Consider the following 71692-nt stretch of genomic DNA (forward strand, 5'->3'; position numbering starts at 1 on the left):
GGGATGAGTGTTTATTGGGTATTGTGGAATAAGTGTTTATTGGGTATTGTGGGATGAGTGTTTATTGGGTATTATGGAATGAATGTCTATTGAGTATTATGGTATTTATTGGGTATTGTGGGACGAGTGTCTAATAGGAATTGTGGTACGATGGTATGAGGGTGTCGGACATAATTATTATATGATGTTTGTATCGAAGTAATTATGCATGTCTTATAAATGATTTGTTGCATGTTAGCTCACCCTACTTGTTTGTGTTTTGTGTTTGGGTATGTGCGATGATCGTATAATTCGTTATACGGGAGCAGATGAAGGAATGTTGCCTCACATAGTGCCAAGGAAAGAGAGGAGTAGAAGAACTATAATTAGAACCTTTTTACATGTATAGACTTATATCAACTAGAAAATTTTAAAGGGTGAGATTACGGGATGTTACCGTAAATGTAATGTTAATTATCAAGTGTAAAAATTTGGGATGTTACATTAATGTGAAAAGTTGGGATGTTACATTAATGTGAGAATTTGGGATGTTACATAAACGGATGGATTTAATATTTCTAAATTATAAGTTATAAAATTTTAAGACTTAAATTTATGAATTTTTTGTATATATAAGTTAATTTTCTGTGAAATTTTCAACTTATACTTATTGTTTCGGTTAAATTGGTCTGAGGGTCGGTCGTCCTTCTTTACTCTGCTCTTTTTTGATTGTTCAATGCTTTCCGAAAACGTAATCCACTCCGATGGGTGGTTGACCTGCAGGAAACACTCCGACGCTCAAGTCAGATATGTCTCATAAAGAGGTCTATATTTTATTATAATAGATTAAGATGTCTTTACTTGGACATTAACCCTATATTTATAGGGCTTATGGCAATCAAGCTCATTAATCATATTGGATATGGCAATAATGTCGTATATTCATATTTGATCCGACAATCAAACCATTAATATTTAATAGTATCCCTGCTAAGTGCCCATAAATATCGTATATTTCCCACTGATATGGTCAACAAGTGTATTAATTGGTCATTAACGACACTCATCTTACCTGGCTCACAATCATTGAATTACCGGTCGGTGTAGATGGTCCTCTCCTAGGACGGTCGGCTATCCCTATAAAGTAAGTTGAATGTCTTTGTATGGCCGCTCGGGATTGCTAGTGAGTAGATCACTAGAAGACACAAGTGAGCTGATCACTTGGCCGTCCAGGATTGCTATTGAGCTGGTCACTAGAAGACCATAGCTGAATGTTTTCGTATGGCCGCCCGGGATTGCTAGTGAGTAGATCACTAGAAGACACAAGTGAGCTGGTCACTTGGCCGCCCAGGATTGCTAGTGAGCTGGTCACCAAAAGACCATGGTTGAACATAAGTCTAGACCTTCCTGATAAGGTTGAACGTAAGACTGAATCTTCCTGTGTAGGATATTTTTACTCACAAAAATATGAGTTAAACAAATATATTATAATTTATAAATTATAATCAAAAGTGGAACCTGTCAAGGTTGAACGTAGGACTGAACCTTCCTGTGCAGGATAGGAACCTGTGAGGGTTGAACGTAGGACTGAACCTTCCTGTGCAGGATAGGAACCTGTGAGGGTTGAACGTAGGACTGAACCTTCCTGTGCAGGATAGAAACCTGTGAGGGTTGAACGTAGGACTGAACCTTCCTGTGCAGGATATTTTTACTCACAAAAATATGAGTTAAACAAATATATTATAATTTCTAAATTATAATCAAAAGTGGAACCTGTCAAGGTGGAATGTAGGACTAAACCTTCCTGATAAAACCTGGTATTGATCCGAAATAGCAATGTCGAGGCCGAGCACACGTCTACACGTCTGGTTCCTCGTGGTTTCATGGGGATGTCGCTCGGCCCCACGGTGGGCGTCAAAATGTTTCAGTTAAATTGGTCTGAGGGTCGGTCGTCCTTCTTTGCTCTGCTCTTTTTTTATTGTCCAATGCTCTCCGAAAACGTAATCCACCCCGATGGGTGGTTGACCTGCAGGAGACACTCCTACGCTCAAGTAAGATATGTTTCATAAAGAGGTCTATATTTTATTATAATAGATTAAGATGTCTTTACTTGGACATTAATCCTATATTTATAGGGCTTATGGCAATCAAGCTCATCAATTCAGATTGGATATGACAATAAAGTTGTATATTCATATTTGATAGGTCAATCAAACCATTAATATTTAATAATATACATGCTAACTGCACATAAATACCGTATATTTTCCAGTCATATGATCAACAAGTGTATTAATTGGTCATTAACGACATTCATCTTACCTGACTCACAATCATTGAATTACTGGTCAGTGTAGATGGTTTTGTCCTAGGACAGTCGGCTATCCCTCTATAGTACACTTATATTAACAGTATATATATATATATATATATATATATATATATATTATTAACAAAAAATAATAAATATTTACGTGTGACACTAAATTACTTCAACTTTTGTACATGAGTAATCATAATATAAATTGTTTTTCGTAACATTTTAGGACAACTCCACTTTGTATTTTTTTTTATTCCGATGAAGCTTGTTGGAGCAATTAGTACTTATAAAATTATTGCAGTATCTTCTCCTCTTTGCATTTATCAAATTTGTCAATATATTAACAATATTTATGTAATAAAAACTTCGTAAAACTCATCATTTTTATCAAAATGAATTGTTTATTAATTACGTTTTTTTATTTAAAGAACTCGAGACTTTACTTGAGTAATTTGGTATTACTCATACCTAGAATAACTTATATATAATAAACTGCATTTGAATTAAAGTCCCGAAACTTTAGAAGTATTTTTTATCTAAAAGAACAACATTTTCGGCATTATTTGGTATATTTGATTTTGTTACTTAGTTTTAAGATTTATAAAAATATATTCGAAACATAGTCTAATTGATGCCTTTATGTTTTGTGGGTCTTTGTAACATGTGGCTAATTTGATTACAAAGATGATTAGGATCTAACATTCCATGCTATTTTTCCTTTTCTGTTTCTTCGAGGGATAATGGATTAAAGTTTTCAGTTAAGATACTTAAAAAGATAATATATATATATATATATGATTGTAAAAAATGGATTTTAAGTATAAAATGCACTAATTTAACAAATGTTGATAAACAAGAAGACAATTCATTCATTATAATCTTTGAACTTTGAAGAGAAAGAAAGGTGCACTAGTACACTAAAGAGAAAAGACACCGATTATTTTTGTTTATTAGCATCGGTTCTACAACCGAGACATATATAGGCGAGATAAAAAGGGTAAGCTTTATGCCTCGGTTACGGACCGAGATAAAACGAGATAAGAATATGCCTCGGTTCTTAGATAATCGAGGTAGTAACGTGTTTTTTTTTTTTATTTTTTCAGACTTTAGGACTCGGTTCATTCTGTCATGCCAAACAGACCCAAGATTTTCCAATTTCAGCTCAAGAATCTAAAACAAACAAAGAAAACCATAACAGGAATCAAACAAGACACAATATTACAACAACGTTTATTTAACTGTTAAACCATTGACATAAACAAGTTTGAACAGAGTTTGACAGGGTTCTCTGTTTTTGTCTAGAGAAGTAGCAAACATCATGAGCTTCTTTGAGGAACAACATACATATAAACAACCAATGTCAAAATTACAACCCACAAAACCAAAGTGATAATAGCAACAACTAATGAGAAGAAACTCAGAAGCAGAGATGAAGCAGCACCTCCCACCATAAACATGCCACAAGTGATGATTGGAAGAAGGCCTTTATTGTGCGTCTGAAGTATTGTGCCAACAATGACCAAGAAGGAGTATAGAACACCGATCCAAACCAGAAGCATCATCTCCTTGTGATGTTTGATGGACATGTCAAGTTTTGTTGCTACAATAAGGGAAAACAGCAGTTCTGCAAGCTTTATATTTTGTGCAATTCAACACTGAAAACAGAGATAGTGTTATGATGATTAGTGATTAGAAGCATCTTCAGACAGAGTAAACAATGATGATGGTTATATTAACCTCAATGAAGCAGATATGCAGTCTCCTCCAGTCCATACTCAATCAGCAACACCACGTCATCCATATCCAAAACCAGAGAAGCCAAATGCGTGTCACACAGCAAAAAAAAAGAAAAGGATGAAGATGCATGAAAGCAATGATGAAAGAGGGCTTCGACGGCTGGAGGAAGATTGTCGGTCTAGGGCGGCGGCGACATTCAATTAAGGGGTGAGAGGGTAGCGGTGAGGAGTTTGACGACAAGCGCTGCGGCGGCGACGACAGAGGGCTCGCTGATCTGGAGTGGCTTGGCGATTTAGGCTTGGCGATCTGGAGCGGTGGATGAAGATGAAGATAATCTCTTTGATTTTAGGGGGAGGAGGCAGAAACCATGTTTCTGATTTCTGGAAAAGAAAGAAACCCTAACAGATTTGGCCATTTGGGCTTGGCCCTTTTCTATTTTCGGCGGAGGCAGCATTGGCGGAGGCAGCAGCAACGGAGGCAGCAGCAACGGAGGCAGCAGCGACGGAGGCAGCAGCGGCGGAGGCTACAACGGTGGCAAAAGAGTGGAGTCGTTGGAGGAAGCACCGCAGGCAGCAGCGGTGAGGCACCAATGGCGCGACGACGAAGGGAGAAGGCGCGACCAAGAATGACAACAAGCAGTGGCAGGCGCGAGCACTGGCAGCACAAGGGTGGCGCGGCGAGCCAAGGAGTGGCAGTGATGGAGGAACCCACAAAAGAAAGAGCTACGCAGAGGAAGAATAGGAGAGTAGGAGGAAGGAGAAGCTTTTGCTTGACGCAAATAGGTTAAGTGCAGTAAAAGTAATAGAGCTACTACATCATTTGGCACCGGTTAAAAGGCCAGCCCGAGGTATAAAGTGTTGGACAACATCAACGATTTCGGTTTGTAGGCAACGTAGCAGGTGTAGCAGAGGTATAGGCATCGTTTGCCTAGCCACCCGAGGCAACAAGGCCTTTTCAAAAATATGTCAGACAGAAAGGTGTGATCTGCAGTGCGGTGTGCAGTGGTATAGGCCTCAGGTCTTAGATTAACCGGTGCAATATCACTATTCTGCCTCGGGTCTTAGATTAATCGATGTATATAACGTTATACGCTTCGGTTTTCACATAACCGAAGCCTATATGGCGAGTTGAAAACCACATTTTTTACTAGTGGTGGATATATGAGAGAAATTTGAATAAAAGATTTAGATTTCAATTCCATGTATTACAATACTCTATTTATATTTATATTTAAATATAAGTATTTGAATTAGGACTTAAATACACTCTTACTTAAAAAGAAACACATAAATCTATAACATATAAATAAATAATATTAGTATTGATTAGACTAATGTTAACCTAAATAAATTTATAAAAAAATTAACACTAATTTAAATAAATATTAAAATAAAAAATACCAGTACTCAATAATAACTTCAATAAATACAAATAAAGATAAAATAAACCGACTTAAATAAATATTTAAAAACAAATCAAATTCAAAATGGACTAAACTAATATATAGTAAAACAAACATTAGAAAAAAATCGTATAACTTAATGAAAACTAATTTAAATAAATACTATAATGTTTGTTAAGATAATTTAACTTCAACAAATATAAATATTAAAATTAAGTAAAATTAATTTTGGTTCAAATTCAACTTTAATTAATATTAAAAATAAATTAAAATTAATTCAATTAATTTATACCTAACTAAGTTGATATATAAATTTTATCAATTATTTTTCTGACGTAGACATGGAGTTGGTTATGCCCACTATAAATGGATGGTTAATATATTGTATATTTCTTTTCATAGCTAATATTCTTTCGTATTGTTAACTCTTTCTTCTTCTTTTTCGTAGAAGTGCATGAATATAAATTTTGTAATGTTGATTGATACGATTCAATTAAGGAAAGAATACCATAGTTTCTGAATTTGAATCTTAACAAGAAAAAAAATAAAAAAAAAATAAAAGAAAAATATGAAATAAAACAGAAATGATGACGTTGTAATTTAAAAGATTGATAAGTTAAATGAATATCCGTTACAAAGAGGATAATCTTTGATAAGAATCAAAGTTATGATCTAAGAATAAAAAAAATTCTCTCAAATAATACAAATACATATAATATAACTTAAAATGTCTATATCAGCTTTTAGTATAACTATGCATAAACACATAAATTTAATAAAACTTAGAAATCTTCAAAACTTAAAGCTCAAAACACATAAAAATAACAAAAAAATAAAAATTATAGAAGCAAACTTTCATTTAGCAAGGTTCGCTCGTCCAGCAAACACTAATTGAATCGCTCAATAAATTTAACATTATGTAAAATTAAAATAAAGTTAGATTTATTTAATTTGCTAAATTATTTTTTAATTGGGATGTTTTGATCTTTGACCATGTTATAGATATGTTGAATTACACAATGAAAAACAAAAGTAGAAAAATTATTTTATTCAAAGACTAAAACATATCTAGAGAAGAGTTTAAATAAAAATACAAAAATAACAAAATAAGAATAGAATGGTAAAATGTTATTCTTTTAATCTTATTAAGAAATTATTCTGATTGAACAATCGGACAATTAGTTTCCTGCTGGTGAAGAAGTTGAATTTTGTTTTCATCTTCGCATATAATTTTCCTTTTATCATTTTTGAAAAGTACATTCATTCTTTTATTTTCCATCAATATATATTTAGAAAAAGTTCAAGATTTATAAAATAACTATGAGATTTTAAAATGGTTGAAAAGAACACATAACAATTAACTTTTTCTTTTATGTTTATAAAAAAAATTATTACACAAAAAGTTCATGAAATAAAAAAAATGTATTATAAAAGTAATATTTTAATATTAATTAGGATAAAATAAATTTTCTATTTATTAAAAAATTGAACCAAGCAAATGAGAAATGAAAAAAAAATAATAAATTTGCGTTTAACAAAAACAAAAGAAAATGGGAGACAAACACAAATAGTAAATAACTCAAAAGACAACGAAAAGAAAATATCTTAATAACTTTATTCTTTATTGTATTAGTTTTATGTTTCACTATTTATTAATATTAAATAACGTGTTTCTTAAGAAAAACAATTCACCTAATTAAATTTTTATAAATCTTAATTATAATACACCAATTCGAAAATTTTGAAGGGACAAGACATATTTCCACTCTCATTATGCTTCCGTATATTTGATTTAGAAAAATGATTGATTTGTTACAAATAATTTATTAAAAATAAATTTAAACAGGTCAATAAAATAGTAATATATAATTTATTATAAAAAAGTTGTTATGTAAAATTTGTTAACCTATCATAGTTCAGAAGAAATATGGCATGAGAAGTATTATAATACATAACTTCAAAAGACTGAAAAGTTTTTTATGACTACTGTTTCAATTTTTAATTTTTAATGTGGATGAATCTAAGTTGAGAAATTCTTAATCAACATTCTTACGATATTAAAAAATTATTTGTTTTGATTAGTATTTTAAGTCTAAGTGTGAATCTAAGTCATATATTGAATAAAAATAAAAAAATAAAGTATCACGTAAAGTTGAAAATCTATTAATTTATTATTTTAAAATTTTAGGTAAAAAATAGTGTCAATCTCTTATAAATTACTTGAATTTCATTTGTATTATATCTCTCCACTAAACCTTACTATCGATCCAACAATTTTTTAATTAAGAGAAGAAAACCCAACAGTTTTTTACTTAAGAGAAGAAAACAAAGTCTAACATCAAGGTACACATAATTAAACAGTGCGTATCTTAAGGTCAATGTTTTGCGCTGCCCTAGTTATGATTAAAACAACCTTAATTACGGGGGTTGCTACCTGCTCTATAACATGGCCATTGTGCCTTTTGTCTCTGCAATGACAACCACAACCTTTATGTAATGCATGTTGCGTGCATGGATAACTCTACTATATATGCTATCACACAAACCAGAATCTAATAAATTATTCACAAACTATTTAATTACCACCCAACAACAATTGCTGCCTCCTCGTTTACTCACACTATTCATGTGATCCTACAAACTCTTGTCTCATCTATATACTGTCTATGCTTCTCCATAAATTAAATCACAAGTTGGTTATTATCAATAATATAAGTATGAATATAAATTTTATATTCAATAAAAGAGAAATTTGAATATCATATAAAAAAATCATAAATTTATTATAAAGTTTAAATTAAAAGTAGTGATAATTCTTTGTATGAGTTAGATTTATATTTAATTGATATTATATCTTTTGAGTAATCTTTATTGAAAAACACAAAATACTATGACTCGTACAATTGTTGAGTTTGGTGAATAATGTCAGGCTCTAGCATGTTTAGAAAATTATTTGGTGCAGACATTGTTTTTTGTTTTGTCCTACTCAATTTGCTATAACACTTAAAATACCATTGAAACGATTAAAATATATATATGTTTGCTAATTTGTGTATGTTCTTTTTTCAGTTGTTTGTTTTAGTAATGTGTATCGGGTTTTGGTAGACAAAAATATTTTTATTTATTATGGATTCTAAGCTTTAAGAGATCAAGGTATTTAAATAATTTTCATTCTCAAAACTAAAAAAAAGAAACTCTCAAACCCTTATTCACATCCCTTATTTCTCTCAACCTTTTCTCTTTTATCTCTCTCACTTTAACATTTTCTCCATTATTCCTATTGTAGTCCCAACTGAAAAAATCAGAAACTCTCGCTATTAAACAATTTGCCTTCGTAAATAGTTGAGTCATGGGCATATTTGCCTTCAGGCAAAGGTTCATTCAGATAATGTTGAATCATCATCTCTAAAAATACCCTCCAAGCCAATTATCAATTTCTTCGGATGTTATTATGCTTGTGAAAATTAAATAAGACAAAAATTATGAAATAAAAACTCGTTACAAAATCATTTTTTGTAAGAAATTGTTTAAAGGCGAATGTTTCTTACTTTTTCCAGGTCAATTACCAATTCCTTCGGATGTCACTATGCTTGTGAAAAATAGATAAAATTATATAAGACAAAAATTATAAAATAAAAACTCATTATAAAATCATTTTTTGTAAGAAATTGTTTAATAGTGTTTCTGATTTTTTCAGTTGAGAATGTTAGGGTGAAAGAGATGAAAGAGAAAGAGTTGTGAGGAATGATGGAGATTAGAATCTATAATATATGAAGGTATTTTTATCTACTAAAATCTAGTACACATTACTAAAATGTACCAACAAAAAAAAAGCGTACGCAAGTTAACAAACCCATATATATATATATATATATATATATATATATATATATATATATATATATATATATATATATATTAAAACATGTTAATGGTATATTTTAAGGTTTTTATAAAATACAGATGACCGACGCTTGTTATGAGATACAAATAAAACTAGGAAAGTAGTTTTGACAATATATTGTTCATCACCGGCCACGTTTCAAATTACTTATCGTTTTAAGTATTTTAAATATTGAAGTGTTTATAAATTAAAATACACAAAATAGTAGTTAGTTAGTACGAGTTACTATTCACTTGAGTGTTTCATTCATTGATATACCTATCTCTTTTAATAAAATTTTGAGCATATAGAAATACTTTGTCATGAGTATAATTAATTGCTTTTGTAATTGGTTTAACAAATTGGCTCTGTTATCAACTAAAAAACATTAAATGAAATAATTATATTTTATATAAAAAAAATTCATCTCAGAATGTTTAGAAAGTAAATTTGAAATAAAACAATAACAGTACTAATAATTTTTATTAGTTTGAAACACTCAAACTAATAAAAACTGATTTCAAGGAATAAAGATGGGGAATAAGAGTAATATAGAAGGAGAAGTGCAAGGAAGAAAAAGTCATTAGATAACACGGTACGGATCATGGACCCCAATGGAGTCGTAAAACCATTCAATACATTTTCTTTGGACCATCCCGTATTTTCTTCTCGCACTCCCAAAATATTAAAAATTCACTAGTCTGCTATTATCAGAAATACTTCATAATCAATTTAAACTATTATTCCAAATTACTAGAATATGGTTTTTGATGACGTAGTTCTGGATTATATAATTGAAAACGTGATTTCGGGTTATATAATTTAAAATATAATTCTAAATGTTTAAATTATATCATCTGTAAATATATTTTAGATTATGTAATTTAAAATTATACTTTAGATTATATAATATACAACTGTAACATAAATTATACCATCTGAAATTTAAATATGATTCAGATTACGTAGTTTAAAATATATTTTAATTCAACTGTGAAATCTGAAATCTTAAATATAGTTTTATATTATTTAATCCAAAATTTAATTTTGAAAAAGTCATCTTGAATTATTCAATAAATAAATCATTATTGAAACAATAATTACAAACCTCTGGAAACAACAAATGCACACAATATATATAAGGATAGGTTTTTCCAAAACCGATCTCGAACACGTAAATCATAAAGTCTTCAAAATACTCTAAAAGAAGTGAGGTTTTTTATTTAAAAAATAAAAAATAAAATATTTTAGTAATTGCATTATAGTTATGGGTGAGAGAAGAAAGTATAGAGGTAGGGTTAGAAAATGTCACATTCTTTATTTACAAGCACTAAAGATGATTAAAAATAAGTCCAGACAACTTTCAACTTATAGAAAATAGATTTTGTAAACTTTCAACTTATAGAAAATAGATTTTGTACTTACCCTGCCTAATAGATATATTAAGATCTAAAAAGTTTAATTAAGCCTCCTCACTTTAAAATAATCTAAACTTACACGTATTAAAATAATATCCACATATTATAATCAATACAGTTTAATATTATGATTATTATTTACTATAATATTATTATTAACTACACTAATATTATATACTTAAGATAAGTATTATTTTAATCAATACATAAATTCATGATATATATTAATCATATAAATACAACTCTTTTCAAGGAATACTCATTTCATAATTATTCATACTCATTATATTCATAAAAATCATAAAATTTCTTACTAACTTAAACATCGAAAAATCTTTTAAAGATAAATATCCCTTAAGATCAAACTCTAATAACTTTGTATAAAAGTTAAACATTAAAAAAACACTCAATTTAAATATGTCTACATGGTTTCCAAAATTATTAACAAGATCAATCTCATGTCAACACACCACCAATGAATGACACTTGCATTTTACTTACTATTCATTCAATGATAGCTTAGGTTTTATCTAGAAGAAATGAGAAAATAACAGTTCATAGTCATAAGACAAGCCTACACCAATTAAAAAGAAAAAAGAAACTGTTCATCAACCAATGTACATAGGTAAACAGAAGTGAATGAGAAGACTTCATTCCAGTAAATCATCAATTCAACAATTCACCAAGACATGCTTTTACCTGCATGGGTCTCAGAAATCAATTATTACAGTTTCATATGTACCAAAAAGAAACATGCAATTATAACCCTTCACAACATGTTCTGTCAGTTGGATCCAACACCTATCAATGGCCCTCAATGTTCTCTGGTAGGCTCTTAATTAACACAACCACTGACTTCATTAATCGAAGAGATTCACCACTTTTAAGAACAGATCTGCTTTAACTTAACACCAAATTGAGTCTTTTTTATAAACATAAATAAAATAGCACAAGGGTATGCTAGGCTCAAATCCTATTTATGGAAAGATTTGTTTGAGTATCTTAATTTTAGAACATCACATTTTCTAATGGAAAAAACAGTTTTTATAGTTCTTTTTATACGTTTGTTCAAACTTCTGTCAGAAATAAGCTGAAAACAGCTCATTTGATAAGCTATATAGCTTACTTTAGTAAGCTGTTGCAGCTGTTTCTTGTAAAAATTACTTTTTTTTGTCATTTTTTCAAAAGCATATTACTTATAGGTTTAAGAATTTTCTCCCTATACTACACTAGAGAAAAGAAATTGATAAGCCCTAGCACTCAAAAGCAACACTAAAAGAAGCCACAAAGTAATAATCTCAAATCAGCATTCCATAATCCAAAAAAGGAATGGATGCTTTACAAAGTGCTAATAGCAGCAATAAAGTGTTGTAGCACTAGGGAATTTGATGCATTGCATTCATGACAGTTCATTTCTATATTGCTTTTGCTTTTTGTCCATGGTTGGTTGGAAAAAGGTGATTAAAACAAAAGGGCATTAACCACAAAACCCAAAAGAAAAGGAAAAACCACAATTGCAGACTATTAGAGAGAATAAATGGCTGAAATGAATAGAAATAGTGATATAAATCACTTAACTAGACTACAACCAAAGTCCAAGGCATTCACATTCATTCACAGAAAAGATAGTCCTATGTTAAGGACACAGAAACATGTCACGCCTTAAAGGGTCACCATCACCATTACCATGACCATGAACAAGTGGCCAAACACTAGAAAACTGATGTGGTGTTGATGGTTAAACTAATTCAAGTAAAACTCAAATCAAAGACAGCTACTACAATTCCCCAGTTCTTGAACAATGGCTTCCATGCTTGGCCTCTCAAACTGAGATTCATGGGAGCAAAGTAAAGCCATTTTGGCTAGTTTAGCTGCCTCATATTCAAAGAACTTGCCACGCAAGTTCGGGTCAATAAATTCTTGGAATGTAAAGGACTCTGCTGCAAGGCGCATTGCACTTGTGATCTTCTGTTTCCCTGTGATAATCTGGAAAAGAAGCACTCCAAATGCATAAACATCACTTTTCTCCGTGAACCGGCCGGTTGTGGTGTATTCTGGAGCCAAGTATCCCTTTGCTGCACTACCCTTTAGTGCAGAGAAGACAATGTCATTGGTGAGAAGCTTGTACAGGCCGGAATCTGAAAGCATCGGGTTGTACCGCCGATCGAGTAGCACTTTCTCAGCTGAGATGTTTTGGTGAACAAGGGCTGGTTTGTTTGATTTGTGTGCATGTAAATATGCTATACCTGGTTAAGAAAACAAGGTTTCTGTTCAGTATACACATGAAGATTGGAAACCATGAGAATATGCCACTTCTTGTGTTAAGTAATTAAATGATCACTTCATCAAAATGAATGAATGCAAATGGATCACAATAATGTTGAAGGAAATTTAGTCTACAATTAGGCTATAGTTTTGCAACTGAGCATGTGTTTATTTAAAGCATATAATATGTAATATAATGTAATATGATGGTGTTAGCTTAGCATCTCTTGAAGCATCTATGAATAGTAGTAGCAAGAAAAGAAATGCTCTCAGTTATTCACCAAACATAGCAATAGCATGCTGTTGGTTGTGTATGTATACTTTATATCTTGGAATATTTAAAAGATGCTGATTTTGAAGAATCAAAGTATTTTAATAAAAGGTGTGGTAGAAGAGTGACCTTTAGCAATTCCTTTCACAATAGAAATTCTAGTTGACCATTCAAGAACTTCTCCATCACCTTCCTTCACATCAAGGTAGCGTGTAAGGTTTCCATTAGGAACAAAATCATAGACCAGAAAGCATTCTCCTCGTCCCCTTGAACAACAAAATCCTCTCAACCTCACTAGATGTTCATTTCTCAGTGAGGTCAAAATGTTCAATCCCTTCAAAAACTCAGCTTCATCTGATTTGCAACTAGTTTTACTGATGCTCTTGATAGCAACAGCAGATCCATCTCTCAAAACCCCTTTATATGTAGCACTAAAGTTGCTCTTCCCCAACAGATTCAACTCTGAGAAATACTGAGTAGCTGACTCCACTTCTTCCAAGTTGAACCTGAAACTCTGGAACAAATCTTGCTTATCCCCGTTGAAATTCCTGCTATCAGCCAAAGGGTCCCACCCATTAGAATACTCAAGGCTAACCAAAGGAGATCCATTTTTCCTGTATATAGTCTTGGCTTGATCTGTACTTAGTCGGCCTTCAGAAGTATCAAAGGCACTTCCAAGCTTTTGTTTCCGCCGCCTATACACGGTGAAGGTCAAAACACCAATTGCTGATACTGCAATTGTTACTAGAACAATGGCAACTGTGATAGATGTGGCTTGTTTGGATTTAGATGGATTTTGGCAATGAGTTGTATTGCAAGGCAACTTTACATTAGCAGTCTCTGGGATATCCCTAGAGATACTTCCAACTCCTGCTCCATAAGGTTCTGGTCGAGTGAGATTAACATTATTTGAAGCAGTGCAAGCTTTCAAGGATGAAAACCCAACTCCACATAACCCCACATTGTTTTCATACACAAATCCATTCTCTAGTCTCTTCAAAGCTTCATCAAACAAAGGAAAGCAGATTAAACTTATGTTAAATAAAAATATCGATAAAGAAATGGACAGAACAGAACCAATAAAATACCAGTAGGTACATTCCCAGAGAGAGTGTTGTTGTGAACATCCAGAACTTGCAGTGAAGGGAGATTGGCTAGTTTAGTGGGAATGGAACCAAAGAGATTATTAGAACTCAAATCTAGCCTCGTCAACATTTCCAAATCTCCTAGGGTAGCAGGGATAGCTCCAGCCAACTGGTTTGACTGAAGAGCAAGAACACTGAGCTTTTTCAAATCGACAAGCTGTGTAGGTATGCTTCCTGTTAACTGATTATAACAGAGCTGCAAAACTGCAAAAACATGTGAAAAGAACAAATAAGCACACTCCCAAAATTAAACCATTAATCAAACACGATTTCAACGAAAAAAGCCAAAGCAAACAGTAAGAATTCAGTTCTAGGGAACAGACACTGATATGCGTTTGGAACTTTTTTATATGAACAATTTTCGATGCTAGAATTTTGAATGAATTGTAGCATTACATAAATCCTTCGTTTATGCAGAAAAAAAAATATTAAATAGATCTCAGAAACTGGGACAAGAGGTTAAAAATACTGTTACCCTTTAATTTTCTAGTTCATACCTACCTCTTGCAGTTAACACCAGGTTGTTCAAAATAATCTCAATAGTTGCAAAAACATCCTTCTGGTCCAAAAACATTCGAAGCTACCATTCTTTTTCGTTATCACGTGAATTAACTATTTTGGAACATCACGGTGCAAGAGAACCAACCATTGGATGGAGAAAAAAGGATAAAAATACCAATCACAGAAAAAGAAACTCAATGACACAGCAAATAAACAAAACAAAGCTCGAATCTTTCGGTAAAACCCGCAATCACACAACATTCAAAAAACCCAACAAAAAACCTTTGACAAAGGACCACAAGAAGCCAAATCAAGGTGAGAAATACTGAAAGTTTCAATTTTTAAACCATAAATGGCATAATTATACCTTGAAGCTTCTCCATCTTGCCAATCTCAGGTGGGATTTCACCAGACAAATGATTGACATTCAGGTACAAGTCACTAAGCTCAGTCAAGTTTGCAACTTCCCTTGGAATCTCCCCATACAAAGAATTGTAATGCAAGTAGAGTCCTGTCAAGTGCTTAAGTCCACCAATGGCCGGTGAAAGCCTCCCAGAAAGGCCTTTCCCCTGCAGAGAAACATTTGCCACCTGACCCTTCTCATTGCAAGCGACTCCCTCAAAGTAACCACCACAGGGGTTTCCATCCATGGTCCATGAGGACAGAAATCGCCCCTCTGGATCCAAACTGGATTTCAGGTCCATCAGAGCTCTAAGCTCGTCATTGCCACAGACACATGTTGGATTCAAGAGCAAAGCCAGGAGGAGGAGGAGGAAGAGAAGCGGAAGCAGATGCACTGAACAAACCATGTTCAGATGAAAATGGTAACTGATTCAACCAAACTCCTTGCTATGGTTATTGTTTTTATGTTGTTGTTCTGAAAACTATTTTACTAGATTCTGTAACAGCAGTGTTTGTGTCTGGTTTTGTGCGTTTTTCTTTTCTCTCTACTAAGTGGTGGTGGAAGTGACAAAAGGTGCAGGAAAACAGACAGGTCAGAAACTAAAAAGGAAACATAAAACAATAAACAGTAATTTAAAACACAGGTGTAAAAATCGGAGAAATTTTAAGCCAAATTTGGCCAAGCACAAAGGGTGTTAATGTAGCTTATCCTTTACTTAAGCAACATAATTAGTGATTATAATTACAAATATTGAGAGAATAAAGAAAGGGGTGAAAAGCAGTGGTGCACATTGCATGGGAGTTATGATGCACATGCAGTGTTGACCGTGAGATTGGTTGAAGTTTGAAAAGGTATGTATGAGGTAGTGTGCATGTTGTGGTGTGTTTGGACGTGACATTTGTTCTCTGATATAACTGCTGTGTATTCATTCTTTGGAAGTGAAAAGAGAGATTTTTGTTTTTGGGTGGAGAGAAAGTAAGATAGTGTTACAGTGATGCTATCATCATTTTTATTATTTATTATGAGAACTAAAATCAACAGAGATTTTTCCACCTATCCAAACAAAGCATAGAGAGATGTAAACTTAATTATATTCTTAACTTTGCACTCGTAATAACTTTTTCTCACTTCATTTAAGTTTCGCTACAATCCAATTATTATGGTTTATCTCACTTAATTTAGCTTTTGTTTGAATTAGATTTGATTGAGACTTTTGTATTTTTTAAATTTTATTTTTTCAGTTAAATTTTTATTAATTTTGTATTTATTAGGTATTTGAATTTTTTTATATTTTTTAATTAAATTTTTATATTATATTTTTTATTAATTGTCTTCACTTATTAAAAAATATCATTAAATATGTATCTACGTGAAATTATAATTTATTGTTACATGAAACTTTCATAAATTTTGATTTACAAATTTTAAAATAAATGAATATAACTTTTTTAATTCAACATTACTTTTTTTTTACGTTTCTAAGTTACATTAAAATTAAGGGAATAAAAGATTTTACATTAAAAAATAAAGAAAATTAGTAAAATGTCACTTTTTATTCACTTTTCTTTAGTTTTTGTATTTCAATCTTTTTTATTTACACCCTCCTTTTCACTCTTGGGTCCAAATAAAAACTCAGACATACCTCTTTGTTTTGATATAAATCCAAAAAATTCCTAATTTTCCAAATATTTATGATTTATTTCACTTCATTTGAATTTGAATTTTGCTATTACACTCCTTTTTTTCACTTACTTTGTTTTGCTATGAATCCAAAAAATTGTTAATTTTACAAATATTTACGATTTATTTCACTTCATTTTAATTTTAATTTTGTTATTACATTGCCCTGTCATACTCATTCTCATTTTTAAAGAAAAATTCCATTCTCATCTCAATACTCAAATATATATATATATATATATATATATATATATATATATATATATGGGGTTTGCTAACGCGCGTACGCCTAATTTTCAGTTGGTACGTTTTAGTAATGTGTACCGGGTTTTAGTGGACAAAAATATCCTTATATATCATGGATTCTAAGTTTTAAGGTTAAGGATATTTTAATAATTTTCATTCTCAAAACTAAAAAAAAAGAAACCCCAAACCCTTACTCACCTCTCTCATTCCTCTCAACCCTTTCTTTTTTATCTTTTTCACTCCAACCTTTTCTCTGTCATCGCTACTGTAGTTCCAATTAAAAAAATAAGAAACATTTGCCTTTAAACAATTTGCCTTTGTAAAGAGTTGAGTAATTGACATATTCACCTTCAGGCAAAGGTGCATTCAAGATCTCTTCAATTTCACCATCTTCACTAACCTCTCTAATTTCATCTGCAGAATCATCATCTCTAAAAAAACTCCTCCAGGCCAATTACCAATTCTTTTGGATGTCATTATGCTTGTGAAAATTAGATAAAATTATATACGACAAAAATTATAAAATGAAAACTCATTATAAAGTCATTTTTTGTAAGAAATTGTTTAACAATGAGTGTTTCTGATTTTTTTCAAGGCCAATTACCAATTCTTTTGATGTCATTATGCTTGTGAAAATTAGATAAAATTAGATAAGACAAAAATCATAAAATAAAAACTCATTATAAAATCATTTTTTTGTAAGAAATTGTTTAACGAGTATTTCTGATTTTTTTCCAGGTCAATTACCAATTCCTTTATCTTTGTGAAAATTGGATAAAATTAGATAAGACAAAAATTATAAGATGAAAACTCATTATAAAATCATTTTTTTGTAAGATGGTTTAACGGCAAGTGTTTTTGATTTTTGATTTTTTCAATTGGGGCTACAGTAGGGATGACAAAGAAAAGATTGGAGTGAGAAAGATGAAAGAGAAAAAGTTGAGAGAAATTTTTGATTTTTTCAATTGGGGCTACAGTAAAGATGATAGAGAAAAGATTGGAGTGAAAAAAAATGAAAGAGAAAGGGTTGAGAGGAATGAGAGAGGTGAGTAAGGGTTTGGGGGTTTCTTTTTTTCTTTTTTTTAGTTTTGAGAATGAAAATTATTAAAATACCCTTAACCTTAAAACTTAGAATCCATGATTTATAAGGATATTTTTGTCCACTAAAACCCGATACACATTGCTAAAACGTACCAACTGAAAAACAGGCGTACGCGCATTAGCAAACCCTATATATATATATATATATATATATATATATATATATATATATATATATATATATATATATATATATATATATATATATATATAAAAGTTCTATCTTATTTTCATCTCAACTCAATAAGGGATATAAACATGTATCTATACCCCTGACAACTTTCTTATTGTATATGTATTAATTAATTAATTTATATAAAATATTTAAAAAATTGTAAAAAATAAAAGCATAATATTAACGAATATCCAATATTAAAATAATATATTCTCATTTTTTTCAATATCAAATAAATATTTTATCAGACATTCATTAAATTTACAAAACACTAAAACTGATAAAATTTAAAAATATTTTTAAAAGGTTACAAAATAGAAAATAAATATTTAAATTTAAAAATATTCTAAATACCTTTTTACTCTCATTTTTTAAATTTTAATAAAATTTCTATTTTTATATACTAATACAAATTATAATATACTATTATAATGAAATCACAAAAAAAAGTTAAACTAATAATATTTAAAATTTAAAATAATTTTTTTGAACTTTATTACATGAAGAAGGATTATAAACAAGATTCATGACAATAACATTAAATTTATTATATTAGGCTTAAATGTTTATTTCGTCCTCATATTAATAGGTGAATTTTTGTTTAGTACCTGTTTTAAAATTGAAGACATTAGGTTCTATGTTATGAATAGTGTATGAATAAAGTTTTGTCCCGTTAAGTTGACACTAACGACGTTAAGTTTATGTTGATGTGGTCCTATTTTTTCTTTTTTGTCTTCTCTCTTCTGTTGTCTAACTTTTTTTTTCTCTTGTTCAGTTTGTTTTTTCTTTGATGATTTGTTGAACCTGTTTTTTTCTTTGTGGACCTTATTCATTTATTTTTCATAACAAAGAGACCCAATGTCTTCATTTTTAAAACCGGGTAATAAACAGAAATTCACCTTTTAACATGGGAACGAAGTAAGCATTTAAACCATTATATTACAATAAATGAATTTATTTTATGCAAGTAATATAATTATATTAATAATAACAAATTAAAAAATAAAAATAATTATATAAAAAGTATTACAACAATATTTTACATGCTAAAAATGAAAAACAAATAAAAATATTAAAAAAAGTGTGCCTTGAGATCAAATTGAAACCACGTAAAAAAAACAGATGTATAATTAAAAATATGATAAAAACAAAAAATATTTTAACAATTTAAAAAAATTACAAATATTAAACTAAAAATAATGAAAATTATTTTGATAAAACAGAGATAATTCTTAAATGAAACGAAAATTAAAAATAAAATAAAAAAAAAAGATAATTTTTATCTAGTAAATAAAGAATTATGTTCTCAAAAGAGTTAAATATTTTTACTTAAGAAAATATAATAAATTATGATATTAAAAAAGAATAAAAATATTAAAATATGAGATATTAAATTAAAAGAATATAAAAATGAAAACAAAACAAATGTATACCTATTTGTCTTCGTCTCAAATGCCTAATTAAAAAGTTAAGTTGTACCAATACTCATATTTATAAAAAAATACAAAATAAATAAAAAATGTCTGTTAAAACAAAAAACGGACTTAAAAAATATCTTCGAGTTTATTTATCATCCGTTACACACAGAATTTGCACTTGTATCCATGAATAATTTATTTTTTCAACTGCTACATTTATGAGTCCTGTTTTGTCAACTAAAACCTTATTTAATGCTAAAAGCAGTAATGATGGCATTTAATTCATATTTTTATTATTAATTTCAATCTTTCATCGCAAAAAGATATTTATATTTAGTTCACTTCAAAAGCTTAATTTGGTATTTGTCTGGTTTAATTTAAACTTTTGCATCTGACCTCCTTCAATATTTGTCACAAAAATATACAAATCCATTTCTTAAATAAAGTCATAAAAAAATAATCTAAAAGTAAGATTGAATTCTATCATATGTATCCATCTAAAAATTACTTTAAGAATACAAAATTGTTGATTAATATAATGAAATATTTTTGTAAATAGTTTAGATATAAATAAGGATCGAGAAGAGTTAGTCTTGAGAGTGCACAAGTGGCAGCAGTAACGAGATTCAAAGTATAATAATAAAATAAGCTAATATATATATATATATATATATATATGTTGGATTTAAAGTTTCTTCGGTACTTGAGAAACTTGCATTGTTCTTTAAAGTCACTCTCTTCCTTGTCCTTTTTTCTCTCTCTTTTCTTTTTCATTTCTCTTCATTGAGTTGTTGGATTTCCGATCAAGAGGTGCCCAGACGTCCATGGCGTAGAGGGCTCCATAACTGACCGATCAGTTTCTTTGTTATAGTCGGGTAAGCTGTTTTCCCTTTTCTCTGCATGTTCTTGAGCTGGATCATGTGATTTCTACTAGTTGCATGTAACTAGTAGTGTTATTCTTATACTTTCTGTCAAACTCTAGCTCTAAAAGTTGTTTCTATCACCAATTTAGTGATTTATAGGATTTGGTTGAGTTCATTGTTGTGTGAGGTACTGTTAGGGCATTCTGGTGAGTTGTGTTGTGTGACCTTTGAGGTAAGGAGAGTTAGAATATTTCTTTAAATTGGTTGCATGAGGTGTATGTATACTGAATTCTGAATTGGTGTACTGTTTGAAGTTGTATTTTACGTTTTTGAGTATATTGTGTGGTATGTGTTGAAATGTGAAATCTGTGAACTGTGCTATGATGTTATGAACTGAGTGGATGAGTTTAATTTACTATAATTGATTAGGTTGGGAGTGATTTGGGGTGTGAAATCTGTTACAACATTGTTTAGATAGAAAGCATAGTGAATTGATAGTGTTTTAAGTTATTTTGGAGGAAGTGAGAATTTGAGAGTTAGGAGTCTAGGGCTCTTGTAGTCTGTTGGGATAGTATAAGGATGTTATTTGTGACTTGTTAGAGTCATCAAACTGGTCAAAAATAGGTGCAAAGTAGTAGAATTGGAATTGGGTCCCTAAGTTGTGGAAATTGGTGTTTTAGAGATTATTTTGAGTCTTAATCACTCTAGATTTGTAGTAAGGAGGGTTGGGATCATCTAGATAAGTTTAATTAAGTATAAAACACGAATTAGGGGTGTTAGAAGTTGGGGAATATGACTAAAAATGGTAAAGGGTATGTGAGTTGCATAATTATGCAGAATTTGCGTTTTACAGAATTTGCGTTCTGTAGATTATGCAGACTCGCTGAGCGAATTGTTTCGCACAGCGAGTCACCCTAGCAAGATGCTCTCTATCAGGGTATTCACATAACGAATTGGTGCGTTGTGCAAATGGCTAGAGAGGGTTGCGCTCTGTTTGGTGATTCGCATAGCGAATCTAGACGCTGTGCGAATGGTGGTTGCCTGGAAAAATGTTTGTTTAATTCAAATAGCGAATTTGGGGCGCTATGCGAGGGTTTAGGGTCTGATAATGTGTAGCAGAATTTTCAATTTAACTAAACGCATAGACTTGGTGCGCTGAGCGAATGGACTTTAGCTGAGCGCATAGGCTTGGTGTGCTGAGCGAATGTGAGTGAGTAAAATCCACTGTTTCTGTTATTCGCACATCGAGTTTGGTGCGCTGAGCAGCTTGCCCAGAACCTGTTTTTATTCTTTTTATTCTTGTTTTCTGGTAACCTTGAACTATGTTTTGATTATTAAAATGATGTAGAAGTATCTATGATAGTGTATGATCAGTGAGGTTATATGTTTGGATTCAATGTGATAGTATTATGGTATTTGGTTGTTCATGTCTTGAGTTAAGTTTCAAAGTGACAGTATGGTTGATGGACGTAATTCCATGGATCTCAAAGGGAGGTTACATGGTGGTGCCCTATGTTATGGACGTAATTCCATGGATCTCAAAGGGAGGTTACATGGTGGTTCCCTATGTTATGGACATAATTCCATGAACCTCACAGGGAGGTTACATGGTGGTGCCTTATGTTGTGATCCACAGTGAATTCTCTTGTTGAGATTCAAGTATGTTTAGAATGAATGCAGGAGCTCAGTCTTGGGGGTTATCCTGAAACTCCAATGGTCTTTCTTCTCACGTAGAGAGGATTGATCCATGTCGTGAGGAGTAGCAGGAGGTCTTAGTCTTGGAGGCTTACAGTATGCTCCAAGGCGCGGTACAGACTTACCTCGTGAGTTTGGTAGGGTGAAACCCATTGGCAATGGCTTTGCAAAGCAGTACAAGCCACCATGAGTGCACGACCCGCCATAGCTCGACAATCATTCTAAGTCCGGATGAGTCAAGTTTAAAGTATAACATGTTATGATGTGTGATCCAGTTTACTTGAATTAAACATGAATGTTGTGTGTTATTGTAATAGTATGATCTTTGTATATCTAGCCCACCCTTGCTTCTGTGTTTGTCTGCCTATGTATTGTTTCCTCTTTTGCGATGATCACCTTAATGGTGTGAGCTTAGGGATTCAATCTTTTCAGTTGGCTAAACGGGAAGTTAGATGAGAAGTTTGAAGTGTAGGTTGTGTTTTTGGTCCTTCAAGTGAAGAATTTTATTCTTCGCAAATCTATAGTTTATTGTATTATGTTCTATGTAATGTTTATTTTAGTAGTTTCATATTATTAAATTGGGATGTTATAGTCCACATAATAAATGTATATATATACATACATATATATATATATACATACATACATATATATATATATTTACTTTTCAAAATTGGTCAAACTAGAATTATTGAGTGAGTTATTTACTTCTTGCTTAACTTCAAAGATTACTTTTTGTTCAAGAAAAAATCTTTAAAGCTTGGTTTAAACCCTTTAGTTGTCCATATTTATGTGGGTTTTTCCCAGTTTGATCCCCTTCTTATTAGAATCCCCAATTGAGTCCTTATAAGTGCTAATTTGAATCAATTGAGCCCCTGCCGTTAAATTTAGTTAACGGGGTTAAGTTTTTGCATAGGTGGAAGATTGATGTGTCAAATTTTTAAAACGTGGTATACTGAGAGTTGAATACGTGAAATTTAGCAACTTTTTAAATTTTAATAATATGAATTTCTGAAATGGGATTTAGGGTTCATAGAAGAGGACGAAGAAGCTACAGGTGGCAAAGAAGATGAAAGTAAATCTGCCATTAAATGGACAAAAGATGACCAAAAGAACCTCATGGATCTGGGAAATTTAGAGCTGGAAAGGAACACGTGGTTGGAGAATCTTATTGCCAGAAGAAGAAAGGAGATTGATATCTGAGAAGAATCTAATAGACTTAGACTTTGCTGATATTCCCGATAAAAACCCAACCCAGAAAAACCCAAACAGCATCCAGAGCACCACCGTGAATCTCCTCGCGATCTCCTTCTTTCACCTGTAATTCCCAAAATCCAGAAAACGCAAAAAAAAAACAAACTGCCACTCTCCCTGAAATCGCGAGTCTTCTCCTCCATCACCGCCGCACAACCCAGAATCGCATCAGCCTACATCACGCCACCTTCACTTGCAGATCCAGAAAAGCCAGAATCGCCGTAACCACCAAGAACCTCTTCTCCATAGATCGTGACGCAAACCCTACAAGAAACCACTTCTCAGAATTGCGCCACCGCTTCCATCTTCTTCCTCCTCCAGAGATTTCGAAACCCACGTCGCGATAGTGCACCATCTTCCTTTCACGGCGTAGAAGCAGGAACAATTTTTCCCAATTTACTGAAATGTAATTGGGGTGGATTTGATCAACAACCACTTCTCAGATCTACAACCACTTAATCTCCATCCCTTCGTCTGATCTACAACCACTTCTCAGATTTTTAATCCCATTCAATTTAATTGAACCCTAAATCCCATTTCAGAAATCCTAATATTATATTATTTCATTTTACCAAAATTCCACGCAAGTCTAAACCATGCCACGTTTCAACTCTCACCATGTCACGTCTTAAAAATTTGACACATCAATCTTCCACTTGTGCAAAAACTTAACCCTGTTAACGAAATTTAACAGCAGAGACTCAATTAATTCAAATTAACACTTATAAAAACTCAATTGGAAATTCTAACAAGAAAAGAATCAAACTGGGAAAAACTCACATAAATAGGGACAACTAAAAAGTTTAAACCTTAAAGCTTTTTAAAGCTTTGTATTAGAAATGTGTTTCAACGTGTTTTTTTAAAATGAATTTTAGAAAAAATATATGAAAAAGTAGTTTTATTTTTTAAAAGAACAATTTATTTTTATTTCAAAAAATTTATGGATAAGCTTGTCTAATATACTATAGATACAAAATGTTTACTCAATTTTTGGGTATTTAATTGTTTTAAACTAATTTATCTATTGAAAAAATATTGAAGGTTTTGAAAATTTACATTATCAATTTTAATATATATTTTTATTATTCTTGACCAGACGGTGCAACGTAGCGATGATATATGAAGAAAATCAAACGGATGCCATTAATTTGTGTGGGTCCTACTCTGATAATCGGTAACGTCTGTCACGTGGGTCGAGTACAGCATGAGCCACACGCGGTACGAGCGCGTGGGTAAGCCTTCTCGGCGTGGGCACAGATTCCCTCGTTTAATCAAGATTTTTCAAATTCAAACTTGGCCAGAATCCTCTGCTTCAAGACCCATCGTAAGCTCAAACTCCCTTCCATGTTATTCGTTCAAAATTCAAGTTAGTCAAAAACAGAAGTTTAAAACACAAATAATCTAAACATAATTATTCTTAAACAATATTTATACCAGATTTAATAATATATTAATAATGTGTATGAAAAATTATAATTGAAATTGAATACAATATTATAGAAGACTGACTAATCATAATATGTTTACATTTACAAGATGATAAAATAAATAAATATGTTTATCGAATTATAATGTGATTTTGAATTACCTATTCTATCATTGTAGTCTCTAAATTCTAAAAAAATTATGTATAATTTTGATCTAGTTATCAAATTTACATATTTCATATTTTTATGATTAATTGCATTTTTATATTTAAGTTTTATCATTTGAGAATTAGAAATAATTTTTATTTATTTAATTTTATTATGTCGATGGAAAAAAAAGGAATGAATTCTATTATGAAATAGTTTCAACGGAACTAAAATTAATAACTTTTCAAAATTTGAATACTAAAATAAAATAAAAGCAAGAAGATAAAATAATAATGATTTAAAAACTATAATTCATTTTTAATAATTATATGAATATGAGAATTGATAGCTGGAAATCGATGAAGTTTAATATTTTAAGCATGAAAGAAAACCTGAAAAGTGCGTTTTCTCAAAGCACTTTTTCTCAGCTTTTTGGGTCTCCCCATTTGTGCTGTTTCAGAGGTTTCTGACACCGCTTCCCACTCCTTCTTTCTACACTTTCTTCTCTCTCATTCATCTTCTTCACATTACAAACAAAAAATCTCCATTAAATTTTTTTCATTAACTTGTAATTTTCTATTACCACCTCTCACCATGTGCTTCAAAATATTGGACTATTATCATGGAAGATTCCTTTATTTAAATATTTAGATATTTAAATTGTTTCCATTTTGTCCTAATATTATATATAAGTTAAAATATCCATCCACCTTTTGTTTTGTTCCATTGCCCAATAGCCATGGCCTAGAGTATTTGACAATACTATACATATTTCTAAGCCAGACAAAAAATACATAATAAAATGTATTTTCCCACAAAAAAAAAATCATTTTTTTAGATGATTCCGTTTCAAAAATTCATTTTTTTGGGTTAGTGTGATCCTTAGTCATGTTAAAAAGAAGAACAATAATCGAAGTGGTAAGAGAAAAGCATAAGTTGATGATGCAACAACTAACATTAGGTTAAGACAGAAGAATATGGAAAGATTGTACCAAAAGAAAGAAAAAGGTGTTATGTGTCATTAGCATTAGTTTGATCACAAATTGTGTGATAAATCACAATTAGTGTTGTTGTACCTTTCTACTTTGTCCTTGTGTTGAATGAGCATAGATTCCTTCACAAAGATTAGGTTTGAAGGATTAGCCTTTTTTGAGATTGGAGCAAAGTGTGAATGTCTATTGAGATAACCATGTTTTAGTGCCTTGGTTAACTAAAGATAAAGTTAAATTAAATTAATTAATTAGTCACCCAAAAATTACGTTTTTGCACAATAGATATATATTTCATGTTGCTACTTTTGAGGCCTTGGATTTGCTATAGCTTGGAATCCTAGACTTGCCCATTCTAAATTAGACTATTAAACAAGAAAAATAATTGACCTTCGTGAAACCTTTATGTGTATGAATGAACTTAATGGACTTAGCTGCATTCATATTATAAGTTTGCTTTATAATGAAAAAATAAAATATATAATAATTATTTATAAAAACAAAATTACATATGTTTAATAAGTTCATATATGGTGTCATCTTTTAGAGTACATTGATATAAAACATGTATAAGAAGAAATATGATAGTTATTCAAAATTATAAGACATAAAATAAGTAATATAATACATCAAATTAACACGAAATACGAATTCTTTAATTTAACTATAACAATATTCCGGGTGAGTATATCATAGTGCAATTTTTTTTAAAATTAAAATGACTTTTTTAACAAACTTTAATAAAATATCCTTCCTAAATTTTTTTTTTCTATTCAAAATATTCACGCTAAAGCATTTTAAAACATGATTTATCAGTAATTTATATATTCGAATTTAGTTATGGTTAACAATTTTCTTTCATTAAATAAATGTTTTGTTTAATCTAAGAAATAAAGTATTATAGTAGATAAATATTTTAAAATAATAAAATTGATTATTTTAAACTCTCTGACTTTAAACATTGAGCGATGAATTTAAGGGATGAATTTAAGGGTCGAATGCTACTTGATACTACAGGTTTGATAGGAGGAAGTGTAAGGACCTAGTCTTTTTTTTTATATATATTATTTTAAGATGGGATGGGGGAAACGCTAGCTGCCATAGGGAGAGGTAGGTTTTGGTTTTATTTGGAAATTGGGGGAAACAATTAGGGAGTCACGGGTTGCCTTGAAAAAGGGGAGAACTTGGTTTTATTTGGAAGTGGGGAGCAAAGACGTCCGTGATTCCCCTCTCATGTTTGGCACCATTCAACAAGCTGCAACGTGGAAGATATAAGGGGGTGCTGGGTTCTGAAATGGGAAGAAAATCCTTGCTTCAAAAATTGGTGAAGGAGGTGAAGTTCAGAGTTGCTAGAGTTGCTGGAGTTGCTTGGTGCTGCAAGCCTTGAGGGGGATAGATTTAAAGATTTAGCAAAGGAAGTCTTCAAGAGGTAAGGGGAGTTAGATTTTTGTTCGTTTGATTATTGAATTTTACTGTCTTTAAAGCAAATCTGGGCATTTTTGGGTTGAAAAATGAAGTTTTCTGGATTTCTGGAACACTGCACGCGATTCTGCATAATTATGCAGAAACGCCGTTCGTCCAAAAAATTGGGGTTCGACCAAATAGTGGTCGATCAATTTTCTGAACGTTCGGTATTTTCTGAACGTTCGCCCTAGCCAAATTTTGAACGTCCGGTTTTTTGTTCTGAACGCTAGCTTGAATCGGCCTCAGTACTCGATTCCAGCGTTCGACCTAAATATCAATCTCAGCGTTCGGCTTTGTGGAGAAATAGCGTTCGGCCCTTGGTAAAAGCGTTCGTCCAGTACCGTTCGGCGAATAACGTTCGTCCAGTGAGCGTTCGTCCAGTGAGCGTGCGTCCAAATAGTTGAGCGTTCGTCCAAATCGTTGAGCGTTCGGTTACTTGTTGAGCGTTCGTCCAAATAGTTGAGCGTTCGTCCAAATAGTTGAGCGTTCGTCCCAATAGTTGAGCGTTCGTCCAAATTGTTGAGCGTTCGTCCAAATGTTGAGCGTTCGTCCTGGAGAGTGTAGCGTTCGGTCAGGAGGTTTAATCTTTGAACGTTCGTCCAAATAGGGTTCGTCCAATGGGTTTTGGACGTTCGTCCAAATAGTGTTCGTCCAGTGGTGATATTTTCTGTTATGTTTTCTCTCATCCAGTAAGTTATGTTATTTAAATATTTCGGTTACAATTTATGAATGCATCTTCATGTGATCCAGATTGGTTGAAAGTGTATGGTTATAAGTGGTTTATGATGTACATTGTTGATCCAAAAGAAATATCATGAGGTTTAAAATGGTAGGATTTAATCGAAAATTAAGATCTCTCGGTGGGATCGGTTAGTGTATTGAATGAATGTAAGAGGCTTCCATATGGGGGGTTATCCCTAACACTCCAACGGTCTTTCATTCTCACTTAGAGAGGATTGACGCGTGTGGTGGGAGTAGTGGGAGGTCCTAGGGTAGACGCTATCACTGGAGGTCTATTCCGCGGTAACGGACTAACCTTGTGTATGGTCGGGTGAAACCCCTCGGCAATGGCTTTGCAAAGCAGTAGGGGCCATCACAAGTGCACAACCCGCCCCAGCTCTACATACATTCTAGTCCGGACGAGTCGGTCTATAAAGTAACAAGTCGGGGTATAAAGTAACAAGTATTGTGATGTTAGTCTACCATGTTTGAATGACTTTTGCATGTCGTGTAAGTGGGTGAATTGTGGTTTAATGAGTATGCTCTAATTGTTCTTTTATACGAATCTAAGTATGATTATATGAATTACCTATGCTATATGTATAACATGCTTTTATATCTAGCTCACCCTTGCATTGTTTTTGTTATGTGCTGTTTGGGTATGTTTCTTTGGCGATGATCATCCACTTAGATGGGAGCAGACGTTGTCGAAGAGATTCCCTTGGAGCAAGAGCTGGAGGTTGCTGATATTGCAGAATAGTCTTCTTAGAGTTTCCTGATTGAACACTTGTAGTGTTTAATCCTTTCAACTGTTTAAGTTTAAATTTTCAGTGTCTGTTATTGGTGAATGACTGTAATTTCATATTTAATTACACGTCATACTCCGACTGTTCTCTATATTTGGATGATAACGTCTTTATTATATAATATTGGTTATTATAAAATTGGGATGTTACAGGAAGGGTGGGAACATATTACACTTAAAAGAAAACAAAGTGTTTATGAAATAGAAAAAAAAAACATTAAATACAGACAAATTTTAAACAACATAAACACGAATTTTAATTTGAAACCACTTGAATAGTGAAATTTTATCGAGAAAGGAAAATTTTCAAACTATCTCAACTATTTTTATTTCATCATTCATCGTATCTTCTTATCTTTCACTTCTTTTCCATCACACCATTTATCACGAATACCATTTTCCTTTTTCTTCCTCAATTGATCCAAAAACTAATACTTGTGAGTTCAAATATTCTTTTTCCCACGGAAGTTAAATTTTTATCACTCACTTTCACGACGCTAAGGCACATACAATTATAGCATTCTAGAATATTGTTGGCCACTATGGGTTTTAATGTGGTCTTCAACTTCTCACCACCACATATTTCTAACCCTTATTTACTCTTCACGTAATAGTTTTTTGTGATTCTTTCTCTCTCTTTTTTCTCACTTTTAGTTTAGTTTTACTTTTATGAACTGTGGAAGCTCTATTACAAATAGTTTATAGCTATTTTCTTTGTTAGTATCTTTGGACAAGATATAACATGTGTTGTGTAAGGTTGAGACCAGGAAATTTGTATTTGATTATTATTATTATTATTTTTATTATTTATAGTTTTTAAGTGTACAATAACATATTTTTTTCATTATTGTGTATTTATTGGTGAAAAGAGTGCATAATAAATAATATATATGTTTTTTATCGAAAAAAGTAGATATATTGAGGTGGAGAAAGAGAATTTTAAAAAGGTTGAATTATATTTATAAGGATTGGTTGTTGAGTTCCAAGTATAAGTACAATGAGAAATCTACATCCAAAAAATTTATGTTATGTTTTGGTAAGAATATTTGACATGAGAAGAAAAGGAGTAAGTGAATGAAAAAGTGGTTATGAATCCTCGTTTTTTTTATTATTATAAATTTAATATAGTACGTTGAATAGTTTTATATTGTTAAAAAATATGATATTAAAAATATTTTTTTAAAAATCATTTAAAAAAATTATTAAAAAATCTTATACTTTAAAACAAATAATACTTCAAATATAATAATTGAGTTTAATAATCGATGTCATCTTAACTGAATTGAAGTCAGAATAATAATAATAATAATAATAATAATAATAATAATAATAATAATAATAATAATAATAATAATAATAATAATAATAATAATAATTAATATATATTATGTTAAAATCTTTGTTATATTATTTATAATTATAGTTGACTTTTTTTTTTACTTTCACAACCACTAGTAAAAAAATGGGATTTGAAAGCGCCCCATAGGCATCGGTTTTACCAAAACCGAAGCGTATAAAAACGCGGTGGCAGAACCGTAAATAAAGCTACCCTATATGCCTCGGTTGCGCTACCACCCGATGCCTAAAGCTCTATACGAACTCGGTTCTAAGCAGAACCGAGGCATATGTGTCTGACAGCAGACCTGTCAGCAGAACTGCCAACACCTGCAACGCGCTACTAACTCGGCTCTGAACGAACCGAAGCGTAAACCTCAAAATCGAAATCGGTTCTTGGAGGAACCGAGGTATATCCCTCTGCTGCAGACCTGCCACCACCTGTCCGCACCTGCCAGACAAGACTTGCGAGGCTACGAACTCGGTTCTGATGGGAACCGAGGCAGTAAGATGATCCAGACCTGAAAAAGCTCTGCCAACCTCTGAAATTTCAGACGTTTCAGCTTCCATTTATGCACCGGTTGGTTCTTAACCGAGGTCGTAACGTGTTTATGCCTCGGGTGTGTGAGAAACCGAGGCAGTAAGCTTCTGTTTAGGCACCGGTTTGTTTTAAACCGAGGTGGTATTGTGTTTATGCACCGTTTGGGTGAGGAACTGAGGCATATATTTTTAAATTTCTTCCGCGAACGGAACCATTTTCGCTCATCTTCTTCTCAGCGCCGCTACAGAAACAAAACGCTGCTTCCGCGTTTGCTCCCACGACTGTCGTCTCCTCCTCTCGGCGTTTCCACCTCGTCGTCTCCTCCTTTCCGGTGTGGTCGTGTGTGCCTCCGCTTTGCGTCTGCCTCTGCTTCCATCTGTGTTTGCCTCGGCTTTGGTGGTTGCACTGCCTCTGCTTCGTTCTCCGTCGCCGGTGCCGGTGCTTCCATTTCAATCGCGGATTTCATTCTCGCCAACTTGCTGCCACGCTCCCAGGTAATTGATCCTAAAACTTTCTCCATCTTCATTGCTTGTGTAATTTGTGGTATTGATATAGAAACTTTGGCATGAAAAACAGTACTAAATTAACCAAATTAATTCATTGCTTGTGGTTAAGTAATCAAAACTAACGAAAAAATAGAAAATGTTTTACGTGTGGTATGAGATAAATATGAAGGTTATTTTAATGTGTAGATTATTATTGCTAGTGTAGAAAAATGAGATAAATATGAGGGTTATTTTAAGGTTATTAGCCTTAGTTTCCCGTTTAAGATTCAGTGCAAAAATTATTTACTATCTCCATATTTTTTTAACAAACATACTTTTTAGAAATGAAAATAGAGGAGATGGTAATAATAATGTACAAGTATTGAATCTTGAATTGTCCGGTTGGACAGTTTAAGAAGAGTAATAACTTTTTCATAGTTTATTATAACATATCAATTTTAATATACATGTCTTAAATTACATGAAAATTTGCCGTTGTGTTTTGTATTGATCTTCGGGTGCATATTTGATTGTGATTTATAATCACTTTCATTTTGTGTAACCTGAAGACCAATGCGAAATGCTGGCAAAATTTCGGGAAATTTAAGATATGTTGTTTAAAATTAATATGTTTAATAAACTAAAAAAAGTGAATCTTCTTGAATGGGATAGGGTCACACCTTGAATACAAACACGATCAAAGTGATCATTCAAGATTATTGAAATTGTGTAAACAATTTCAGTAAACATGCGTACGGATAGAGGGTGGATTAATTTACCACGCATCAGCACTGAGTACGAGAGAGGGGTAGAAGAATTTATAGAGTTTGCGCAACATAATGCGAGTAGAAGTGGTGATGATGAAGTGAAGTTCAGATGTCCCTGTGTGAACTGTTTGAATGGGAGGAAGTTGAACGCAAGTGATATTAGGGAACATCTTATCTGTGATGGTTTCATACGAAGTTATACAACATGGATATGGCACGGCGAATTAACAGACTTTCCAACTGTCTCTCCAACTGAAAATGTTTATGATGTAACAATGGATATGGAAGATGAAGCAGAAGAAGACAACTTAGAGGACATGATCCGCGATGTTTTATATTTTAGAAGACAACTTAGAGGACAACTTAGATGGATATGTAAAAAGCTTGCATGGGTTGCCCTTAAGGTTTGATATTTTAGTCCATACTTTGTTACATTTGGTTCCATTCAAATGATGTTACTTAACATTTTATAATTATGATGATATATTGTAGTGTAATAGACAAATGGGGTCATATGAATGTGGTTACTACGTTATGTTTTGGATGATGACCATCATTCGTGCACATTACACCACTGGATGGGAAACGGTAATATTTATGTTTGAATTTTATTTTCTCTATATTTGGATTTCATATACACTAATTAAAATCATTGTGTTTTATGCAGAGATTTAATAGGACTGCTCCAATTCCAGAGAAGTCAATTCAACTTGTGAGGAAAACACTTGCTAAATATGTAATTCATTTATATAATAGTATGTAGTAGATATTAGGATATAGTAAGTTCTAAGTTTATGTTTCTAAGTTGTTTTATGTTTTTCTACATTATTATAAGTTTAAGATGTACATTGCATTGATTTATGCTTGAAACTTGATTTATGATTACATTGGATTGATTTATGTTTCTAAGAAGTTGATTTATGATTCCATTCAATACATTTATGTTTTAATATAATTTTAATTTAAAATATACGTTTCTGCATTATTCTGGACTGTTCTGGTTATAAAAATATATGCAGGTCTGTTTCTGTGGTTGGGAATGTTGCAGAAACAGACATCATTTTAAAAAAAAAACGTACTTATATGCCTCGGTTCAGGTCAAAACCGAAGTCGAAAGACCATTTACGGCCTCGGTTATGGTCAAACCCGAAGCAGAACGTGTTGCGGATGAGAACAAAAAAAAAAGAGAGTCTACTGCCTCGGTTGTAGCCTGAACCGAGGTAGTAGACTGGGACTTACTGCCTCGGTTATAGGAAACCGAGGCATAAAGTCCTACGAAAAAAAAAATAAAAAAACCAAAAACTTTACTGCTTCGGTTATGGCTGAACCGAGGCCAAATCCTCTCTTTTTATGCCTCGGTTGTAACCGAGACCAAAAGTATTAGACTTTTTACCTCGCCTGGATATGCCTCGGTTCAGAAATCGCTGCCTATAGACAAAATTAACCGGTGCCATTTCCCCTGACTGTACTAGTGAACTCTAAATTAATATTGAACATGTTCTTGAAAAGATTTCGATAGAATAATAAGCATTTTATTACCTAGTTATGATTAATCGAACTATTTTAAAATAGTATAAAAAAATCGTATAGTAATAATCACGTTAAGATGAACAACTTTAAGTCGATATCTCATATATTTAAAGACATCATATACCTCATTCATATGGTCCCAGATTTGAAAACAACGTAGGATGAAAAGTCTATGAATCATATTCTTTAATTACATATTGTTGAGTGTGCACCCTATTTTACTTTTTTATTAATATTGTTTTTTGTGTGTGTGTTTTTTGCACACTTTTCACGGCACGCTATGAAGAATATTATGTCGGACATTATGGAAAATAAAAACTTGAGTGTTTGAAGAAGAACAAAGAATAAAACTATTTTGCTGAATTAACCTTAATATGTTTGTTTCTATGGGAAAGATGAAAAAGAAATGAAAATATTAGGTTCCATAATCTTCTTTCTAACATAATAATGATGGAAACAATAATCACGATTAAAAAACATGGACGTGATGATTTTTAAGGTCATGTGGCTAAAAATTATTAGCCGTCATTCTCTCATTCCTGTTGGGCACAATGGAGAAACTGCCAACATAGAAGGAAGGCACAAACATGGAAATTAATTATCATGCTTTCACATTATTCACATCTTCTATATACTTGTTTTCTCTCTATTCATGTGCATAATTCTTGAAAGGTAACTTTGCCTCACTATAATTTTCCGTGTGTAATTTTATTTTATTTGGGTTAAATTTTTAATTTTGACAATCCTTTTAATTTTCAATGTGTAATTTTATTTTCTAAAATAGATTGGAATTTTGATGAAATTATCAAGCTTCCTTTACTTTTGGTCAACTAAACCCTAGATCTAAGAACATATAAATCAAGGCACCATAGAAATAATTTAATTAGTTAAATATGAAAATAAATGCACCAAAAACTCAACATGGGATGAAATTATATTATGAGTTTTTAATATATGGAAACTACACTAGTTTAAAAGAAAGAGTAAAAAATAATTATGGATGAAAGTTAAAAAATACCAAAGTTATAATTTATTCTTGTATATTTTTTTAAAGTGTGAAAATTTGCATGATGATCTAGAGTTGTCTTAATTGGAGAAACTTTCTTGGAAGTTTTCTTTTGTCTAGTATGAGAATTGTGGTTTTGCATGTGCTTTGTTTTGTGCATTCCACTTAGAAAAATGGACTCTTTTGGAATGGGTCAATATCAACATCAAGAGCATCTCTTTTTGATAGAATATGCAGAAAGCTTAGGCTGTCTTTCATACATTACACTACAAGATAAGGGTGAATAGGAAAAACACAAAACCTAAAAAAAAAAATCTAGATTCCAAGCATAAAGTTGGAAATGATGACAATGGACCCAAGTATCCAACTTAAGTAAAAAATATTAATTAGGGTTTCCTTTATCCCTTTCCATAGAATGTTAACTAATTAATAAGTAACATGCTAAAAAAAGAGGTTTTTATTATACTAGTTTATCATGCATGCCCATGCTAGGTAAATCCATTAAAATAGCTTTAAAGTTTTAAAGAAAGTAGCTTTAAAAGCCAAATATTCTCTTATCTCTCACGAACTCCTTTGTACTATCACTACATGAAAACTATAAATAAAAAAGTTTGTATTGATTAGTTTAAAAGAAACCCCTCTCAACAAAGTTAATCATTGTTCAATGAAGAACATGGTGCGTGACTTTAAATGAACTTATTTTAAAGAAATGAGAATTTCATTTGTTAGACTATCAAGAGAATTGGTTTAGATATTGTGATAAATATATATATATATATATATATATATATAGATGACAAAGATTAAAATTAATTACCATCTTAATCATATAATTTTTAATTAATAATTGAAAGAAACACACAAATATGTAAGCTTAAGCAAATACTCGATTTTAAGTGGGATAATTTGTATGTTCCCTCCTTTTTTTTGAGCTATAAAATAGTTTTTGAAAACTTAATTTTCGAAATAGGAAATATAAAAATGTGTAAATAGAAAAAGAACGAAAAACGGTGAAATATTATCATCAGTTACATAAAGCAACTCATGTGTTAGAGGCCAGCCTTATTTCTACACGGCCCAAGTTCCATAAAGGTGTTTCTTACTGCCATTGCTATTAGAACCCCTTTATTACTATTTGAAATCTCAATATGTTTGATGAAAATATCTTTAAAGAAACAAGATTTTACTCTGTTTTTCCTTTAAGAAAAAACAATGCAGCAGAAATAATTTTTTGATGTATTAACTTTAAAAAAAAAACATAATGGACAATATTAACATTAGAAAATAAGTTTCCATTGTGTTATGTTAACTTTTTTGAAAAGAAAAATTAACGGTTTTGTTTGTGTTAAACTAATTCCTTTTATAAAAGATAATTTAAAAAATTAATACATCAAAAATTTGTTTATATGGTGTTATTTTTTAACGAAAACAAAGGTATTGAAAACTTGTAAAACTTCAAAGAATGGTATCTTAGGAATAGTAGTAGGTTAAAAATAGTGAAACTCGATTATTTTAATATTAAATGATTTATTTACAAATAGTTTTGTTATAAACAAGTTTTATTATTTTAAAATGTACTATCTTTAAAGAAAACACTTTTCTAGAGTTCTTTACATTCTCTTTAAGAGTTCTAACTCTTGAGTAATCTATTTGACGACCAAGAAGTTCCTATGAGACCACAATTGAGTAGTCTCTATTTCTAACCAATTAGTTCTTGGTTTAGAGCAAGTAAGTTTCTACCTCTTTTTCCTTTAGTTCCCTGTTTATGATTATGCTTAGGAAACCCCGACGCATGTATCATTGGTGTTCATTCCTTAGTTATTTGTCAATTTGTGGTCCTAGGGACTCTTTCCTACCACACTTTGGTGATTCGTAGATGTTTCTAGAGTTCTTTGTACGGGAAGCAAAGGGTGTACGTTCTTAAAGCTCCGTAGTTTTAGTGTAAGGTAAGGGAAGCTAGAGTTTTCTTTAATTGATGTTTGTGGTGTAAGTTTGGTGTTTATATGTGTATTAAACTGATTTGGTATGATTTTTGTTTTTGTGCTAGTGTTAACTCATTTAAATGGGTGTATTTGAGTATTTGATGATGAAATGTTGATGCGAGATATCTTTGATGATATTTTGGTCATGAATTATATGTGAATATGTTGTATTACTGATTGAAATGTGTGTTTTAAAGTTTATGGAATAAGGAGTTGAAAATGTAGGAGTTTGGTAGTTAAAATGAAGGTTTTGATATGCACTTTGGTGAGACAGTGTTTGGATGGAGAAATCTGGTATTGCAGGTCTGTTTATATGTCATTTGAGGTTTGTAGCACCATGAGTTGGTATAAATTTGATAGGGAAATTGATATGGGTCAATGTGACGGTTTTAGAAGGTTTTAAGTTCAAATAAGGGGGTTTTGACATGTGAATTTTGATATAAGAGTTAGGAAGGAAAATCATAAGTTTGGGGGTTAGTTATTTGGTCTTTTATAAATGGTTTTGATGTTGAAATGGGGGAAATTTGATGTAAGAGTGTTTGGTAGTTGATAGGTGGAGTTTAACTTGGTTTGAGCTAGTTTTTGGGGGTTTGGACTAATGAGATTTTGAATTTTGAATTCTATGTCTAAATGGTCATTTTGAGGAGTGTTAGTAAGTCATTTGTGACTTGTTGGAGTCCCTAAGTTGTTTAAAAATAAGCTATAATTTGTGGAATTCAATTTGGGTCTCTAAAGTGAGGTTTTTATTAATTTTGGATTGAAATCTTGTGGTCAATCAATTTAAAATGAGTTTAGGTTGGTTTAGATATATTTGGTTAGGTCAATTTTAGTTTAGAATACAATCTAGGAGTGTTAGAAATTGGGAAAGATACATAGAATAGGTCATGAGTGGTTGATGGATGCAAATTCTATAGTTTGAATGTTGTATAATCATGCAGTCTAGATGAATGAGTGTATTTTAGCTGAGCGAGTAGAACACTTCTAGCTGAGAAAGTATAGTCACTGAGCGAGTAGAACCCACTGTCTTTGTTTTCGCATAGCGAGCTTGGACGTTGAGCGACCAGTTCTGAACCTGTTTTGATTCTTTCTTTCTTTGTTTTCTTATATCTTTGAGCTATGCTTTGACTTTGAGGATGATGTAGAAGTATCTATTATATTATATGATGGTTTATTCTTGAGGTTATTTATATATTTGATGTATGATCATTGATTCTATATGTTTGGATTCAATGTGAAAATGTATGGACATATGTATATGGTTTCAAATGATTTCAAGGTTTGGAAGGTGGGTTCCAGGGTGAAACTCCTTGGTGTGGTTCAAGTGTGTTATAATATGCATGTAACTCAGTCTTGGGAGTTTTTCTGACACTTTAATGGTCATACATTCTCATATAGAGAGGTTTGACATATGTGGTGAGAGTAGCAAGAGGTCTTAGTCTAGGTGCTTCCAGTATGACTTATGACGCGATACATACTAACCTTGTGATGTGAGGTAGGGAGAAACTCAATTGGTAAGGGCTTTGCAAAGCAGTAGTGGCCACCATAAGTGCATAACTCGCCATAGCTCGTCATTCATTCTAAGTTCGGACAATCCAAGTACTTGGTTTGATTAATATTACACCTGATTCATGTATGAAATGTTTTAATTTTATGATGACTTGTTTTTTCATCTCGCTTACCCTTGCTTTTGTCTTTGGTTGTCTGTGTGTTTTCTCTTTTGTGATGATCACCTAAATAGTGTGAGCTTAAGGAGACAATCTTTTCAGTTATTCCGGCGTGAGGTGAGGGCGAAACAAATGAGTTGGTTGATGGATCTACAAGATAGATCTATTGTCTTTTTGTTGGTTTGTTTTCATCTAAGTGATTCTATTATCATATAAAAAATGTAATATTTCAGTAGTTTTATACTATTAAAATGAAATGTTACAAAATTTGTTCGTTATATTGGTTTTTTTAAAAGAAATATAGCATGTATAAAACTTGTTTTTATTTAAATTGATATAAGGAAAATAAATTTCTTCTTTTTTTCTTCAAAAAAATAAGTTACTTATTCAGTAAAATCATGTTTATGTCGGAAGTATTTTCAATTAAATACCAAAAGTTTGACTTTTCATTGGGAGTTTAAATAGTAACTTGGGGGTGTCAATGACTGGGATCATTTCTTAGGTGCTGTGCTTTGCTTCTAGATTGGGCAGCATGGCCTTATTTTTGTTTTCATAAGGCGGCTTCTTTTTGCACCTTCATATAATTTTTTTTTTTGGTTTTTTGAAATGTACAATCTAAAATATAAAAAAATATATTCAAAATTATACAATCTGGAATATAAAATATTATGGGGGTGTAGGTGAAATTATGGAGGAGCAGAATGAAAAATGGCCTTGAAAAAATGTGTAAATAGATTTTGCTTCCTAATGTCACATGAAATATCACCTCTCATTTCTTATGATTAGCTTACGACAAATTCTTGAGTATACTATAGCTGAAACTCTACATGTTTCTGCACTAGTTATTGGCACAAAACTGTAGTATTTACTGTGAGTTTAACTTATCGTGAAGTTAATGACTTTTACTGTACAAGTTCCTTATATATTTTTTGTTTTTGTCAAATGATGTCTGTATAAGAACTAACTTAGACATACATGATTGATCTACAGCAGAAAACCTCATTGGCCATCCCCATTTGAAATAGCTCAAGCACTAAGAATTATAAGTTTTTTCAATTAAGAATTTGCTTGTGTAGTGTTTTGTGGAATGATTTTACTTAATTAGACAGAGAAGAAGTGGAAGAAATTAAGTTTTGTGAGTTGAGTTGCAAGGAACAAAGCAAGATATGCCTTAAATTATCTCAGTGATATGTATTGTACATTAAGATTGGAGAAAAACATGAAGATGAATGGTTTAGAGAGTTGGAGCTCTTTCAGCATTTCCAGCAATGACTGTGAGCAAGTTGTTGCCAAAAGGGTCGCTGAGATGCTTTGCAAGGTTCTCAACAGGGCCTTCTCCAGTCACATAGGCTTGGAAGTAGAAACCAAGCATGGCAAACATAGCAAGTCTACCATTCTTGATTTCCTTCACCTTTAGCAGTGCAGCCTGATCTGGATCATTTGCAAGTCCCAATGGGTCAAATGGACCACCTGGATGAAGTTTGTCTTCGAAATTCTGCTCAAAAATAGGTCACAATTTGGTAAATCAAGTGATCAAGCACATCTTTGGGAGAGTGTTCATGCTCCAAAAACTTTATTTTGTGCAGAAAAAGTTATGCAGTTTGATTCCTATGATCATAGAACACATTCCATCTAACTGTGAAAATATGTAGCTTTCAGTAGGGATGAGAATGTTACACTAAACTTTACTTCAAACTTGCTTTTGAGATAAAGGGTCTAAACATAACTCTTTCAAACTCAATATTAGATGAAATCAATATCATTGAAAATCAAGTTTGCAAAAATATATCGAAAAGTTTTGTTACAGGTTTATCAACATGGTCCTTGTGTGCATTGCTGATTCAAATAGTTTCCAAAAGTAACAGTGATAAGATGGTTCAGTTGAATAAATAGTAACCTTGTTGTTGTAATAATCCTAATGCTACAGCAAAGATTAAGAAAAAATGCAATGAGAACTGCAGCACTAAATATTCTGATTGAGAAATTTATATACCAGGCCATTAGTAATTCTGTAGTACTCTGCACCTCCCACAAGAACTATCTCAGCAATGACAGCCACAATAAGATTGATGGGAATGGGTTTCCCAAAGTAGTTCAACGTACCCCCATCAAGAAGCAGAGCTCCTGTCTGCACCATTTCCAGAAAGAAAATTGATTTGGCTTAATGTATGCAATATGTAACCACAAAATGATTGGTATGAGCTAAGTTGAAAGGTTGAGATTAACTCCAGTGAATAAAAAGTACATTATTAGCACAATTATCCGGATTTATTTAAGACATGGGTTAAAAATGAGCACTATAATTGAATAAGAGATGGGTAAAATACAAGTGAAAGAAACATTCTTTCAAGTTCAAGTCTATGTTGAATTTACATCACAATTGTCATTTTCACAAACAATGAAATCTTTTGGTAATTCCATTCCACCAGATATAAGACAAATTTACAGTATATAAGCAGACACAAACATTTCCTTACAAGCCAGTTTCATAAACTTGAATTAAGTTTAAAGTTCACTTCTTAAGGATTTCAAACTTTGATCTAGAATTTCAAAATTTGGTTTGAACTTGTAAGGTCTGTTTGATTGCATTTGACTTATGAGAAAAAAAAAAAAACAATGTATTACTGAACTTGACACAGTGACAGTTGCTAAAAAACATGCAAACCTTGAACCAAACAGCCTCAGGACCACAGTTAGCTCCATATTTGTTGAAGGCCTCAGGAATGATGAATCCAGCAGCACCAAGCATTGCCCATCTGGCGTGAATCAACTCAAATGCCTGATATCTGCATTAGACCACCAACCAACCTCCCAAACATTACAACACAAGTAATGTAACACAACACATAAATAGACATCTAAATCATGAGTCTTAGGCATACTTGGCAAAGTCCTCTGGCTTCTTGCTGAGACCAAAAGGGTCATAACCATAACTGCACGGACACACATTACAGAATTAAAACAAAAATCTCCACAAACATTGTATGTTCAATGACTTGTATATCAATGAAGGAGAAGCAACATACTCTCCGGGGACTTCTCCAGTCAAGTACTCTGGGATCTCAGATCGGTCCAAGAGACCCTCTGGCAAGAAGATCCTTCTATCAGGACCTGTAAGCAAATGGGACAACAAAAGTTTATCAGCAACTGTTTGGAACTGTGTTCAAATTACACAGTACAGTAACTAAGAAGGGTATGATGATATGGATGTGAAACTAAACACACTATCAGTTATACTTCTTAAATTACACTGTTGAAACAACATAACTGAGATGAAACACAGATAACTGGAGGACTTACCATACCACTTGGCAAGTTCATCATTGGCAGGAGAAACAGCAGCAGCTTTTTTGGGGGGAGTTGATGCTGCCTTCTTTTTGGAGAAAAGAGCCACAGTCTTGAAGGAGGCAGGGCTAGAGGGAGATGGAGCAGGCCTTGTGGCACCACTGAGGTTGATGGGGTTTCCAAGCATTTCTGACATGCCAAGGGATGCAGCAGCGGTGGAAGCTGCAAGGGAAGCCATGCTTTGGAAGCCTCAAAAACTCAGATGAATGTGTCACAAACAGAGGTAAAGGATGAAGGGTTAAGCGAATGCTGATGCAGATACTATATGCATGGACTGGTGGATGTAAACGTGCCATGTCAGATTCATCAACATGGAGTTTGATTGGTGTAGATGAGAGAATTGCAATCCAATGCAAGGATTTGATTGGTTAAGACTGATGTGTGAAGGATGATGATATCTCCTGAGCTGGAAGATTGCTTGGTTCTGGATAACATGTTTTATCCTGAAACCTCTTGGACCTTTTTCCATCAACCATTTGCATTTCCTAACCCACACAAGCAAGGTTTTTAGTTTTTTTTTTTTCTAAAGGTGACATTTTTATATTTATTTGACAGTCGTAAAATAGTAGTAAAAAAAAGTGAATTTTTATGTTTTTAGGAAAAAAAAAGAATAATGTTTGTGTCAAAATATATTTTTGTTTTTGTAATTATGTTCGGAGTCAGCAGAAATAAGGGCTACCAATTGAAAGAATTTGTTTTGTTTTGGGAGAATTCTGTGGGCGGAGTTGTATTTTGAAAGAAGAATCTGAGCAAGTGTGGTGTGTGGGCCACCAGATTTCGCAAAAGAAGATGTAGAAATACACAACGCTTGCAACATTATGAGTGCTTCCAAGTTTATATCACGCAAAACAGCTTATGGTTCTTCTTCTATATGTAAAAGTTCATTTATCTTATATATTATTTTGGTTCTATTTTTGTTATTTGTTTAATTGAGTTATAATATTATTTTATTTTATTTTTGTCCATTTTATTCAATTGTCTTTCTTCTCTTTAAATAATTAACGAAATACTGTGTTTATGGTTTTTTTATTTTAAAATAAATATCTACGGATTAATTTAACATCGTGTTTCAGTATAATATTGCAGTTAGTGTTTATATTCAATTTAATTTCTAAATTAATTAATTTTATTTGTTTCTAAAATTCACTTTAAACTAAATTTATTTTTCATATAAATATTATAATGATATTTTTATTAAATATTTCTAATTAAAGGTTATAATTGATTTAAAATTAGAATAAAAAATTAAAAATTGAAAACTAGATTTAAAATTTTAAAAAATTTAAAAATCACATAAAATATTAAAATTCATGTCAACTATTAAATAAAAATATCATACAACATTATATTACTTGATTATAAAATAAAATTGTCAAATTTAAATATTTTTTTTTTTTTTTGTAAAAATAACTATTTTTATATTTTATTTTCTTTGTTTTTTTACCATAATAATAATTACAATGATTTCTTTTAATATGATAAGGCGTTTTAATTTTGATTTTTATTTAATAATTTTTAAAAAATTTAAATCAATAGTATTAGCCTTTAATTTTAAATTTTATTTTTAATTTTAAACTAATTGTAACTCCAAATAAAAATATTTAATAAATTTGTAAATTTTAATAAAAATATTATTATAATATTTATATAAAAATTAGATTTTGTTTTAAGAAATCAAATTGATTAATTTAAAAAAAAAACTGAATGGAACTAAATATATAACTAAATTGAATATAAAACATTACATTCTACTTAATTGACATATAAATATATTTTAAATTAAAAAATAAAAATTAAAAAAAAGAAAACAAACTAAAAAATCAAGAACTGATACATATATTTAATAGACATTAGAAAAAAAATACTAAATTAAGTAAAAATAAGAAAAATTAAGACTAAATAAAAAAAATGAAGACTGTATTTAACAAACTAAAAGAAAAAACTATAAAAAAAAAAATCAATAGTGACAATTTAGATCAAGAAGACAATTTTATAGGTTACGAAGTCATTGCTAATAGTTAATCATTAATTAAATTGCATAAACTAGAATTTATTAAAAATTCATGACCTGTAAATTTCATAGTTTAAAAATTATTAAATGGGTCATACTATCCACAACACACCAGTTCACTGTTTCAACCAGCCAGATCACCAATTCTCTCAAAATAACCGGTCCGAACAACCAGTTCGAACCAGCTATATAAACCGGTTTTGCTGACACTGGTTGATCTCTACTACAGGAAATTGACCAAAACCTGTAAAAATTAGCTTACAGGGCCAAACTAATGCTGGTTACTTCGCAATATTTTGACATTAAATTTCATACCCCAGTTAAACATTGGCAGAATTCAATAATAGCCCCGCTAAGTATTAATATGAAATTTTAGTATCTCGTGTACTTTTACGAGTCTGAATATGCAGAGTTTGCCATGAATTAACATATAGAATGGAATATACTAATAGAGTTTTTTCTTTACACTTTATACAATTGTACTTAAATTGCTTCTTCCATTATCTTCTCCACTTGTCAAATTCTTTTGATGTTGCCTTGATAAGCTTTTTAGTATTGATGACAAGGTCGTCCACAAGTGCAGTAATATCATCCCTGAAAATAACACGAAATATCCAAATGGCGTTAAAAATAAGATGAATTTTGAAAAGCAGCCAGAAGTCACGGAACAGTATCAGATGGACAAAAATCTTTCATGCAATAAGATCTTTGAAGTTATGTTATGGTATATATGAAGAATAGCGAATAGAGCTCATTATAACCACACAGTATGACGATGTCGTCATTCATAAAAGTCGCGGAGTGCTATCATGTATATTAAACAAGATATTTTTTTGAAGAAGTATTAGTCAAATCATGTGAAGCGACAAGCCTTAAGAATTAATACTACTTGAACAGCAAGGCTTCAAGATTTTCATACTACTAAAATTTTTTGTTAAAATTGGCAGCAAAAATCTTAAGAGTTTTATTTCAGGTTCTGGTGTTTTTCATCCGAGCAGTCAATGGGCCTGAATGTGCTAAGTTGCTAACATTTTTTTAGTGTTCCAAGCACCTATCTATCAATTTTTATATCAGGTTTTATTTTGAAACCAGATCAAATCAAGTCCATGGATTTTCTCAACGCCAGATCTAAACACCGATCTTCTTACAAAATTAGTAATCTCAAATTTAATAAATATGTAAATCTAAACATTCATTGAGCAGCTAATTGACCGAACAAAATTATACACCAAAGTCTTCGCATTTTTTTCTGACATTAATTTATTCCTTCTTATACTTTCTATTCAAATTTGCAAAATTTATTTTAGAATAAATATCAAATAAAGGAATTTTATCTCTTTTGGCAATTAAAAGTATTGGCAAAGAAAATAGAAAGGATTTTCACCAATTATTAGTAAACTAATAGGATGAAATAATTTAACAGGGTTCAGACAGAATGATAATATCTACACAAAAAAAAAACAAATAATACGGATAGTTAGATGATTTACTTACTCAGAAATTATGCTTCTAGCTCCACGGAAAGGATTTCCAACATTAGAGTACTTCTTGTTCTCATCTTGTGCAATTCCTTTCCCCATACCATAGCCAAACCCCAAACCAACACCACATCCAGCACCAAATCCAAAGCCAACTTGTAAACCAGGAATTCCAGGGCCAAAACCCACTCCTGGAATCAAACAAATATTGTGTAAGATTCTATGAAGCATAAAACAGTACAGGAAATATGTTCAAACTTAATGATTAAAACAAGAACAAATCAGTAAGCAACAGAAACTTCATCTCCTCACTACAATAGGGCAAGGGATGGTCCTAATTATTAATAGCCGCATCCGAAGAGGCATGTGCAAGCCTAAAGCCATGTACAAAATAATCTACAGCAATGTTGAAACAAAAAGATGAAAAGTAGCACACTACCTCTCACTATTATGCTATTTTAGATTGTTAGGGATGTTTTCAGTTTTTCACCAATTCCACCGAGGAATAAAAAACCATTGGTCAAAAGTTAACAAAGATTTGTCAGAAGGCATAAGGATGTCAACAAAGTGTATGGGTTATACCATAACGATCAAACCAACTACTGAGCACCAAAATTTACCAAAATCCTCCACAACTCTTATTTGGAAATTTAACTTAGACAGGTAATACAATAAAAAAGTGGATATTGTATTGCTAGAAACTGTAATTTACCAATGACTTGCAACGCCTTAACGGCCATTTCTTCCAGTACCCCATAAACATCGATTCCTCCCGCCCCCGCCTTTTTCCTTCTGGAGTAATGGGTACATAATGTAGTGTTTACATTTCGTAAAGAAAAAGACTGAGTAGATTTGTATGGATGCAGAAAGCAGAGCGACCTTCCTTAGATAGTTGACTCAGTCATATTTGGCCCAACAGAGGAGCAATAGCCCAAAACACAGTAAAACAATCACAATGTGCAACTGAGAAATTGTGGGAGAGCCCCCTTCCATTCATTTATAGCTTACACAAATTTATTAATCCCAGTCCCACCAATGATTCCCAAGAATAGTCAGCCCATGCAAGAACTTAATGGCAACATCTCCAAGAAAAAAGTATAATTCCTATTTTAGTTCTTCCCTTTTCTCTCACTCCATCGCACAGATTTCTCTCCCGAATCTTTAATGGCTTCAAGTCATTACTTAGTAGTCAACAACCGAAAAATACCGCACCTTTTGAGATTTCAATCATTCCACTGCAAACTAGAATTCAAATGACAAAGAAAGGTCTATAAAGGTACAGAATGGTTTCTCTGTTCATTTTTTTGTTCCCCACTTGTATCTTGCTTTGGAGGCATCTTGTTCAATGCATCGTCAGACACTAAATGTGAACACAACTCCACTAGATATTCAAACCCTGGTTAACCGAATTGTGAAGAACTGGCCATTCCACCACACTCAACACCTTAGTATTTCTGGTTTTATTTCTAACTACAAACTTCACCTTTCTTTTTTACATTTTCTTTAGCACAGACCAGGCCTATCCTCCTAAGGAGGAAAATACTACTCATGCTAACTAAGACAAATATTAATGACAAAGTTCGTCCATTGAGTATTCAACAAAGTTACAAGTTGGGGGTTTAACTCGACATTTTATTCTTTCTTTTATAGAAAACCTTTTGCAACTTAAACTTCAACATAAAGTAAAAAAAAAAAAAAAAAAAACTGACAATGAAAAACGATTTCTCAATCCAAACAGTCCTTTTCTTCGCCGAGTGATTAAAAAATGGGTTTAGACTAACTGATCTTTAAAAAAGAAAAAAAGGTTTTCTATAACGGTAACTTAACTTGCTAAAAAAAAGAACTAAAAAGATGACAATAAATAGTTTCTACAGATTAACTTAATAGACTATTTTTCATTTTTCTTCTTCTTATTTTCACGGGTAGAAAGACTTACGTAAAAGCTTGATGCCCTAACTTGATTTTGCAAATAAATTTTGACGATTCACATGCAAGAAAACTCAATGATTTTTCCTATCGAAATATGGAAGCATCGAATAACAAGTATGCGAAATTGAAGCAAGTGAAGGGGAGGGTTGAGCAGCAAACCTCCGAGAAAGCCAGCGCCAAAACCAAGGCCGCAGCCGACGCCGATGCCAAAGGCGGGGCCCACCTTGCCGAATTGATCGGACTTGATCACCGGAAGTTTCCACAGCAAACCCTTGTTGTCATCGCCGTTCATCTTTAGCCGTTGCTATGTATCTGTTTTCAGTTTCTGTCGCAATCTGTGTGATAGAAAAGAGGGAGATAAAGGTCAATTTCTTTTCTATTTAAATCTCCAATGGTAAAAAATATTCTATTTCTGATTTTCTTACAAAAAAAGAGAGAAGAATTTTGAATGAAGTGTTAAAATAATTATTATTAACAAAAACAATGTATCCTGAATATGTGTATGCATAACTTTTATTATATTAAAATAATATGGTTCTAAAAAATTTATTTTAAAAAAATAGTATTAAAATAATAGAATTGGAATATATAATTTTTATAAAAAAATATTAAAATAATATAGGCAGTAGCTATTTTTAAATAAAGAAGTTATGCAATTGTACTTTACTTAAAAGAAAAAAATTCAATTATTTATTTTATTAAATAATAAGATTTTTTATTTATTAGAAAGTAAAACTACCTAATTAAAATATATATAGAAGGTGATTACTAAAAAAGAATTATCCTTGTATAGATAAAATTAATAAATTTATTATATTTTGATTTGAAACTATTGATATTGTAAAAGAATTAGTTAGTCTTAGATTCATTACTTTTCATGTTGAGATGTCAACCAATAATAAAATCAAGCCTTAATTATATTTTTAAGTTATAATTTTTGGATGAATATGATATTGGCTTTCAAAAATTAAAATTTAAACATTTTAGTTTCTCAAATTTAAAAAAATACAATTTAAGAATTTAATTACTAATTTTTTTTATTTTCTACATAATAAATTTAAATATTTAAAAATACATTTTTTAAACAATGCGATTTTAATTTCTAATCACTAAATTTAAGAAACGAAATTTTTTTAAAATTACTTTTAAATAAGTAAAAATATATATTTATAAAATTTGAAAGAATAAAATAACTTTTTCTAATTACGGGAGACAAAAATTGCATCAATTCCAAAATTCAAGAGAAAAAAAAATAATAGTCTCCATCCATCTGCCAACTTTTTCATACAAGGAACTACATATTTTTTGTATGTACAGAATAAATAAGTAAAATATAAAAGATAACAATCAATTTATTTATTTATTTTATTTTGATATAAATTTAAACCTTCATAGTTTGTTTTTTATAATGTTATGGTTTTTTATTGTGTTACTTGACTTATCATTATTTTTTGTATGAAATATTTACTGCAAATTTCAATTTTAATTACTTTCAAAACTTCTCACCTTTCTTGGTCGAATTAATATTTACACTTCCATAATGACTTTGTTTCCAATGTTTAAAAAAAAATAAAAAACGTTCTATTTTTTTCTCTTGAATATAAACAAACTAACAAACTACTGTCTTTTCTTTTTAACTAAATTTTATATATTATTTCTTATAACTTTAGTAATTTTTTTTGAAATTAAACATGTTTTTAGTACTTTAACTATAAAGTGTTTTTTAATTTAGTCCTTTTTTAAATTTTGTTTCATTTTCATCATTCTCCTTAATACATATATAATATTTAGTTTTCGAAAATCAATCACACTAAAATTTTAGTGAGGTGTCTAACAATATCTCATGTTTCATGTCATTATATCATGTGTATATTTAGAAATTGAAATTCTGAAATTGAAAGTTTCATTCCTTCACCACCCTCTTGTCCTCCTCCACCACCTCCACCACCTTCCCCTTCAACTTCATCCTCACACAAGCCGCCATTACCAACCTCTCGTGCAAGTTGTCGTCGCCAATCGCGACAAAAACCAATGCAACAATCCTAAATCGCACTCCAAAGAAGAAATTAATCCATGCAAATCGCAGAGCCATTGCAAACTTTGTCTTCGCAGGAACTCTTCGCACACCATGATGTCTTCTCCTTTGCGCAACCATCATAAAGTCTTCGTTCACCCCCAATTTGTGAAGCTTAATATTAGAGAGACAATCCAAATCACTTCTCATAGCAACTTGTAAACAAAGCAAACCAAGAAACTCAAACAACATCGTTGCAATTGCGCAACCAAGACTCAACGCGATGTATCAACCATATTCATCTTCCTCGTGAGAAGCCTCAAACCAGTTACGTTCCTCCTCCTTCATCTCACAATGAACCTGTAGAGGATAAAGAGAGGAAAACCCAGAAAAGAAAACCAAACAACAAAGAAATCCCTAATTCATGAAACCGAGAATTGCGCCACTACCAATCTCCATCGCGAAGCACTATGTCTTCAATCCTTCTTCACACATTCAGGAGCCTCCAACCTGCAATAAAAAAACAACAACCATGTTACGATACCTTGCATTCACCGGAATAATCATGCCACGTAATTAGTTCACTTGAGCCTTCACCAGAAACAATGCCTCCATGTTCTCGTGTGATGGCACAACTCCCTCAGCAGCTCTCTAAAAACCCTAAACCATGTGCTGTAGAAGTCCAATTCCTACAACTAAGAAATGTTTTGTTTTTACTTTGCTTTAGTTTTATTTAATTTTGATTAATCAACTTATTTGGTTATTATTGTTGTTTACAGGAGAAGTATGGAGGAGGAGAAGAGGGTGGTGAAGGAAAGAAACTTTCAATTTCAGAATTTCAATTTCTAAGTGTACACATGACATGAAACGTGATACATTGTTAGTTAGTTCACCGAAAAAAACGTTATTGGTTTTTAAAGATTAAATATTACAATTTCATTTGTAAAAAGAATGAAAATGAAACAAAGTTTAGAAGAGAAACTAAACCCAACACCCTTTGAAAGTTGATGGATTAAAAACATATTTAATTCAACATTTTATTAAATTATATTTTTAAAGTACACATACATATTTCTTACAAACTTAAATTTATCATAAATATAAGTTGTGTAAAGTAAGACATGCACACATTGTGTTGTGAATTGTTTATAACCTTATATATATATTAATCAACACAATCAAAATTTGTCACAATTTTACGATGAAATACTGAAATTAAGCGGAAACAATTTATTGGTCATATGTTATTAGGGTTGATTATAACTTTTATTAATCTCTTTGAAGTGAAATTGTTAAAATTATTTATAACCTCTTTAATTTAACAGGTTACTTATATTTTTATGAAAAATCTCTAATAAAAATATGTGATTATATTTTTAATTTTAGCTTTCTTTTAATCTTAACGATATTATCTTTTATACTATTCTTCAATGATAATATATGCACATCATTAAATGTTGAAATAAATACATTTAAAAAAGTTTATAAAAATTGATAAATAGTACCAAAATGATACGATTATGAAAATAAATTATGTTAATATAACATAACTTTAGTTTAAAAAAATTAAAGTTGTGTTAAGATGACTTATACTAAAATGAATAAAAATCTTGTTATTTTATCAAGATTTTATCTAAAATTAATGTACTAAACTAAAGTTATATATTTTGACGTGTTCTGCTTAAAAATACTTTTAAAAAACTTATTCTTAATGAAGTATGTGAAGATGACATAATTTACAATTTTTTTTTTCAAATCTACTATTTAAGTAATTTTGAAAAAAACTACACCAATGTTTTTGTCTCATTTTACCAATATTTATATAATAAGCATTATCTTCATATTATTTGAAATTAAAAAAATTAAAAAAATGTTTTAAAATCATATATTTTAAATTATTTTAATATTAAAATTAAGTAGGTTTAAAATAAAATGACAAAAACATATAAAATTTTAAACTCGGGTGATAACATATTATATTTCAATAAACTTTAGAAAATGTTTTTGCTTTTATATTATTTAACTTTAAAAAACTATTATTCTTTCCTGACATCTCTATATGTTATTGAGAGCAATTGATACGGTATCACTCGTGTAAAAAAAACCCATTGAAAACACATCTGCATATATGTGTATTTTAATTATTGAAATAAAAATTATTAATAAAGTATAAAATGGTTTCTATGAAAAGATATTTATAAAAGTAAATATAGTTTTATTATTAGTAATCTTTTTATTGTATAAATGATTTTTTATTAAAATAATTATATTTGAATTAAAAAGTATGCAAAAGTGAAAAATAGTTTTTTAATAATTATTTAAATTCAGAAAAGTAGTTGGGTAAAATTGAAAAAAATTGTGCACATATAAATGAATTTGTTTTATTAATAGTAGATACAAAATTACTTGTAAGTTAATTTTGACTTTTTTATATGAAGATTTCTTAATTACACTAAAATCAATGTTTACTATTTTCTGATAAACCAAACACTGTCTTTTATCATTATGTAATAAAACATATCCTAACCAACAACTGTGTTATGTCAGTGATTGCGCAAACAACCTTAGACGAGAGAAAGAATGAGTAACGTGATCGAGAAATTGGGCCTTAAGATTATAAGGAACCCTCCGGAAGAGATGCTTACTGAACTTGGTGTCAGGCAATGGACAAGGTATGCATCTTTGCTTTGCCCTCTTCATCTTCTTCTCACTTTTACCCTAAATTTCATCTATTTATTTATTGATCTTCTTCAGCATTGAATACCAAAGGATTGTGTTAGGTTTTATTTATGATGCTTTCTATGTAATGAATCTAATGTTTCTAACGTTAGAAAATTTTAAATTTCATTATTATGGTCTAGAAATCTGTATTTTGGACGAATTTTTTCAAGGCCTTTCGTTGATGAGCCATTTTCTTGACATGTCTTGATGGATTTGAAACAGTGTAGCAGATGGTATAATCTGAATGGATGTGTGGATGGTTTGGACCGTTTATTATTCAAATGCAATCTGGTTTAGGCATTAATAAATCTTTCAATAAGATAAGATAAGAAAATACGTAAGGAAGATTGAATCAAAACTTTTTTTCCAATGCAGAATCAAACGAGCCTCAAACTTTGAAGATAAAGCAGTTACATTTTCTTCAATTATATGTTTGTTCTTTCTTTTATGAAGTTCTTTCTCTCTGTGACTTGCATTCTGATCTATAACAGATGGAGTTGCCCTCCGAAATCATTCCATTGGATATATGGATTTAAGGAGACATGCTATATCTTGGAAGGAAAAGTGAAGATTACCATAAAAAATGAGTCAGTGGAAATTGTTGCTGGTGATTTAGTTGTGTTTCCAAAAGGGATGAGTTGCACTTGGGATATATTAGTTGCTGTTGACAAGCATTTTAGCTATGCATGAATCTAGTAGTTGATATTCCTAGTGAATGAGACAATATGACATTCATGAATAAATAAGAACTTTGAAATGAAATAAGAACTTTGAAATATATATATTTCAGTTTTGATCAATTTAAGAACTTTGAAATATATATATTTCAGTTTTTTGGGTTGATTTTTCCCATTTGTCCTTAAACATCTGATATACACTTAAGCTCTCTTACCACATTGATCAATTTACTACATTTGTATATCTTCCATATGAACTCTCTAAAATTGACTGCATTGAAAGAACTGTCATTTTATTGAACACCTTGTGGGCACTATTGAAGTATCCATCAGATGCAAAAGAAACAGAAAAATACTCACAATTTCTACTTCCCATGGTTGACCAAGAGAAACTGTATGACTAAGCATGAAGCTCACAATGGATAATTTCATCCTCTGTTGGATTGCAACCATTTCTTACATTTCTGGTTTTTATTTCTATATATAATGAAAAACAAATATAGCATCAAACGAGAGTTGACAATGTTTTTTCTTTAATGTTTATCTTTAGTGGGCATTTATTGTTGGATGTGTATGCCTGAAGAAGTAGATTGAGATCCAAGGCTATCACATAGATCTAATTATTTCCACTTGGATCACATTCATTGATGAAATTGGTAACTGCCTAGATCAATTTGGTATAATTTTTTCAACTTCTAACATTTTCTAGATTGTGTTATATAGTTAATTATACTTAACCAATGTTTTCTAAAAGCTTTTAACCTCCATCTAAACAATTAGACTCAAGATCTGACTCAAAAACTCACAAAAACTCAACTCATAGATCCAAATTGAATTCTATCATTTATGGCAAAATTCCAAGCAACTTAGGGACTCTAACAAGTCCCAAATGACTTACCAAGACTCTCTAAAGAAATTAATAGTTTTGTATGAACCGTTCGGTTATAATCCTAACTTGGTAATAATCGTTCAAATTATGCACATAGTTTTGGAATAGTGTAGGACTTTTGTAAAATTTTAAATTTTATGGTTATTTTGTAATAATTGTAAGATTAACTTTATTTTTCTTGACTATTTTAATATGATAACTCCTTTATATAGTTTTATGCTATATATTTTTGGATGTTACATTTTATAAACATATCATTTCACAAAATCATATTATAAATAATTTTAAAGAATTATTACAAAATTAATAAAGACAAATTATTAAACATTTTATTTCTTAATACAATTTTTCTTTACTAATTTTTATTCTCAACTCTAAATATTTCAAAAATCAAAATCAGAAAAATTAATATACGAAATTAAAAAAACAACTTAATTTTTTTTTCAAACATATAAATATATATCTTCTCATTACAAAAACTTATAATTTTTTATTTTTCTTTTACTAAATCAAAATCAGAAAAATTAACAATTTAAATAAATTGAAAACTATACAAAATTACAAAAACAACTTCAACAAAAAATTTCAAACATATAAATTCATATCTTCTTATTACAAAAACTTTTAATTTCTTTTACTTATTTTTATTCTCAACTCCTAATCTTTAATAACAATTTAAATAAATTGAAAACTATACAAAATTAAAAAAACAACTTCAAAAAAATTAAAATTCAAACAAATAAATACATATTTTCTTATTATAAAAATTTATAATTTCTTTACTTTTCCTTCTCTTTTTATTTTAATAAAATTCAAAATAAAAATAAAATTAAGAAATTAAGAATTCTATTCCTAATGAACCGAATTCTAACTAATATTATGGTCACATTAAAAAAAATAAAGATGAGAATCCCATTTCTAAAAAAATCAAATTTTGAACTAAAATAAAAAATGAATTATCTTTATAACTATGGTGCAGAATACTTATATAGGTAATTTTAAAATGAACAGGAAAAAAAAAATCTTCCATTTCCTTTGTCTGCTGGTATTATTGTGAAGAGAAGTTCCTCTCCAAGCGTGTGACCTGGAAAAGACTGAAGGTGAAAAGGTATGTGCAATTATCAGAGAAGACACTAAAACTAAGAAGAAAAGAGAGAATGAAACCAAACTGCTCTCAGCAAATTCATTTATCCTTTCTTCTTCAACTATCTTTAATTCCGTCGTCACCGTAAGTCTCCACTCTTCTTCTTCACTTCAAAATCAGTACCTGAAAAATTATGCTATTCCTGCTTCCTTAACTAAATCTCCTTTTATTCTCTTTTTTCAATCCAAAGTTGTTAACTTTATATGATTTTAGTGTTACCCTCTTTTTAATTTTCCTTCGTTTTTTTCTTCTTTTTGTTAATGTTGATATTAATATTTAGGGTTTTATTTTCCCTTTATCAGAATCTCTCTGTCCGCGAGCATCTTTAAGTGTCGGGACTTTTTCTGAGGTTTTTTCTTTGGAAGATTGCGTCTTCGAGTTTTGGGTTCTTTTTTGCAATTGGTAATTTGGTTATGCTGTTGCTGCTTTTTCTTCAATTGAGTATATTTGATTTTCATTTTCAGTTACGAAGTTGTGTTGTTCAATGATGAATTATATAGGTTAGTAGGAGGATTGGTTGTGTTTTTCTCTTCTGAAAAAAATCTTCTCATTGAATTTGAGGGGGCTGTTAGTATACTATAGTGGACGAGCTCCATTAAATCTATTTTCTTTCTCCCTTTCTTACTCCTGTGTTGATTCATTGCTGCCAATACAGCATTGTTTGATTATGAAGCCCCTCTTATTCTAGTTTGCAGGGAGCTACAGGAACAGAGAATAGACATACATGGGGTTGCCCCTACTTTCTTCTGCATTATGGAATCCTTCTCATAGCTGTGAGTTATGCTTTTCTCTTAATTTAATTTTGTTATATTTTACTTTTAACAATATTCTTGGATACCATCCAAAAACGGAAGCAACAACCACTCTCTATCTTGTTTTAATGTGATTTTATATTTGCAGGTTGTTCCTCTAGTGTGGAGCTTATCTGGCCTCACCTATCTTCTAAGTCATGTTGTCTTGGGTTGAAGGTTGATTTTACTTTTCTCCCATTTATTTTTACCGAATAATGTACATATTTCTAGAATCATATTGGTTCATTCCTCGAATGGAATTAGGTGTCCAAGCCTAGGGGAAGGGTCACATTAAGTTAAGCTGTTGATATTGGCCAGCCAATAATATTATTATTATATTTGCGTAATGTGTGTGACTGATATGGTTTCAGTCTCTGTCTTTTGGAGTTCTCTAATCTGAAGATTACATCTTCATTTTATATGGTTGGCTTTTATTGTGATGGTTGTTGCTGTTTGTCTCTGAGGTTATTATAGACAGTTTAGATGTTTATAAAGCGTTAGCTGCAGATCAGTGATTTATGTTAGTACTATCTTTAAGCTGTAGTTCTTGGTTGGTATTACTGTTAGAATTTCCTGGAATACCTTCTATGTTGTTTCAAGGGGTGTCCCGGTATTTCACTTTTTTGTTTTAACCTTTTCTAGTTATTCAATGCAATTTGTTGTTCGTCAATTGAACTTGCTTCTTGTGCTTAAAGGCAGAGTTGTAATAGTCTCGTATCTAATTGCAAAAGTTGTTAATCTCTACACAATATTGTGGGGAATACAAGGTTAGGTCCTGTGCACTTTCATTATTCTCAATCCTCCCTCATATTCCTAATCTACTAGTTCCAACTTCCCCGTGTGAATTGCAATGAGTTCTTTTGGATAAACCTTTTAGAAAATATGATTCATTTCTAATGTATAGATACTAGTCACTTATGTGATATATATATAAAGGATGTGTGTTTGTAACGCTAGTGGGCAAGATTCTCAAATTTTTTGTAGTCTAATTTTCTTGAAATCCATTTTGTGTTCGTAATAGTTTATTGTGGTCTTAATCCTACTGATCAGCCGTAGAAAATTCTGAGGGACTTTGCTGTAATCCTCTGTCTGACATTGAAGAAAGTATTTTCAAGTCTTCTAAATATATTGTTGTCCTTTTGTTTTTTCTTTCCAAACATCTTTGTTGGAACTTACAGTTTAGTTTTGTTTATGTTGCAGTTTAAGTGCCAACAATTTTACAAAGGTAGATCAACAATGCTGGGAGTTTTAGTTTGTTCTAGTCGAAGGCCCACAAGCAAAGAAACTGTGTGGAGACGAAAAATATTACCACAAAATGAGGATTTACCGCCAATTTTACCAAAGAATAAGAAAAAACCCTACCCAATTCCCTTTAAGGAAATACAACAGGCTGCAAGGGAGGACAAAAAACTTGCGCAGATGGGAATAGAGAAACCTCTTGAGCCTCCGAAGAATGGATTGCTTGTTCCAGACCTAGTTCCTGTTGCCTATGAAGTGTTTGAAGCTTGGAAGCTTTTGATTAAAGGTCTTGCCCAGCTCTTGCATCACATTCCTGTACATGGCTGTAGGTAGATTATATTATATTTTTTAATAAATGTCTTAGTTTCTTTGCATTTGTTTAGTTGATACAAGAGTTATATTCTAACCAATTGAATTCATGCAGCGAATGCTCAGAAGTTCATGTAGCTCAAACTGGTCACAACTTTCGGGATTGCTCTGGTCCCAGTGGTAGGGAGCGTCGGAGTTCTCATGCTTGGGTAAAGGGTTCAGTCAATGATATACTTGTCCCAATCGAGTCCTATCATCTTTTTGACCCCTTTGGTAGGCGTATTAAACATGATACACGATTTGAATATGACCGGATTCCAGCCATTGTTGAGTTATGCATACAAGCTGGTGTTGATATCCCAGAATATCCTTCACGCCGAAGGACCAATCCCATACGGATGTTAGGGAAGAGAGTAATTGACAGAGGTGGAAATTTAGAGGAACCTAAACCATGGCGCCTTGCAGACCCCTCTTCACTCAATGATTTCGATACATACAGAGCTTTTGAACGATTTTCTCGACCATCATTGTCAGATCTACCTAAAATTGCCCAAGAAACAATGGCTGCATATGAAATTGTGAAAAAGGGTGTCAGGAAGTTGATGAGGAAGTACACTGTGAAAGCGTGTGGTTATTGCACTGAGGTTCATGTGGGGCCATGGGGCCACAATGCTAAGCTTTGTGGTGAATTTAAGCACCAATGGAGGGATGGGAAACATGGTTGGCAGGATGCTACTGTGGATGAAGTTTTCCCTCCAAATTATGTGTGGCATGTGAGAGACCCTAATGGGCCTCCTTTGGCATCTGCACTAAGGAGATATTACGGAAAGGCTCCGGCTGTTGTTGAAGTGTGCATGCAAGCCGGTGCACAGATACCATATGAGTACAAGCCCATGATGAGGCTTGACGTTATAATTCCGGACCCTGAGGAGGCAAGAATGATTGCATGATGTGATCTGAACGGGCAGCTATCTTCGTCTGTCATTATAAATGCATATTGTGTGATCCTAGCGTGAGAATGCATTCAGTGATCTACCAGAAGGGGAGGCCTTGAGATCAATCTTGAATATTACGTATCGGATTTATTTATTAGGTGCTAGATTCCCATATATCCAATGTTAGTCTACATGTATACAAAGCCAACAGTAGAGCAAGTAGGTTTTATCAGATAACTTTGGTTCGCCAGTTTGTAAAATGTCTTAAACTAGCGAAAAGTTGGTAGAAGATCAATGCATGTGTTAATTTATTTTGTCACAGTTACATTATAGTCAGATGAGCTTTTTGTTGCATTTTCTACCGTCATAAAAGTTCCCTCGTTCACAACCCTTCAATTAGTAGTAGGGCAAGTCCGTGGTTCTCACATAAAATCTAACTGTAATGATTTTCATTGTAAGAGAAAAGTGATTCTTAGACACGAAATAAGAATTTCTCCCTCTTAAAATATCTACGTTGGGTCAGAATTCAGGAGGATTATCTAGCTTGTATTGATTTGTTAACCATTTCAATCTTTACTTCATCCTTCTTTGTGTTAGTTGAATACCACAGGAATTAAAATCAATACAATGGCTAGGGATCAGCAGGGCTTGAAAATATTTTATAATGTACTGAAATAAGGCTTCTCAAATCCCTTTTTTCTCTCCTTCCAACATATATTCACTGCTTTCGTTACTTATTAATAGTGGTTCGTGTATGTGCTTTCTATTTATTTTCTAATTGTTTGACTACCTGGACTCCAGTTAACACCAATGTTTTATATCTTATGTGGTTTTAATAAATCCTTAAGATTAGTTCACTGGCTAGAGCATTGTGATTGCTATTATAGAAGCAAAAAGTCAAATTTGAATATTCTAAAATATACTGATTATGATGTTTTAAAATATACTAAAAACTTTTTTTAACATACCAACATTAGAATATTTTGAAAGTTTAGCAGAAAATCCAACGAAAAAAGTAAAAATAAAGATAAAAGTCCAAATAATGGATACCAAAACTACAGAATAGAACAGAGCACAATAGGTAATAAAAATATATATGATGTTATTGAAAAAATAGGAAAATCAAAAGGAGAGAAACTCCAATTCCCATAACAGAGCTCCTAAACAGAGAAATCAATATTTTATATCCCAAAACCTTCTCCTTCCCTCTCTCTCTCTCCCAACATTCGCCTACAACAGAATTTCTCTTTCTCTCACCATAACAACCCTAACAGCGGATTAACCCTACTACCACTGCCAGCTCAGCATCCTTACATTATGTCTTTCTTCCTTCTTCTTCTCACGTACACTTTCCACTTGCTAGGGCTCCGATTTTCCAAAGAAGAAATCCCACGTTTCAAAGGCCGGATCAATGTTCAAACCGAAGTCAAAAATACTAGATGGAGAAGCGGATCGGGTCTTTGCATAAGGATCAGTGAACATAATATCTTCATCGCTACTTTCCTGCTTGAATACATGGATTCCGCTTTCTATAGGCATTGAGGCTGCTTTCGAATCAAAATATATAACCTTCACATGGTTCCATTCATTCTCTAAAGGCACTTCATACAGATTGTTGGTGAAAATTAAATTTCGTAGATCGAAAAGAAATGTGTGTTCTGCTCCCAACTTCAAGAACTTGAGCCTATCAAAGAAACATACATAAACTTTGTCATTGATGACCAACATGAGTTTAACATAATCACTAATGTCTCCATCCTTCGGTGCAACAAAAAGACAAAGAACTTTGCCAGGGAATTTGTTGCGAATCCAGAAAGAACTTGAAGGTTCATAACTTAAGTAATTGAACCATTCAGGGTTCCTAGATCCTGGCAAAACTAACATAGTTTTTCGATTCTCATGCAGATCCTGTCAATCAAAAAGAAATTCATAAATTTACAATCATTAGGTACACCATATGTTATTAAATAAAAATACATAAAACAAAACAAAACCTCGTTTAGGAAAATGCTTATACTCGAGGGTGTCAGCGATAAACAGTTTGTTGCGTTGAAATGTTTCAACTTTGGTGGGATTCCTCTGATTTCCCGAAGATGCTTGCAACAACTCACGTCAAGCTTTTTTAAAAATTGACATTCTTTGATGCATTCAGGAAGCTGTGTGAAATTATTGTTCGATAGGTCTAAATCTTTCACATGAGCAAACCGTGTGAAACCTATTTGAAAAAAATCATCACGCAGGTTGCATTTTGGCGCCCAAAGCAATTCTACTTTTGAAGATACCATTGAGCCATCTTTTTCTTCGTCCTCTTCCCACTTTATCCACTGCCACCCTTCCCATCCCCAAGCCTCAATAAGTGTCAGTTCTGGCATCATGACAATGCTGCTTTGTAACTGAACAATTCCACAGAATAGCAGGGACAACTTTTTAAGCCGAGTTAGATTTTGAAATGAAAGTGGCAACCCTTTTATGAGAGTTCCTAGCAACCGAAGTTCCCTTATGTTTTCCATCTTTCCTATAATTTCTGGAAACCTCTCAAGACTAGAACAATGTGAAAGTTCAAGTTTTTCAAGAGAAGTCAACTTCAGGGGTGGAAAATTCCTAAGCTTGATGCAACCAGAAGCTTCCAATATCCTCAGTTTCTCCAGCAAACCAACCGAATTATGAACTCTAACTAAATTTACACAATTTTGAAATGAAAGTTCCTCCAAATTTTGGAGATCAGATACGGCATCAGGTATCTGAGTTAAACATTCACAGCAGTCAAAATTCAAAACCCGTAGATTCCTGAGCTTCTGCAAAGAAAAAGAGAATACAAAGAAGGAAGGTGTGAGTAACCTTAAATGACATAAAGAGACTATGGGGTAACTTGCAAGACGTGGAGAGTGTACAATGTAAACTTGCCTTGCTTAATCCATCCATCTCAAATGACATAAAGAGACTATGGGGTAACTTGCATATTGCAAGCTGTTTTGGTTGAAAATAAGATGGTAAACAATGTGAAGGATATCTCCACCATTCCAACACTCTCAAACTATTTGGAAAACATTTGGGATCATCAGAAAAAATTCCATTTCTAATAATAAGTGTTTTGAGGTTTTGCATCTTCTGGAAAGCCATCCCATTCCATTCTACCATTTTCTTTTCAAACAAGGGGAAATCCAGACATATGATTTTAATTTCACTTGTTCCCTGTGAACGTAGAAGGCTTGAATCAGGCAAAAATTACAATGCAAGTATATACAAGACTTAAATACATTTAGAAAAAGTTCACTCACAGTGTTGTCTTCCAAAACTTGGATTATATCTTTTGGTGACCATAACCTACTGCGCTTCCCTGGTTCTTCTGGTGACTCTTGTCTGACAATTTCCTTACCCATGTCCTCTACCAAGTCATGCAATGTAACACAATCATACTGACCAATCTTTATGAAAGATTTTTCAGCCAACACGCCAATATGATATTTCATACAAGCACCATGATGAGCATGAAGTATATCTTCAACTTCGGTTAATTTATATCCTTTGAAGCAACAAGAAATGTCAAGAAAAACTCTCTTCTCTTCTTCCTGCAAAGCATCGAAGCTTACTTTAAGAGTCTCTTGGATTCGATTGTTTGGAATTCTTTTATATTGATCTATGACAGATTTGCATTCTTGTATACTTTTTCCACACAGGTTGGCACCTATTACTTCCAAAGCCAATGGAAGGCCACAAGCATAAGTTACTGCACGATTAAGCACCTCCTCGTATTCTGGATAAACTTGTTCTGATTTGAAAACTTTCCATGTAAGCAATTGAAGAGCATGGTTCTTATTTAATTTCTTCACCTTATATGTTTTTTGAACATGATGAGATGCCAGCAGTTGTTTGTCCCGAGTGGTGATGATGACTTTGCTTCCAGGACCAAAACAGTCAGGCCTTCCAACAAGTGTCTGCAACAGCTCATGTTTGTCAACATCATCTAAAATCAAAAGAAGCCTCTTGTGTTGGAGCCTGTGTTGTATCATTGAAATTCCTTGTTGCTCACTTTCAAACATAATTCTCTTATCTCCAAGCATTTCGGAAAGAATGATGCTTTGAAGATGTACTAATCCGTGTTTGCGTGATTTCTCTCTCACATTTTGAAGAAAACAGGAACCATCAAAATGGCTAGCAATCAAATTATAAACTGCTGAAGCAAGTGACGTTTTCCCTACCCCTCCCATTCCATAGATCCCTATCAAGAGGACACCATCACTAGATCCTACATCCAAAAGCTTCATTACTTTTAACACTTGTGAGTCTAATCCAACCGGGTAATCCGCCACATGTAAAGGAGCACGATTAATCTCACTAGAGACCCACTCAACAATCTTCCCAATAAACTTGTATTCATATCCTTCTCTGTTCCAAACACAAGTTTAAGAGCTATGTTTGAATGAATTTCTAGAAAAAGAAAATAAGAAAGTACAACGAAATAAACTTCTCTATAAATTAAAACAATTTATGTATAAGATTTGTAAAAGTTTCTCATTGAACTTTCCCAAAATCAGATTTTGAACTTTTGTATAAGCTAGTTTTAACTCAGTGAGAACGTTTTTCTTCATTTAAAAGTGACTAGGGAGAGATTAAGCTGAAAAGCCCTTAAGCAAGAATAAAAAGTTGTCAAGGTTAACACTAATCTATATTCTCTTTAGATCATAGGAGCAGTGAAACTTAATGAAACAAAGAATGGAATAAAAAATTGGTGAGGTGGGTACCCATATTTGTAATGAAAGCCAGACAAGTTAGCTACTTGATGAAGAGCCATCTTCCATTTCTCCAACTTCTCCATGTGATGGTTTAACCTCTCCTTATTATCAGCTTTGAGCCTTTCCTCATGCCAAGCCAATGCTTCACCAAAACTTCCTTTTTGGTGCCTCACAAAAGAAGGATCCACGTTATAAAAAACTGGCAAAACCAGCAACTTTTTTTCGTCAGCACGGTCAAGGATGTAAACCAGTTCATCTAAACAAAATGAAGAAGAAGCATAGGTGATAGAAAGCACAGTGATGGCAATCCTGGACTCTTGAATTGCCTTCACAAGTGTTGGTGCTAGTTCATCTCCACCCCGAAGCTTCTTGTCATCAATGAAAGTGTGGATTCCCCTGTCATCCAGAGCTTTGTAGAGATTGCCAGCAAAACCATAGCGTGTGTCTGAGCCTCTGAAGTTGAGGAACACATCGTAGGTGAATTCTTGGGAGTGCGATCTTACAGCCATGAACAAAACATACTCCGATTGCGGTTGACTTATTAGGGCTCTCCAAAACCAAGCTTGAATCTGATGATGAATATGAAACTGATAATAGTAAAGTCTTAACGCGGAAATATCTCCTTTTTCTTTCTCCATTTTCAGGACACCTTCGTGGACAGGCATGTTGAAAACTTGATACTTTGACCGATATAAACTTTTTTTATTAATTTGACACTGTTATTTTTTATTTATTTCTTTTAAAATATAAAAATTAATATTTTTATAATTATTTTTTTAGCTTTACAGTTAAATAAACGTAAAAGTATGTTATGATATTATTAGTATGATAGATAAAAGAAATAACATTATTTTGATACGTAAAATTTTTTACATACACTTTAAATTTATTATTTTATCTTTTAATCTCTTTTCTTCTTATAAATAAAAAATTAACTTTTTTAATGACTAAAGTAACTTAAAAATAGATTGTCAAATAGTGTATATAATATAAAAAAAATTCTAGATAAAATATTTTTTTATGTTTGAAAATATTTTATCTTATTGACCATTTAAATTTTTTGCTTTTGAGTATTTATGGTTTGATTAATCCTTAAATTAAATGAAGTTATATGATTGTTATTTACTTTAGGATTTATAATATTTGTATACAATTAAGTTATATATACAAGAGGACATAAGACAAGAATGAATAATTTATCTTCTCTAAATATGGATTTAGGAAGACTTCTATTTGTTGTTGAACATTAATTATATTTAGTTTAAGTTTAACTTTTGATAGTTGGTTCTGGATTGTTTTTTTAGATTATTTAGTACTTTGTTAACTTGAAACCCATAAAATATATTATATTTTTTTATGATGGGACAATTTTATGTTTTTCAGGTGTGATTTTATTGTAAAAATAAATTAATTTAAAAAAAAACACCCAGTAGACATATGTTATGGACTGTCCGACGTCTATTGACGTTTGTCAATGCACATATAGACATATAATGGCTTATAGTGACAATTCTAGAGGTGGTGCAGTCAGCGTATTGGATGTCGGCTGTTGGGTCTGACATAGACGTCCAACTTGAGCAGTCTGATGTCTCTATAGACGTTCGACCTCTGCAGACCGACGTTTATATAGACGTTTGGTTGTGGGGTTTGACGTCCCATTGACGTTAACCAATAAGATGTTGGAGAGGGATCAAACACCAAAAATCCCCGACGTTAAAGGCCTTTTCTGCACTAGTGTTAAAGTATTGATATCCCCTTTAACCAACGAAAATAAAAATAAAACAAAATTTAATGGCCACGAAATATAAAAATAACATAGATATCTACTAGTTAAGAAAAATGACAATGAACAAAAATTTAAAAATTATGAGAAACCTTCACACAATAACTTTTATAATGATATCATTAATATAAATATCTAGTTTCATTAATAAACGAAAAAAAAGTGTTTTAAAAGATACAATAGTAATTTAGTGCAACATATTTTGTTTTATCCAAGATTTAAAATAAGAAAAAATGAAAATGTGTAACAATTAAATGCATTATTTTCTTTTTCTCGAACTTGAAGAGAGAGAAAGAGATGAATGTGCCCTCGTTTTTACAAAATTAATGAAATTAAACCTAAAATACATTTAAAATAATTAAGGGAAACGATGCAGTGTTATTGTCTTCCACCAGAGTTGCAAATAAACATACAAGAAATAATGTAATAAGCTAATATGCAAAAGAGTTTTCATAAAACAAACATAGAAATATCATCATACATCACTCATTCATAAAAACAACCATATCACATATAAAGATTTATACTAAAATCAATTATCTGCACATAAATATTAATGTGAAATCTTTGCATTTGTATTTACCTCTACTATTATGAAAACTATTAATGGGTTTTACCTACCACGTACAAGTTAATCTATTATCTTTGGACAAGGTAAATTATATATATATATATATATATATATATATATATATATATATATATATATATATATATATATTTGGCTTAATATCTCTTTTGGTCCCTCAAAAGAGGGGGAATGTTCAAAATTGTCTTACCTTTTTTAAAATGTTCAAAACGGTCCCAAATTTTGGAAAAACTGGTCAACTTAATGCTTTTTGGTTACAGCGTCAAATTTTTAACGGTGCAGTTGCCACCCTGGACAAAAGTTAATGACGTGTACAATTTCTCTGACTGCGTGGCAACCCTAGCTTCCTTGTGCCGCCAACACCATTGGCAACCGTAGGCTGCCGTTAGCTACCTTGCCATCTTGCCGCAACCTTGTCTCACGTTTTAGGCTCCCTAAAGTCGTGATTTAGAAACCATGGTTGCGCGATCAGGATTACAATTTGGATCTGGAATCTCTGTCTGGATTTCTTTTCTTGCAGGTGCTCGTGGTTTGAAAAGGTGGAGAAACCATGGTGTGCAGGTTGCGATCTGGAGGTGCGGCGTGATGGTTCTACCGTGCGAAGAAGATGATGAACATTGGCCATGGTGGGTTTCTATCACAGTGGGAGATGGCGCGATTTAGGTCTGGTGGAGGCGCTAATGGCTAGCTCAAGGTTGGGCAAAACTCACGAGGAAATGAACTGAAGAGCTGTGGCGGTGATTTAGGTTTCGAAAGAATTTTGAAATTGGGGATTTCTCCGTTTGGGTTTCTACAGGTGTGTGCGAGAGAGTGCTCTTGCAATGGTCATGGTGGATGACGGTCCTTGCAGCTCTACGGTGACCTAAAAAGTGTCTCATGGTGGAGATGGAAGTCGAGGAAGATGCTGAAGATGATGATGGAGGACTCGCGACTTTGGCGTTCACGTTCTGTATTGGTGACGGTGGTGGCTACTGGCGGCGACGCTGGTGTTGGGTGATGGCGAGGTTGTAGCAAGATGGCAGGGTGACTAACGGTGGCCTACGGTTGCCCATGGTGCTGGCGGCACAAGGAAGCTAGGGTTTGGGAATTAGGGTTGCCACGTAGTCAGATAAACTGGACACGTCATTAACTTTTGTCCAGGGTGGCAGCTGTATCGTTAGAAATTTAACGCCGTAACCAAAAAGGATTAAGTTGACCACATTTTTTAAAAGTTGGGACCGTTTTGAACATTTTAAAAAAGGTAGGACGATTATGAACATTCCCCCTCTTTCGAGGGACCAAAAGAGGTATTAAGCCTATTTTTTTTAAGTGTCTTAATTTCTTTGGATTTTTTTTGTTGATACAACAATTATATTCTAACCAATTGAATTCATGCAGCCAATACTCAGAAGTTCATGAAGCTTAAACTAGTGACAACTTTCAGGATTGCTCTGGTCCTAATGGTTGGCGTATTAAACATGCATGATACACGATTTGAATATCACTGAATTCCTGCCATTGTTGAGTTATGCATACAAGCTGGTGTTGATATCCCAGAATATCATTCACGCGGAAGGACCAATCCTATACGGATGTTAGGGAAGAGAGTAATTGACAGAGGTGGAAATGTAGAGGAACCTAAACCATGGCACTTTACAGACCCTCTTCACTCACTCAATGACTTCGATACTTACAGAGCTTTTGAACGATTTTATCGACCACCTCAAAAAACAATGGCTGCATACGAAATTGTGAAAAAGGGTGTCAGAAAGTTGATGAAGTACACTGTGAAAGACTGTGGTTATTGCACTCATTTTCATGTGGGATGTGTAGGAATAAGCTTAAATTAGAAGTTATCAAATAATTATTAAGGATGAAGTGTTTATTGCATATGTAGAGAAAGAGTCTAGAATACTATGTTTTATAGTAATTATAATGAGTTATTTATAATAATTGGAAATATTATGGTCTGTAGATGAAAAACTTAATGTTAGTCTTATATATTATAAGGTCCAAGTGATATGAAAATACATGATTAGCATATTCAGAAATATTTTAACAAGTGTAATTTTTTAGCAAATTTACACCAGAACTGAGAGAGTCTGAGTGTCCGAGTGAGAAAGAGATAGTGAGAGATAGCTCAAATTAGCAAACAATATGTTCCTGCCTCAATTGACAAAGAAAGTCAACTTTGATAATTGGAGTGTACAGATGAGAACCCTTCTTAGACCCCAAAATGTTTGAGATGTTGTAGTGAATGATTACGAAGAGTCTGCAGAAGATGTAGAGCAGACAGTTGTCCAACTTGCCGCATTAAGAAAATCACGGGTGAAAGATCAATCAATCTTGTACATACTTTATCGAACTATTGATGAGTTTGACTTTGAGAAGATGGTGAATGTTAAAAGTTTCAAAGTATTTATAACTTAAAAATAGTACAATTAGCTTCCTTTACCAAACCAACAACTCACAAAATCCTAACTAGCGAAAGTCCTCCCAACTTACAAGATGTTCTATCTACACATAATAACATCACAAGATCGATAAAGACATATGGTTAGGATCATGGATCAACATAGACTCAAATATGTAACTAAAAAGATGCATGCAAGTGAGAGAAAACTTACATGCAACAAATAATAGAAATGACCAAGAAAATGGATTGAAACCCATACGAGTAAAGAGAAACTTTTAGAGAGAACTTTAGAAAATTAGTTTCTATAGAGATAATGTATTTTCAAATAATTAAACTTTTTCATAAGTGTTAAGAATTGGATTTTAAACTTAACTCAATCCCACAACAAACTTGCTAAGATAGGCTTAAACCTGACTCTGATAGCATAACTCTAATACCATATTAAGAAATAGACTTTAAGTCTAATTCAACCTCACAAAATTGGTTTATAAGGTGAAGTTTACATCCACATATATGCTTTAAATTGATTTTACCTCTAGTAGATATAAGACTTCATAACAAAATTATTTATATTAAAATAATTTAATCTTGCTACTTTTAAATTACTGTTACATTTCATTTTCTAGATCTTTAAAAGCAATTACATAAGAGATAACAATAAAATCAACGGAGAAAAATTTAATTTCAAAATATATTTTTTTAATATTCAAATGAAAAGAATTGTTTAGTAATTATTCAATTAAAAATGTCAAGAAACCTTAAGCCGAAATTATAACAAAAAATGATTTTAAAATAGTTATTATAATCGTTAGCAGTCTTATGTCAAATTTAATAACAAATGAATCATTATATAAAAGCTTGTTATAGTTTGTATTTTGCTTTTAAACATGATTTTAAATCCTGAAAAATTAATATTATATATTAAATAAAAAGTTAAATATATTCTAATATTGTTTTATATAATAAATGGAGTATTATAAAATCCTGAAAAATTAATATTATACATTAAATAAAAAGTTAAATAACAAATGAAATTATATAATTTATTTTATTTATATATTTTATAAAATATTCCTTTCATATAATAAATGGAGTATTACATCGGATTATAATAAAACATCAAACTATTGTTTGTTAAAAAAATATTTGACATTATTTTTATAAAGTATTACAAAATAAATATATATAATTTCATTTATAAATTAAAAACAATTTGAAGTCAAAATCTTAAGTAAGTAATATATTATTTTTAATATTATTAACAAATAAAATAATTTATAGAGGGATTGTATATGACAAAAATATTTGTATTGTAAAATTTATATTGGATAGTTTGATATATTACTAGTAGATATTTTAATATTTTAATATCTGTTAGGTAATATTATATTAATATATTTAAAAAAATTAAAATTAAAATTAAAATTTAATTATATTTTATTAAGTTAAATTTAATTAAAATTAAAATTTAATTATATTTTATTAAGTTAAATTTAATTAAAATTAAAATTTAATTTTTAGTTAATTTAACTTATATTGTAACGTCCCAGATTATATAGAACTATATAATCTAGTAGTTCACATTTTAATATAATAGAACAATTAGAAGAAAACTTGTAGATAAAAAATCATAAGGTTACAGTCATCCCAAAATGATTGTAATTTAAAACTTTAACACAATAAAGTATTTCAAAATAAACAAAAGCTTATGGATCCTAACTAGGCTAAGCAACGATGTCATCTCCCTCCAAGGCCTGCTCCAGAAGCACTTCATCTACCTTTGCTCACATCCAAATGGATGATCATTGCAACAGAAACACACACAAACAAAAGACAAACACAAGCAGAAGGGCGAGCTAGATATACAAAAATCATGTTATAACAATCACACCCAACATGCAAGTTTAATTCATATATACTGGATCACTTAACACAACTTGTTACACTTTAAACTTGACTGTCCGGACTTAGAATGATTGTCGAGCTATGGCGGGTCATGCACTCGTGGTGGCCTCTACTACTTTGCAGAGCCATTGCCAATGGGTTTCACCCTACCACATTCACGAGGTTAGTCCGTTATCACTCACCTTGGGCCATACTGGAAGCACCCAAGACTAGGACCTCCTGCTACTACTCACGACATGGTTCAATCCTCTCTACTTGAGAATGATTGACCATTGTAGTTTCAGGATAACCCCCAAGACTGAGCTTCCATGCAAATCATTCTAAAATACACCAAGGGCACCACCATGGATCTTCTCCTTGAAGATCATGGAATTACGTCCAATAACATAGGGCACCACCATGTAACTTCCCTTTGAGATCCATAGAATTACGTCCACCAACCATACTTTTAAAACCACATACTTTGAATCAATTTGAATCACCAAGCATACATTTGAATCACATACACTTTCACTTTAACAATATACAACATGTTTGAATCCCATCGTACAATACAATATGCTCCAACACATACTTCACAAACCATACAACATTCAACTTTATGTGAAACAATACAAAAGAGAAGATAGAGAATAAAACCCTGAACGTCTCGCACATCGCACCCCTTCGCAACGAGACTAAGAGCTTTTCGCATAGCGCACACTACTCGCAGGGAGAATTAACTCACAGAGGTACCAGGCCTCAAATCTCTCGCATAGCGCACCCCTTTCATTCGCTATGCTAATTAACTTGCTAAGGCTACAGGCCTCAAGTCTTCTCGCATAGCGCACCCAGGTCGCTATGCGAGGGCTTAAACAGAGAGCCCACCCCCAAACCTCTTCGCTTTGCTCCTGTCTCGCCTTTCGAATTAAAATGGCAGTGACTCCAGGCCACCACTAGTTGCACAACGACTAGATTCGCTATGCGAATCACCAGACAGAGAGCAACACTCTCTAGTCATTCGCACAGCGCACTAGCTCGCACAGGGAATGACCCAGACAGTAAGCACTCTCTACAGGGACTCGTTATGCGAGACAACTCGCATAGCGACTTTGCATCATCTGCAGAACGCAAATTCTGCAGAACGCAAATTCTGCAGAATCATGCACTCACACCAGTCCTTGCCATTTCTAGGCCTTTTCTCCAATTTCTAACACCCCTAATTTTTGTTTTACACCTAATTAGACTTATCTCCTCACCATCAATTTCCACAACTTGAAGATCCCAAACCCAATTCTAACACTTTGCACATACTAGGACCACTTTGGTGACTCAAGCAAGTCACAATACACTTGCTAACACTACCACAATAGCTCAAATGCACTATGGACATCCCAAAGCTCAAAATCACTATCTCACTTCCCCTCAACAGTTCCACAACACTAGTATTTCACTATGCTTCTGCCAAATCCAGGTTATAACAACCTTATACTCAAAATACTACTAACATGAACAATTTCCACAGTCCAACGCATCCAATATAGTTTATTAACATCACCTCACAGGTTCACAGATTCAACACTTCAGCATACGCAAATTAAGCTACCAAAATTAAATAACATCTCAAACAACATACCAGTTTAGATTTCAATACACATACACATCATACACTAAAAAAATTAGAAGAATGTCTAGCTCTCCTTACCTTAGAGTTGAACTGCCCAGCTCACAAGAACGTTTCTCTAAAGTACCTCACACAGCAAAGACCCAACCAAACCCTACAAACAACCACATTGATGGTAGGAACAGCTCTTAGAGCTAGGAGGGAGTAGAAAAGGAAAAAGATGAAAGCACAAGACGCATGCAACCAGCAAGAATGTATGTGCTAGGTTCAGAAACGGAGAAGAAGTTGCATGCAAGGACTTACCAGCCTAGAACCCGAAATGAATCGCTCAGTTCCGAAGCCCTCTACGTTGCGGACGTTTGGACGCCACCTGATCGGAGATCTAATGGCTTAGTGAAGAGAAATGGAAGAGAGAAGACAGATATGTGGTAGATAGAAGGCAGAGAAGAGGAACTAGGGTTTAGAAGAGTGACAAAGTTTTCCTCAGATAATGAAATGATCTTAAGTCCAAAGTTCTTATATTAAAAATTATTTTATTTTAAATATCCAATCTCATTATCTACTGCCACGTTACTTTTTCTAGA

At 32.0% G+C, this 71692-nt stretch overlaps 6 protein-coding genes across 17 annotated transcripts; 2 read left to right on the forward strand and 4 right to left on the reverse strand.

Moving 5' to 3' along the window:
- Positions 1–12266: 12266 nt before the first annotated feature.
- LOC108343769 (LRR receptor kinase SERK2) lies at positions 12267–15882 on the reverse strand. The gene is made up of 4 exons (XM_017582144.2): positions 15289–15882; positions 14364–14624; positions 13405–14277; positions 12267–12985 (listed from the first exon to the last, which is right to left on the reverse strand). The coding sequence occupies exons 1-4, from the start codon at positions 15728–15730 to the stop codon at positions 12504–12506; spliced, it is 2058 nt and encodes a 685-aa protein (XP_017437633.1). The 5' UTR covers positions 15731–15882; the 3' UTR covers positions 12267–12503.
- A 23876-nt stretch (positions 15883–39758) lies between these two features.
- Positions 39759–42202, reverse strand: LOC108346034 (chlorophyll a-b binding protein CP26, chloroplastic). The gene is made up of 6 exons (XM_017584960.2): positions 41919–42202; positions 41645–41729; positions 41501–41551; positions 41284–41404; positions 40612–40746; positions 39759–40113 (listed from the first exon to the last, which is right to left on the reverse strand). Exons 1-6 carry the CDS (start codon positions 42139–42141, stop codon positions 39853–39855), a joined length of 876 nt encoding a protein of 291 aa, XP_017440449.1. The 5' UTR covers positions 42142–42202; the 3' UTR covers positions 39759–39852.
- Positions 42203–44310: 2108 nt separating this feature from the next.
- On the reverse strand, positions 44311–47743 carry LOC108345121 (glycine-rich cell wall structural protein 1). The gene is made up of 3 exons (XM_017583693.2): positions 47541–47743; positions 45469–45643; positions 44311–44568 (listed from the first exon to the last, which is right to left on the reverse strand). Exons 1-3 carry the CDS (start codon positions 47671–47673, stop codon positions 44475–44477), a joined length of 402 nt encoding a protein of 133 aa, XP_017439182.1. The 5' UTR covers positions 47674–47743; the 3' UTR covers positions 44311–44474.
- A 4163-nt stretch (positions 47744–51906) lies between these two features.
- On the forward strand, positions 51907–52959 carry LOC108345419 (uncharacterized). Its single transcript, XM_017584019.2, has 2 exons — positions 51907–52067; positions 52608–52959. Exons 1-2 carry the CDS (start codon positions 51976–51978, stop codon positions 52804–52806), a joined length of 291 nt encoding a protein of 96 aa, XP_017439508.1. The 5' UTR covers positions 51907–51975; the 3' UTR covers positions 52807–52959.
- Positions 52960–54700: 1741 nt separating this feature from the next.
- Positions 54701–58422, forward strand: LOC108346146 (APO protein 1, chloroplastic). 8 transcript variants are annotated; one of them, XM_017585157.2, is made up of 6 exons: positions 54701–54910; positions 55129–55228; positions 55515–55599; positions 55727–55794; positions 56818–57185; positions 57281–58422. In XM_017585157.2, exons 3-6 carry the CDS (start codon positions 55551–55553, stop codon positions 58113–58115), a joined length of 1320 nt encoding a protein of 439 aa, XP_017440646.1. In that variant the 5' UTR covers positions 54701–54910; positions 55129–55228; positions 55515–55550; the 3' UTR covers positions 58116–58422. The 8 variants fall into 8 exon arrangements, with proteins under 8 accessions (XP_017440646.1, XP_052723390.1, XP_017440647.1 ...); XM_052867430.1 differs by having other exon boundaries at positions 56818–57142; positions 57292–58422; XM_017585158.2 differs by having other exon boundaries at positions 55522–55599.
- A 734-nt stretch (positions 58423–59156) lies between these two features.
- LOC108345937 (TMV resistance protein N) lies at positions 59157–63514 on the reverse strand. 5 transcript variants are annotated; one of them, XM_052867425.1, is made up of 6 exons: positions 63130–63265; positions 62843–63032; positions 61379–62486; positions 61005–61292; positions 60095–60895; positions 59157–60008 (listed from the first exon to the last, which is right to left on the reverse strand). In XM_052867425.1, exons 2-6 carry the CDS (start codon positions 62914–62916, stop codon positions 59460–59462), a joined length of 2820 nt encoding a protein of 939 aa, XP_052723385.1. In that variant the 5' UTR covers positions 62917–63032; positions 63130–63265; the 3' UTR covers positions 59157–59459. The 5 variants fall into 5 exon arrangements, with proteins under 5 accessions (XP_052723385.1, XP_017440288.2, XP_017440289.2 ...); XM_017584799.2 differs by having other exon boundaries at positions 62843–63514; XM_017584801.2 differs by having other exon boundaries at positions 59560–59784; positions 62843–63514.
- Positions 63515–71692: the final 8178 nt, after the last annotated feature.

This window comes from Vigna angularis, chromosome 8, assembly GCF_016808095.1.
Source record: "Vigna angularis cultivar LongXiaoDou No.4 chromosome 8, ASM1680809v1, whole genome shotgun sequence".
Taxonomy (NCBI): Eukaryota; Viridiplantae; Streptophyta; class Magnoliopsida; order Fabales; family Fabaceae; genus Vigna; species Vigna angularis.

Excerpts from the sequence above, each read along its gene's own strand:
- LOC108346146 (XM_017585157.2), top strand. The coding sequence starts at position 55,551 with ATGGGGTTGCCCCTACTTTCTTCTGCATTATGGAATCCTTCTCATAGC. Across the intron at positions 55,600-55,726 it reads ATGGAATCCTTCTCATAGCT|GTTGTTCCTCTAGTGTGGAG; the intron begins GTGAGTTATGCT and ends TTATATTTGCAG. Across the intron at positions 57,186-57,280 it reads ATTCCTGTACATGGCTGTAG|CGAATGCTCAGAAGTTCATG; the intron begins GTAGATTATATT and ends GAATTCATGCAG.
- LOC108343769 (XM_017582144.2), bottom strand. The coding sequence starts at position 15,730 with ATGGTTTGTTCAGTGCATCTGCTTCCGCTTCTCTTCCTCCTCCTCCTC. Across the intron at positions 14,625-15,288 it reads CAAGATGGAGAAGCTTCAAG|TTTTGCAGCTCTGTTATAAT; the intron begins GTATAATTATGC and ends ATGTTTTTGCAG. Across the intron at positions 12,986-13,404 it reads TGTGAAAGGAATTGCTAAAG|GTATAGCATATTTACATGCA; the intron begins GTCACTCTTCTA and ends TTTCTTAACCAG.
- LOC108346034 (XM_017584960.2), bottom strand. The coding sequence starts at position 42,141 with ATGGCTTCCCTTGCAGCTTCCACCGCTGCTGCATCCCTTGGCATGTCA. Across the intron at positions 41,552-41,644 it reads ACTGGAGAAGTCCCCGGAGA|TTATGGTTATGACCCTTTTG; the intron begins GTATGTTGCTTC and ends GTGTCCGTGCAG. Across the intron at positions 40,747-41,283 it reads CTGAGGCTGTTTGGTTCAAG|ACAGGAGCTCTGCTTCTTGA; the intron begins GTTTGCATGTTT and ends GAAATGGTGCAG.
- LOC108345121 (XM_017583693.2), bottom strand. The coding sequence starts at position 47,673 with ATGAACGGCGATGACAACAAGGGTTTGCTGTGGAAACTTCCGGTGATC. Across the intron at positions 45,644-47,540 it reads TGGCGCTGGCTTTCTCGGAG|GAGTGGGTTTTGGCCCTGGA; the intron begins GTTTGCTGCTCA and ends GTTTGATTCCAG. Across the intron at positions 44,569-45,468 it reads GCTAGAAGCATAATTTCTGA|GGATGATATTACTGCACTTG; the intron begins GTAAGTAAATCA and ends TGTTATTTTCAG.
- LOC108345937 (XM_017584799.2), bottom strand. The coding sequence starts at position 63,498 with ATGCCTGTCCACGAAGGTGTCCTGAAAATGGAGAAAGAAAAAGGAGAT. Across the intron at positions 62,487-62,842 it reads GGCTTTCATTACAAATATGG|AGAAGGATATGAATACAAGT; the intron begins GTACCCACCTCA and ends TGTTTGGAACAG. Across the intron at positions 61,293-61,378 it reads AAGTTTTGGAAGACAACACT|GGAACAAGTGAAATTAAAAT; the intron begins GTGAGTGAACTT and ends CTACGTTCACAG.
- LOC108345419 (XM_017584019.2), top strand. The coding sequence starts at position 51,976 with ATGAGTAACGTGATCGAGAAATTGGGCCTTAAGATTATAAGGAACCCT. Across the intron at positions 52,068-52,607 it reads GGTGTCAGGCAATGGACAAG|ATGGAGTTGCCCTCCGAAAT; the intron begins GTATGCATCTTT and ends GATCTATAACAG.